The following is a 70840-nucleotide window of genomic DNA, read 5'->3' as shown; positions in this document are numbered from 1 at the left end:
TGCTAATCAAAAATAAATGAAACCATACCGTTGGTCACAGCCACACAAAGAAGTATTCTATATGACTTCACGTTAATCTGAAAGTACCTTCCTAATGAAATGTACTCCAGGAGTGAAAACTCAAAAGAATATATCAATGTTTTCAGGAAGCATATTGCTGGTAGTGTTGCTGTAGATATTTTGAGATGGTTGTCTGAGTATTGGCAGTATGTAAGATTAAATAGAAACCTTATTGGTCTGAATTTGTATTGTATCAGATATTTGATCCATTTGTAAAGGCTCAGGAAGTACAAGTGATTCATAATGGTGGGTGTTCCGGGTGTTTGTGTCTTGAAAGGGAACTCCAAGCTCTTTGGAGATTTGATTACAAAAGGGGCATAGGGATTGTTCACATAATGTGGGAATGTGGTCCTACCAGAACAATCACTGGGGTCAGGTCAGGACTCTGACATGTGGTGGGGCTTCTTTGACAAGGGATAGACAGCCTGAGCCCCACACGCTGACTACAGTGATTGGAACACATCTGATGTGATCCCAGTGATGGGTTCAGAATGATCCTTTTTTAAAAATTCAGTTATCAACTTTGTAGAATACTAAACAACAAGCTCTTGATTTTGAAAATTAGAAAACAAAGGGAAAGAGCCTGCTCTTGGGGCACATAACTGTCAGTCACTGAGGAAGTGATGCCTGGGGTTTCATTCAGAGAAACTGAGTTAAGGGATATACTGTTGAAGAGGCGTGAGACTTGAAATGATGGTGGTTCATTATGGTATTTCTACCTTTGTTTTAGAGAAAAATTTGAAAGGCAAAGTGACAGGGAAAAACAGAGTTACTCTGTCTGCTTGGTCACTCCCTACAGCTGAGGCTGGACCAAGCAGAAGCCAGTAGCCACAGCTCCATCTGGGTCTCCCATGTGGATGGCAGGGAGTACTTGGGCCAAGTATTTGAGCCATCTTCTGCCTCCCAGGTGTGTATGCAGGAAACCAGATCAGAAACTGAGTAACCAGCACTATGATATGAGATGTGGGCATCCCAAACAGGAGCTAACCTGCTGTGTCACAATGCCTATCCCACTATTTCTACTTTGGTATTTAAAATCTCCAAAAAGGAAGTGAAAACTGCTTTCTGGAGGTAGCTATGTCCTGGCTGAGAGTTGAATTTGAGTTCCCAGTGACAGGCAGGAGGAGGCAAGTGCCCTCAAGGGGGTGACAGTGAAACTTGGCTTATAGATGAGCTGGAGCGTGAATCTATAGGTCTCCATCAGACCTGACTGTGCCAGTGAGCACCATCAATATCTTCCATTTCTCTGACTCAGAGAGTATCAAGAGTACACTTTGATATACCTTACAAAGAATAAAGGATACACTGACAAATACCAGCCTGTTGGGACAGCAGTGATGTGATTCAGGGTGGCGGGAATTCCAGGAATGAGTGTGGAAAAGGAAATGGGCATTCAATGACTAAGTATACAAGATGGGAAAAGAAATGTGAAAGACATTTGAATACTTGCAGCTGGAGAGCAAATGGCTTACAGATGGCAGTGATAAGAAGGGTTCACATTTGCTGGGTACCCAATAATGTGAGCCCTTGACTTGGGTATATGATTGGGATGAAACCTGCATAGGCAATAATGTTTCGTTGTGTACCTAGAAGTGAGCACCAGAGAAAGCTGACTGTAGTCAGGATCCCTCAGCAGGTGTGTTCCTGTTCTTAACTGTTGGCATTGATTTTTCAGGAGAAGCACTTGAGGAAGAACTAGATTCCATGGCAAAGCATGAATCCCAGGAGGATAAAATTTTCCAGAAATTTAAAACTCAGATATCTGTTGAACCAGAACAGGTAAAACAAGCTGTCCCTCCTAGTAGGCTCTTTACAGGCATTGACTTAAGAGTGCAACCTCTAAGAAGTGACAGGTCTTTTCCTCAGGGGCCTTTATCAAAGCAAGCTTTTTTTTTTTTTTTTTTTTTTTTTAAATCTTATTATAGGAATCCTTTACACAGATGGGCCACACCAAAAGGTGTTTTGCAGTTAGGATCCACTTACTGTATATTGGAGATGCTATTTATCATTTTCTAAAAGAAAGGATTCGTTTTCTAAAGAAAGCACTGGGGAGGGGAGATGAATGAGATGTTGCACAAGAATTAGGCATCACAGGGGAGGAGGAGATTATTTTTGACAATTTTCACTGGCTTACAGAACAATATAACATTAAAACATTATTCCCATTAACTTCCCTCATTGTCAACATAAATCACTAAAGATAATTAAATTCCTTTAAACCAGTCACTGAGTCAAATAAGTATCCAAGTTTTATATTTTGTATTTATTTTTCCTTTTTTAATATTTATTTATTTGAAAGGTAGAGTGACAGGAGAGAGAGGGAAAGATAGAGAAAGTTCTTTGACTCACTGAGTCACTTCCCAGTTGGCCACAGTGGCCAAGTCTGGGCCAGACTGAAGAGCCTGGAACTCCATCTGGGTCTCCCACCTGGGTGGCAGGGGCCCAAGCCTCTGGACCATCTGCTGCTGCTTTCCTAGGCACATTAGCAGAGAACTGGATTGGAAAGAGGGGCAACCGGGACCAAACTGCTGGTGCTCCAGTGTGGGATGCCAGTGTTGCAAGCAGTGACTTAACCTGTGCTGGTTAAGTGACTGGCACATTTGTCACTTTTTTTTTTTTTGGACAGGCAGAGTTAGAAACAGAGAAAGGTCTTCCTTTTTCCGTTGGTTCACCCCCCAAATGGCCGCTATGGCCGGTGCACTGCGCGGATCCAAAGCCAGGAGCCAGGCGCCTCCTCCTGGTCTCCCATGCGGGTGCAGGGCCCAAGCACTTGGGCCATCCTCCACTGCCTTCCTGAGGCACAGCAGAGAGCTGGAGTGGAAGAGGAGCAACTGGGACAGAATCCGGCACCCCAACCAGGACTGGAACCTGGGGTGCCGGCACCACAGGCAGAGGATTAGCCAAGTGAGCCACGGCACCTGCCACATTTGTCCCTTTTTAAAAGCTGAAGGCTCCCTCTGTGTGTGAGGGTGACATGCCCTGGGCAGCATCTTGCACGTGGAGAATCAGGCAGTAGGCCCTTCACAGCAGATCCACTGTGTCAGGGAGTAGAACCCTCAACTGGGTCAGGTAACATTGTTGTATCCTCTTAAGTCACCTCAACTAATTGTTTTGAGGAAATGGAGAAGGCTTCAGTGGTGCTCGCTGACACAGCCAGGTCTGATGGAGGAATTAAAATGCCTTTGGATCAGAGCTCCATCAAGTGTAAGACCAGGCAGTTTGTCTAAATGATCTGCAGATGGTATTGCCAGTGGACACGGCGTGTGAGGTGCTGATAACGTCCTCATTGGTTTTTAGATTCTCAGGTATGGCAGAGGTATTACCCCCATCTGGATTTCTGGTGAAAAGATCCCTCAAGAAAAGGATATTCCAGATTGTCCCTGTGGTGCCAAGAGAATACTTGAATTCCAGGTACGATGGTAAATAACAGTGTCCCATGAGCCTTAGGTGAGTGTGGGATGCAGAAGATGCCCTTTAAGGAAAATCGCTCTGCCCCACCCTGGCCTGCTCCCTAAAGAGAACTGCCTCTTGTTTGAGTATTTGTGTTTGTCAATTTATTATTACCTGTTAGCTGACTTCTATAATAACCCTCTAGACAACCCTCCATCTCCTGGTGTGGATCTGTCATTATTTTAATGCCTCTGCTGTTACTTTTGCAGTTTTAAATAACACCATCTTTCCTTGTTCTATTAATTAAGGTCTTTGACCCCATACTTTGTAAGAGGAGTATTTTAGAGCCCGTACTGTTTAATTTTGGGTAGAAGCATTAAATGTTTTTTTCCAGAGGTATTGTTAGTATCAGAATCTACCGCATAGAATGAAAGTGCTCTTGAAATCCCAGGCCTTAAAAAGTTACATATAACATTTGATTTTTTTAGATGAAAAAGTGATTATGAAGACCATATCCAAGACTCTGCTTAGTTTTTCATGGAAAAAAAATTTTTTTTTTGAGATTCATTTATTTGGGCTGGTGCTGTAGCATCACAGCTGAAGTCGCCGCCTACAGTGCCGGCATCCAGTATGGGTGCCAGTTCAAGTCCTGGCTGCTCCACTTCTGATCCAGCTCTCTGCTGTGGCCTGAGAAAGCAGTGGAAGATGGCCAAGCCCTTGGGCCCCTGCATCCACCTGGGAAGACTCAGAGGAAGCTCCTGGCTCCTGGCTTCGGATCGGTGTAGTTCTGGCCATCATGGCCAATTGGGGAGTGAACCAGCAGATGGAAGACCTCTCTCTCTCTCTCTGCCTCTCCTTCTCTCGGTGTAACTCTTTCAAAGTAAATAAATCTTTTTTAAAAAATATTTATTTGTTTATTTATTTATTTGAAAGGCAGAGTTAGAGAGGCAGAGAGAGAGAGAGAACTTCCATCTTCTGGTTCACTCCCCAAATGGCCACAATGGCCAGAGCTACGCTAATCCAAAGCCAGCAGCCAGGAGCTTCTTCCAGGTCTCCCACATGGGCACAGGGGCCCAAGCACTTGGGCCATCTTATACTGCCTTCCCAGGCCATAGTAGAGAGCTGGATGGGAAGTGGAGCAGCTGGGACTCAAATCAGCACCCATATGGGATGCCAGCACTGCAGGTGGCGGTTTTATCTGCCATGCCACAGTGCCAACCCCATGGGAAAATCTTTTCTTTCTTTCTTTCTTTTTTTTTTTTGACAGGCAGAGTTAGACACAGAGAGAAAGGTCTTCCTTTTCTGTTGGTTCACCCCTCAAATGGCCGTTGCAGCTGGCGCACTGTGCTGATCTGAAGCCAGGGGCCAGGTGCTTCCTCCCGGTCTCCCATGCGGTTGCAGGGCCCAAGGACTTGGGCCATCCTCCACTGCCTTCCCGGGCCACAGCAGAGAGCTGGACTGGAAGAGGAGCAACTGGGACAGAATCCAGCACCCCAACCGGGACTAGAACCCGGGGTGCTGGTGCCGCAGGCAGAGGATTAGCCTAGTGAGCTGCGTGCCGGCCATGGGAAAATCTTAAAGCCAAGTTGAGGTGGTAAATTTGCTTCTACTGTGCTGTTTCAGATTAGCTGGGATGCTAAATCCTCTTAGATACAAATACATCAACAGATGTCCTCTTGTTTCATTACTCATAATCGGTGCTTCTTGAGTCATAGTAAGAACATCTATTCCAGTTTTGCTTAAGTAACAGTCACTCATGAACTGTCTCAAATGGAAGGAGACACCAGACAGAAGGCCAAATGAAGTAGACAGGGGGTTTTAAAAAAAATAGTATTAGGCCGACGCCATGGCTTAACAGGCTAATCCTCCGCCTTGTGGCGCCGGCACACCGGGTTCTAGTCCCAGTTGGGGCACCGGATTCTATCCCAGTTGCCCCTCTTCCTGGCCAGCTCTCTGCTATGGCCCAGGAAGGCAGTGGAGGATGGCCCAAGTGCTTGGGCCCTGCACGCACATGGGAGACTGGGAGAAGCGCCTGGCTCCTGGCTTCGGATCAGCACGATGCGCCGGCCGCAGCGGCCATTGGAGGGTGAACCAACGGAAAAAAGCAAGACCTTTCTCTCTGTCTCACTATCCACTCTGTCAAAAAAAAAAAAAAAGAAACAGTATTTTTCCATTGCTAGATGTGGTAACTGTATAATGTCTATAATCCTTCCTGTTACCATCCTGGCTGGGATGCTCCCTGCCATAAAACACCCTTCTGACTGTGTCACACCCCCTTCCCAGGTCATGCCACAGCTGCTGAACTACCTGAAGGCCGACAGCCTGGGCTGCAGTGTTGACTGGGGCGTCCTGGCCATCTTCACTTGTGCCGAAAGCTGTAGCTTGGGCAGTGGCTATGCAGAGGAGTTTGTTTGGAAGCAGGATGTCACAGACACCCCTTAAGGACATCCCAAGCCTCATAGGTGTCACGTGTCTTCTGTAGCTTCCAGTTCTAAGGCTCAGCTTTGTCCTAAGGAAAGGATTAAACTAGAAATAGAGGACCCAAGGAGTTGCCTGAATATCAGTGTAACAAAAATGTCCTGTTTTAGGGAATTAAATAAATTTTAGTACATCTACAAGGGAAGATATTACAATCTTCATGATACACACCTATGTGGATACCAAATAAGATACAGATCTAAATTGACACCAAGACACCATTAGAGGGGACATTGTGAAAAATTATTTACATATGTATATGTGCGCAGACATGTCTAGTCACCAATGAATGGCAGGATGAAGTGAACTGTCTTTACTTGTATGTACATTTATTTCTACGATTAAAACAGGTTATGTCTCTAACAACCAAATTTTCTCAGTCTGAGCATTTTTTTCCCCTAAATTTACAAAGTTAAAGAGAAAAATATTGGAGGTGGCTTCCAAGATGGTGGAGTAGGGAGGGAGCTTACTGCTATAGTCTAGAAGATTTTAAAAAGTGGAGAGAGTGTAGTTTCAAGGAAGAGTTAGGGAGAAAATGGCAGAGGAAACTCTACACAAATTAGACACGGGGGACCTATGTGGAGGGTGTGGATGCCCACAACACAGGACCCCAGCAGCCAAGAGCTTCCACTACTGCATTGGAGAGTGAGGTGAGACCAGCAGCCCTAGCCACTGGCGATAAAGCTGCAGGAAGAACATAGAGGGAACCTGGCTTGGAGCCCCATGGGGGATAGTGTACCTGACTGAAGTAGCACCTTGACAGTAGGGACTCCATTTTGGAGAACCTAAGACTCCATTCTGGGAGGTGCCCCCCCACACCATGAGACTCTGGTCTGAAACTATGATCTAAAACAGTTAAACAATAGCAGTCTACTACATCACACTTGGCAGAGCATAGAAACCCCCAGCATGATCACTCAAGCTTGGAAGTGGATAGGCTACACCTGGGTTAATAATGAAAATGTAATTTGTCTATGTCCTACATATGATTAAAACCAATACCTGGATTAATGTCAAGATTATAATTGGAATTGTTAAGATTGTAACTGGTATTGTCAAGATTATAATTGATACTAGTTTCACATAGGTTTTAGGTCAGCTTGACCCCAGTAACCATGTATTCCCCGCGATCCTAGCAACCATGTATTCCCCTCCTGATTTTGTGGTTTTTGCCTTTATAAACCCTGTTGCTTTGGGCTTCAGGGTCAAGAGTTCTTTAGGGCATGAGCCCACTCTCCACCGCTGGCAATAAAGGACCATCAAATTTGATCAATGTGTGGAGCTCCTTTGTTTGCACTTGCTCAGGTACAACATGACAAACTAGAGGAGGAAAGAAAAAAAAAAGAGGGGCACATTTCTCCCCCTATCACCTTGCAACAGCATCCTGTAAAAAGCCGATAGAGCAGGTACCACTTTGGACATATGTGACCGCTGAGCCAGCTCATGTCCGTGCCCAGTAACCAGCAAAGTCGAGACTCCTGACTGGTGGGGAGAACTAACGGTTTGAGTGCTCATGACTGGGAGGCTTGTGTGCCAGGAATGTAAAAAACAGGCTGTGTGTGAGGGCTCACGGTGTGGCTGGGACTTTGGGCCGTCACTGTTGGAGACTCCATAAGCTCAGGGGTTCCTGGTTACTTGGTGAGAGACATTGCTGGGAAATCTGAGCTCACACTTAGGACTGCACAGATCTATTGTGTGGTTTTTGGGGCAGAGTGGACAAATACTATACCCACTGGGACTAGTGTTCAGGCACTGGTCACCTTTGAGGAGGAGTTCAGCTGAGTAAAATAAACCTCACCTCATATTTAAAAAAAAAAAAATTACCACTCCAAACCTGGGTGTATCACCTCAGACACGCCCTTCCCACTGGAGAACTAAACGGCTCCCTGGCCACACCCAGCACATGCTTCTAGATATTCATTGAAAGCTGACACTCCACTAATCTACAGATGCATTGTACAAAGATGAAAGCCACCACGGTGGAAAAAAAAAAAAAAAAAAACAAGAAACCAGAGTGTCTCCACAAATGCCAAATAAATGCACCAATTCAAAAAACACAAATAAAGAAAACAATGTGATGCCCCCAAAAGAACACAACACTTCAATACTAGCTTGTGAAGATGATAAGATTGAGGAAATACAAGAAATGGAATTTAAAAAATTGATTATAAGATTACATAGAGGTAATTGCTTCTTGGCCTTTTGACTAAGATCAAGTGTAGTAAGATTACATAAAGGTAATCAGAAGCAAATGCATGAACTCTGAAATCTGTACATGACATGAAAGAAAATTTCATGAAATTGAGATCTTACAGAGAAATCAAAATGAAATGAAGAATTCAATAGAACAAATGAAAAATGCAGTGGAAAGCCTTAACAACAGAGTTGGTGAGATAGAAGAAAGAATATCCTACTTAGAAGACAAAGCACAGGAAACTATGCAGTCAGCAAAAACAAGATGAGGAAATTAGAAAACTAAAAAACAGGCCGGCACCGTGGCTTAACAGGCTAATCCTCCGCCTTGCGGCACCGGCACACCGGGTTCTAGTCCCAGTTGGGGCACCGGATTCTATCCCAGTTGCCCCTCTTCCAGGCCAGCTCTCTGCTATGGCCTGGGAAGGCAGTGGAGGATGGCCCAAGTGCTTGGGCCCTGCACGCACATGGGAGACTGGGAGAAGCGCCTGGCTCCTGGCTTTGGATCAGCACGATGCGCCGGCTGCAGCGGCCATTGGAGGGTGAACCAATGGCAAAAAGGAAGACCTTTGTCTCTCACTATCCACTCTGCCTGTCAAAAAAAAAAAAAAAAAGTAAACTAAAAAACACTGTTGGGAATCTGCAGGATACTATCAAATGCATCAAACATACAGGTTCTAGGGGTTCCTAAAGGTGTGAAAAGAGAGAAAGGATTAGGAGGTAATTTTAGTGAAATAATTACAGGGAACATCCCTAGTTTGGAGAAAGAAAGAGACATCCAAGTACAGGAAGCACATAGCACCCCTAATAGACATTTACCAGAAAAGATCTTCACTACGACATTAAAACACTTCACCACAGGGGCTGGCGCTGTGGTGTAGCAGGTAAAGCTACCACCTGCAGTGCCGGCATCCCATGTGGGTGCCAGTTTGAGACCTGGCTGCTCCACTTCCAATCCAGCTCTCTGTTATGGTCTGGGAAAGCAGTAGAAGATGGCCCAAGTGCTTGGGCCCCTGCACCCTAGCATCTGGCTTCGGGTTGGCACAGCTCCGGCTGGTGCAGCCAATTGGGGAGCAGATGGAAGACTCTCTCTCTCTCTCTCTCTCTCTCTCTCTCTCTCTCTCTCTCTCTCTCTCTGCCTCTCCTTCTCTCTGTGTGTAACTCTGACTTTCAAATAAACTTCACCACAGTAAAACATAAAGATTCTAAAATGTGCATGAGAGAAACACCAGATCACTTTCAGAGGATCTCCAGTTACAGCAAACTTCTTGTCAGAAACCCTATAGGCTAGGAGATTGGTGAGATATATCCCAAATCTTAAGAGAAAAAAACTGTCAACCTAGAATACTATTCCTGTAAAGCTCTCATTTATGAATGAAGGTAAAATAAAGACTCTCCATAACAGAAATTGAATGTTACCACCTGTCTAGCCCTGCAAAAGATGCTTAAGGATGTGCTGCACACAAAAACACAGAAACTTGGTCATCACCATGAAAGAAAATAAAGAAGGAAAATCTCCCAGTAAAAGTGCAAAAGAAATCCAAAGTAAAAATCGGAATATTTATGGAGAAATGGCAGGACAAATTTGTTACTTATCAATAGTCACCTTGAATGTAAATGGCCTCAACTCTCCAGTTAAAAGACAGGCTGGCCGGCACCACGGCTCACTAGGATAATTATCTGCCTGCAGTGCCAGCACCCCGGGTTCTAGTCCCGGTTGGGGTGTCGGATTCTGTCTCGGTTGCTCCTCTTCCAGTCCAACTCTCTGCTGTGGCCCGGGAAGGCAGTGGAGGATGGCCCAAGTGCTTGGGCCCTGCACCCCATGGGAGACCAGGAGGAAGCGCCTGGCTCCTGGCTTTGGATCCGCGCAGCACACCGGCCATAGCGGCCATTTGGGGGATGAACCAATGGAAGGAAGACCTTTCTGTCCCTCTCTCTCACTGTCTAACTCTGCCTGTCAAACAACAACAACAACAAAAAAGACAGACTGGCTGACTGGATTAGAAAACAAAACCCAGAGATTTGCTGCCTGCAAGAAACACATCTTACCAACAAAGATAAATGCAGACTGAAAGTGAAAGGATGGAAAAGATATTCCATGCTAACAGGAACCAAAAAAGAGCTGGTATAGCTATCCTAATGTCAGACAAAATAGACTTTAACACAAAAACTGTTAAAAAAGACAAGGGCACTATGTAATGATTAAGGGATCTATTCAACAGGAAGATGTAACTATTATAAATGTATATATACCTAATTACTGGGCACATGGCTATTAAAAAAAAATATGTTAAGGGATCTAAAGGGAGACATAGACTCCAATACAATAGTAATGGGGATTTCAGTACCCCATTTTAGCAATGGACAGATCAAGCAGACAGAAAATCAGCAAGGAAGCAGCAGAGTTAATCGACACTATAGACCAAATGGACTTAACACACCTACAGAACTTTTCATCCTGCAGTTGCAGAATACACATTCTGCTCACCAGTGCATGGAACTTTCTCTAGGATTGACAACATGCTAGGCCATAAAGCAAGTCTCAGCAAATTCAAAAAAATCAAAATCATACCATGCATCTTCAGGAACAGCAATGCAATGAAGCTGGAAATCAGCAACTCAGGAATCCCTAGAACATATGGAAACACATGGAGACTGAACAACATTCTCCTGGATGAACAGTGAGTCATAGAAGAAATCAAAAGAGAAATCAAAAAATTTCTGGAGACAAATGAAGATGACAATATAACATACCAAAACTTATAGGATACAGCAAAAACACTGCTAAGAGGAAAATTTATAGCAGTTGCCTACCTCAAGAAATTGGAAAGGCAACGAATAAATGAGCTATCAATGTACCTCAAGGACCTAGAATATCTACAGCAAACCAAACCCAAAACTAGTAGGAGAAAGGAAATAAAATCAGAGAACAAGTCAACAAAATTAAATTAAAAAAAAACACAATAAAAAGATGAGCAAAACAAAGAGCTGGTTTTATGAAAAAATAAATGAAATTGAAACACCATTGGCTAAACTAACCAAAAAAAGGAGCAAGAAGACCCAAATAAGTAAAATTAGAGCTTAAAAAGGAAATATAACAACAGACACTGCAGAAATAAAGAGAATCATCAGAAACTACTACAGAGAGCTGTATGCCAACAAACTGGGAAACCTAGAAGAATGGATAGATTCCTGGACACATACCTAAATTGAGCCATGATGACATAGAAAACCTAAACAGACCCATTACCAAGATGGAAATTGAATCAGTAATAAAGATCCTGCCTACAAAGAAAAGCCCAGGGCCCAGTGGCTTCACTGCTGAATTCTACCAAACATTTAAAGAACTAACTCCAATTCTTCTCAAACTATTCAAAGCAATTGAAAGGGAGGGAATCCTGCCAAATTCTTTCTATGAAGCCAGCATCACCTTAATTCCTAAACCAAAAGAGATGCAACAGGAAAAGAGAACTACAGACCAATTTCCCTGATGAACACAGACACAAAATTCCTCAACAAAATTATGATCAATCGAATCCAACAACACATCAGAAAGATCATCCACCTGGACCAAGTGGGATTTATCCCTGGTATGCAGGGATGGTTCAACTTTCACAAATCAATGAATGTGACACATCACATTAACAAACTGAAGAACAAAAATCATATGATTGGCCGGCACCACGGCTCAATAGGCTAATCCTCCACCTGCAGCACAGGCACACCAGGTTCTAGTCCCAGTTGGGGCACCGGATTCTATCCCGGTTTCCCCTCTTCCAGGCCAGCTCTCTGCTATGGCCCAGGAAGGCAGTGGAGGATGGCCCAAGTCCTTGGGCCCTGCAACCACATGGGAGACCAGGAGAAGCACCTGGCTCCTGGCTTTGGATCAGCGAGATGCGCCGGCCACAGCAGCCATTGGGGGGTGAACCAACGGCAAAAAGGAAGACCTTTCTCTCTGTCTCTCTCACTATCCACTCTGCCTGTCAAAAAAAAAAAAATCTTCCTTCAATGTAATACCAATCAAAATACCAAGGACATTCTTCTCAGATATAGAAAAAATGATGCGGAAATTCATATGGAAACACAGGAGACCCTGAATAGCTAAAACAATCTTATGCAGCCTGGAGGCATGACAATACCAGATTTCAAGACATACTATAGGTGCAGTGGGTTAACACCCTGGCCTGAAGTGCCAGCATCCCATATGGGCACTGGTTTGAGATCTGGCTGCTCCACTTCCTGTCCAGCTCTCTGCTATGGCCTGGAAAAGCAGTAGAAGATGGCCCACGTCCTTGGGCCCTTGCACCCATGTGGGAGACCGGGAAAAAGTTCCTGGCTCTTGGCTTTGGATTGCCACAGATCTGGCCGTTGCAGCCATCTGGGGAGTGACCATCAGATGGAAGACCTCTCTCTCTCTCTATCCCTCCCTGCCTGCCTTTCCTCTCTCTGTGTAACTCTTTCAAATAAATAAATCTTTAAAAAAAAAGACATACTATAAGGTAGTTATAATCAAACATCCTGGTACTGGTACAAAAACAGATGGCTAGACCAATGGAACAGAATAGAAACGCCAGAAATCAATACAGGCATCTACAACCAACTTCTATTTGACCAAGGAACTAAAACCAATTCCTGGAGCAAGGACAATCTGTTCAACAAATGGTGCTGGGAAAACTGGATTTCCACATGTGGAAGTATGAAGCAGGATCCCTACCTTACACCTTACTTGAAAATCCATTAAAAATGGATTAAGGACCTAAATCTATGACCTGATACCATCAAATTATTAGAGAACACTGGTGAAACCCTGAAAGACATTGGCATGGGCAAACAGTTCTTGGAAAAGACCTCAGAGGCACAGGCAATCAAAGCCAAAATTGATAAATAGGATTACATCACATTGAGAAACTTCTGCACTGCAAAAGAAACATCCAGGAAAGTGAAGAGGCAACTGACAGAATGGGAGAAATTATATGCAAACTGTGCAATTGATAAAGGATTAATAACCAGAATATATGAAGAGATCAAGAAACTCAACAACAACAAAACAAACAATGAGTTAAGAAATTGGCAAAGCACCTAAATAGGTATTTTCAAGAGGAAATCCAAATGGCTAACAGACACATGAGAAAATGCTCAGCATCACTAGCCATCAGGGAGATGCAAATCAAAACCACACCCTGTCAGAATGGCTTTCATACAGAAATCAGCAAACAACAAATGCTGACAAGGATGTGCGGGGGGAAAGGTACCCTAATCCACTGTTGGTGGGAATGTAAATTGATAAAGCGACTATGGAAGACAGTATGAAGATACCTCAGAAATTTGACTATAGTCCTACCATATGACCCAGCCATCCCACTCCTGAGAATTTACCCAAGGGAAATGAAATCAGTAAATAAAAAGAGTTATCTGCACCCCCATGTTTATTGCAGCTCAATTCACAATAGCTAAAACATGGAATCAACCTAAATTCCCATCAACTGAAGACTGGATAAAAAAATTATATGGGATATGTACACTAGGGAATACAACATAGCGGTAAAAAATGAAATCCAATTATTGCAACAAAATGGATGAATCTGGAAAATATAATACTTAGTGAAATAAGCCAGTCCCAAAGAGACAGATGCCATATGATCTACCTGATCTGTGAGAGCTAATAGAGCACCTAAAATAAAACCTGTAGAAATGAAATTGATGCTTCAAGAAGGAATGACTTGAACAGCCCTTGTCTTGACTGTTGAGGAAGTTTTTTTTTCCTTCATAATATTTGTATAATATCTTTACTTAACATAAAGTTAACATTATGTGTATAAAGAAGTTGAGGATGGATCTCATTAAAAAAATACAAATAAAAGAGGGAGGAAGAAGTTTGTAACTGTAAAGCTATATAGTTCTGCATACATTCCTGCAGACTTACTTCTAAGGGTATAGTTTAAATCCCATTAAGCTGGGTGGTAAAAATACCATCTTAAAGTGATCATATTAAGTGTTAAAGTGAACATATAGATAGGACTAAGTTTTTTTTTTTTTCGAAATATTTACTTATTTATTCGAAAGAGTTACACAAAGAGGAGAGGCACAGAAAGAGGTCTTCCTTCTGCTGGTTCACTCCTCAATTAGCTGCAACAGCTGGAGCTGCACTGATCCAAAGCCAGGAGCCAGGAGCTTCTTCCAAATCTCCATACGGGTGCAGGGGCCCAAGCACTTAGTACATATTCTACTGCTTTCCCACACTATAGCAGAGAGCTGGATCAGAAGTGGAGCAGCCAGGACTTGAACTGCTGCTCATATGGGATGCTGCCACCACAGGTGGCAGCTTTACCTGTCACACCACAGCACTGGCCCCAGGATTAAGTGTTAAAGTAATCATATAAACAGGATCAAACGTCTGGTAATAATAATAGGTAGAATTAAAAAGGATATAATGTTCCAATATGGGAGGCAGTCCACACAGCAGGATCATAGAATTACAATTGCTTTAAGTAGCACTCTGACCTCAGAATCAGCCCTTAAGTCATTCTGGCCTGGCTGAAAAGCCCATGAGAGCATTTCAGGCATGGAAAGCCAAGACACTGTTGCAAAAAAACATTTTACATGAAGGATCTCTGTGAGTGAGTCCCCAGTGGAAAGATGTGGCCATAAAAGAAGGATGTACTTTTCTCTGAAGGGGGGAAAGAACTTCCACTTTGCTTATGGCCTTGTCTAAATACTGACGGAGTTTGTGGATTCAAAAGACTTCCATAGCCTAGGAAGCTCTTGTCAAGAGCCTCAGGTAATCACTGATATCATACATAAGAGTGTTAACTGTTAAATTAACCACAGGAGTCACTCTGCACTAACTTCCCATGCAGGACTTCTGTCCTCAATGAGTTGTATTATGAGAGTTAACTGTAAAACTCAGTTTTGTGTGTTTGTGTGTGCCTCTGTGCAGATTATTGAAATCTTTACTTAGAATAGAATTGGTCTTCTGTGTACAAAGTCCCAACAGTACCACTTCCAATCTTGTTCCCTGCTAATGCACCTTGGAAAGCAGAGGAAGATGGCCTAAGTCCCTGGGCTCCTGTGTCCACATGGGAAACCCAAAAGAAACTGGTTACAGCCTGGCCCAGCCCCAGCTGTGCACATTTGAGGAGCCAGAGGATGGAAGATTTCTCTTTCTCTCTCCCTAACTCTTTCAAATAAGTCTTTAAAACAAAAAATGATCAAGTCACACCTGCACAGACCATGCCAATCCACACACTCCACCATACCCAAATACCCTGCAAGGCTTAAAACCTGCAGCTCCCCCACTGTAGACGGCCACACAATGAGCTGTGTCTTTATTTCGGAAATTGAGCATGGGCCTCATCAGCCTTTAATTTCAGAGATCACAGCAAAACACAAATGTTTTAAGTGTCTTTACACTGTTGCGCTCTCATGAAGATATAATCAACGACTAATTCTGGGAACTATATTTCACCCCTATGTCCTTAAAAACTAAGGATCCCAGTATAAAATTGAATACAGGGTGAATGAAAACCTGTAGCCCTGAATTTGAATTGGACATATCAATATGAAAAGCAGCAAGGATGTGACCTGCTATATGAATTATGTCACTTTAAAAGATCTAGGAACTGCATACCAGCTGCCTGGCCTGCAGGCAAATAAATGCAGGAGAACAAACAAGCTCAACTGTGCCCTGGGTGTGCAACTAGCAGGGCCCAGACCGAGAAGCTCTGCAAGCCAGACGGCCTGTGAACTGCAAGGAAAAGAGATGGAGGGGACTTACGGACGAAAACACATCAAAAAACATCAGTTTTTGTTTTTGTTGTTTTTTTTTTTTTTAATGGAGCAAAGGGGGCTGGCACTGTGGCGTAGTAAGTTGAGCTTCTGCCAATGATGCTGGCATCCCATATTGGTGCCAGTTCAAGACTTGGCTGCTTTTTTAAAATTTATTTTTTATTTTATTTATTTGACAGTTAGACAGTGAGAGAAAGGTCTTCCTTCCGTTGGTTCACCACCCAAATGGCCGCCATGGCTGTAGCTATGCCAATCCGAAGCCAGGAGCCAGGTGCTTCTTCTTGGACTCCCATGCGGGTGCAGGTGTCCAAGCACTTGGGCCATCCTCCACTGCCTTCCCGGGCCACAGCAGAGAGCTGGACTGGAAGAGGAGCAACCGGGACTAGAACCCGGTGCCCATATGGGATGCTGGTGCCACAGGCGGAAGATTAACCAAATGAGTCACAGCGCTGGCCCCAACATCGGTTATTTTTAAATGGGAAACTAGCCTATATCAGTGTTTGGTAGTTAGTGTAATTTACCGTAAAAGTCTAGATGATGAGATTTTCTGGGAGTTGAGAGGGGTGGTGGGGTGAGTGAGGGTATGGGCTGATGAGAGCATAAGAGCTTCTGAAATAGCCAGCAAAATTGTGTACCTTGACCTGGGTGGTGGGTACAAGAGTGTCTGCCTTGGAGTAATACATACATATATACACACATATATGTGTGAATAAAGACTGCAACCCATTATCAGTCTATCCAAACCTAGAATGTACAGTCTTTAATACAGCACTTCCTCTTTTAGGAAAGTTAACTACAGAAAATACCTGTACTTATCCACAAACAGACACACACACAAGGATACTCCCTGCAGCACTGTTTGCAACAGTGAAATTCTGCAGATAACACACAGGACCACCATCAAGGGAAGTGTTCAGAGATGACACAGAGTACCTTGGTTCTGTGACATTGGAAACACATTTATGACACTGAAATGAAGCTACCAAGTGGAATGTATGTTTTGCTGTTTTTCCAAATGGGATGAAAAGCACTCTCCAGGGCAGAATTTGCACAAGTCTTAGAATGGGGAAACAAGCAGAAGAGAAAGGCTAAGGGGGGCCTCCTCTTCCATTGTATCTCTCTGAGCTGCTTGAAAAAGTACTTTTACAAATGAAAAAACAAACACACCCAAATAAACAGAACCCATGAATTTACATAAAACCACTTGATACTCCATGAGCAGGGGGAAAAAAAAAACACAACAGTTAAACCCAAGAACTGGCCATCTGTGGACGGAATGCCAGTCCACCTGCTTTTCCTCACTTGTCAAAAAAGAACCTAACTTGCTTTGGCTGGGAAATAGGAGGTGCTCAATATATGGAGGTGATGAACATGTGTTTCCTCGGCGACCTTATGCGTTCAGGTAGTTTTACATTCCTTGCAACATAAACAAAATACTGACAGACACACACCAGAATAGTTTCAAGCATTGTATCTAAAATACAACTTTTTTTAAACAGTATGATCACATGACTTACAAGGTGTCGTTCATAACAACAATCTAACACTTTTATAAACTGCATTTATTGTACAGAGTACTCTGAAGAAAGAACAATATGTACAGCCATTTGTTTTCATTAATATATCTATTCATTCTGTCCTGCAATACTGGAAAGGCGGAATGTGTCTGGCACAAAAATAACCCCTAGGAGTTACAAATTAGAAAAACAACACTTTTAAAAAAGATTTTTACTTTCCTGGTAGAAATATAAAAACTGGTTTATGGGGAAAAATTAAACAAAATAAAAAGTCCAATCAATTATACAGGTGGCTTTAACACTTAAAAGTTTTGTCCCTTAAACCAACTTGTCAACAGCAGTGTTTAAAACCTAAATATAAATAAACGGGCAGCACTGCCCGGATAGCAGCACAGTAGGAGCAACTCACAGTAATGCTGCGTGGTGTTCTCAGTGCAGAAACAATGCCCTCCCTAGGGTCCCCAGGCGGGACACACTCGAAAGAGCATCGCCTGGTGCCGTGACCTGCAACTGAACCTCCATCTTCTCAACACCACCATTGAAAGGTACCAAACTGATTTGTATAAAAAACATGTGGGTGGGGGAGGCAGAAGTACATGACAGCCATTACGTCGTCTTCCGGAATCCCTTTAGAATAGGGTAGATGTTTTCAAATGCTTCGTAGATTTCTGCTCTGACTTTAGCACCTACAAAGGCAAAAGAGTGTGAAAAGGCATTTCTCAACATCTTAAGGTGGTAAAATTATTATCTTAAAACAAAACTGCAAGCACAATTTTCTCTACACTCAGTTAGTTTTACAATTATAGGCATTGAAACTTTAATGGTGGCATCCCTCATCATACCCCAATCACTCCTCAGATGGCTGCAATGGCCAGAGCTGGGCCAATCTGAAGTTAGGAGTCAGGAGCTCCTTCCAGGTCTCCCATGTGGGTGCAGGGGCCCAAGGGCTTGGGCCGTTTTCTACTGCTTTCCCAGGCCATAGCAGAGAGCTGGATCTGAAGTGGAGCAACTGGGACTCAAACCAGCACCCAAAAGGGATGCTGGCACTGTAGGCAGTGGCTTTACCAGCTACATCACAATTCCGGCCCCTCTAAAATATTTTCTTAAAATGATTTTGTACATTACAACAGCAATGCTTATGGGGACTCCAGCTCCCACTCTACAGCTCATTGCTACACAACCAGAGTACCCTGGCAGGGCAGCAGCGAGAGTGACTGGATCTCAACGTCCCAACTGCTGCCTTCAAGTCAGCACTTCTGAATCTTCCTTTCTTCTCATAATGACACTGCCTACAAACCCATGGAAGATACCTGCTCTTACCCAGTGCCAGGCTCATTTCCCCTCCCCAATGGAGGTCATGCTTTGACCGAAGGCCCAGTAGGGCTGTGTCACATCCCCCTGCTCTCACTTCTTCCCAGCAGTGGATACTTTTCTCTTAGAGTAAGCACAGGAGAAAGAGGATAAAGGTTGGCAGCCAACTATTCAACGCTGTGAAATTCCTTTCAGCTCTGAGAAAATGCCCACCTTTAAATTCATTCAAACTTTCAGGTGCTAATTCCCATTAGAACTTACCTGTTAATACAACTTTCCCAGAAACAAAAATAAGGAGAACGATTCTGGGTTTGATCATTCTGTAGATTAAACCAGGAAATAACTCTGGCTCATAACTAGAAGGAAAATGGCAAAAACAGTTTAGAAATGAAGTTTCCCATGCTTTAGGGTTAAATAAATCAACAAGCTAACTCATTCCACAACACATCCAGGAAGAGAGCACTTACAGCAAGTGAGCCTGAGCTGCATCCACGCCTGGGACCAGCCAGTGGCTGGCTGCCCTCTATCACTTCACCATCTCCTCTTTCTGAGAGAAAGAGCTGTGTATTTGTTCTGTAGAATGCAATTCTTACCAAGATTGATTCTGGCTGAGTTTAGATAAATCTACATAAAATCATTTATTTCTTTTTTTAAAAAGATTGATTTATTTATTTGAAAGGCAGAGTTCAGAATGAGAGAGATCTTTGGCCAGGCCAAAGCTAGGAGCTTCATCCTGATCTCCCACATGGGTGTGTCAGGAGCCCAAGCACTTGGGCCATCTTCCACTGCTTTCACAGGTGCATTATCAGGGAGCTAGATCAGAAATGGAGCACCTGAGTCTCGAACTGGCGCCGATATGGAGCAGTTTTACCCACTACATACACAACACCAGCCCCAAATCATTTATTTCTAAAATCCAACAGTGACAATTTGCCTTCTTCTAAATTTATTTTAATTGAATATTTATCCATATTTATGAGTACAGTAAGAAAATCTGATACAGCTGCACAAGGTGTAATGATAAAATAGGGTAATTAGCATTTCCATCTCCTCACTTATCATGTCTGTGTGTTGGGAACCTTTACACACTTGTCTAGTTGTTTTGATATAGACAGTTTTGCTTTTAATCTTATCTCACTTCCTTAAATGGAATATCCTCTAGCTGTCAATTTTGGCCAAGTAATTTATGTGATGCACCAGATACCATACTCCAGTTACATGGTCTGATCGAATAGACTGTTGCTACCTCCTATTCTAACTTCATAATCTCATTTTTCTAGTTCAGAGGTTCTGAAAACCAGGTGTCCTGTGTCTGTGCAGCCTGAGGAAGAGCAGCAAGGGCGGGCATCTCAACTCAGGTGGGCATTTCCCAGAACACTGAGGCTGGTCAATGAGCCTGCAGCACAGAGAGCCACGTGACGCTGCAAGGTGGGAAGGACTGCCTGCCTTGAGTCTTCCAAATAAATGGAAAGAATGTTCCCATCACCCCCCTTCACATTTTGTCAGCAGAGCTGATATAATGTTGACTAAAAGGGAAGATTCAAACTGGGAAAAACTAATGCAAGAAGCTGTCGATTCAACTCAAGCATTTGCTGAGCCATAAAATGGTAAAAAGTGGAAACAAGTCATTCCAGTGCAGAGGAGTTTTGGGTATTGCTACTGATACAGCAGGAGGAGGCTGATAGGGGGACAGCATCACAACTCCGCCTGCCTCACCGGTTCTTACTCCCTACATAGCTTGCTTGTGTTTTATCCTGAAACAGACTAAGGAGATTACAAATGTGTCCCAGCCCAAAGCAGAGTACATCCCCGCTCACCTGCTGAACTGCTGGTGGGTGAGCACCAGGCCTTCCAGCCGTATGGGGAACTTCACGTCACAGCTCCCCACCATGTTCTGAATCTTGAAGTCCAAGAACTTAGCTGGAAAACCCAGCTTCTGCACAACTCTGGCATATTTTCTTGCTGCTAGTCTAGACTGTTCTTCACTAGAAAAAAGAAAAAAAAATTTAAGTTCTTTATACTCTAATCCAGCTGACATAAATATTTAGATGAGTAATACTAAAAATTCCAAATTAGGAAATGAATAACATATAAACTGGTCACCTTCCTTCCAGCAGGATAAAAGAACAGACATTAACAATTTATTATAAAGTATTCCTGTGTCCTCCAGAGAAAACAGAATGCCCTCTCTTTTAATTCACTGAATTAAGAACAGCCCTAGATTTTACGGAAGTGAAATGTGCAATCATTAGTACATTGTGGGGGCTAGTGCTGTGGCACAGTGAGTTAAGCTGCCGCCTGTGATGCTAGCACCCCATATGAGAGTGCTAGTTTGAGTCCCAGAAGCTCTACTTCCTACCCAGCTCCCCGCAAATGTACTTGGGAAAGAAGGGGACAATGGCTCTTTTTAATGGGAGACCTGGATGGAGTTCCAGGCTCCTGGCTTCAGCCTGGCCCAACCCCAGCTGTTGCAGCCATTTGGGGAGTGAACCAGCAGATGGAAGATCTCTGTCTCTTCCTCTCTCTGTCACTCTGCCTTTCAAATAAATAAAATCTAAATACACACATACACACATACATAGTGGTACACAAATTTCTATGTGAACTTATTTGAAAACTGACAGCTTCATCTCGATAAGAAAACATTGATGAACTTTATTACTGGAAAAAGCACACGAGGGTATTTCAAACAGTTTACAGAAAATGTAATTAAGCTTATTTTGGTGCAAAAATTTTTAATTTCATGCATATGACAATATAATAATTCCTTTTATATCAAGTCTTTTACTTGTGACATCATGTGTTGGATAAATCTATACTTTAGAAACTTACAGTGTATGTAAGAAAAGCAAAATGCATACAATAATGCTATAAATAGGGGCCGGCGCTGTGGTACAGTGGGTTAAAGCCCTGGCCTGAAGTGCCGGCAGCCCATATGGGCACCAGTTCTAGTCCCGGCTGCTCCTCTTCCAATCCAGCTCTCTGCTGTGGCCTGGGAAAGCAGTAGAAGATGGCCCAAGTCCTTGGGCCCCTGCACCCATGTGGGAGACCCGGAAGAAGCTCCTAGCTCCTGGCTTCGGATCAGCGCAGCTCCCACCATTGCAGCCATCTGTGGAGTGAACCATCAGATGGAAGACCTCTCTCTCTCTCTCTGCCTCTCCTCTCTCTGTGTAACTCTGACTTTCAAGTAAAATAAATAAATCCTTAAAAAAAAAAAAAAAGAAATGACAAAGATCAAGTGTACAGGGGCCACAGGTGAGGCACAGAAGATAAGTCCTCAGCATGTGATGCCGGTATCCCCTGCTGGAGTTCAGCTACTTTGCTTCTGATCCATCTTCCTGCTAATGTGCCTGGACAATGATGGAGTTTCTAGCTCTTCACTTCAGCCTGACCCAGACTTGGCTGTTGTTCTCATGCTCATTTAAGGAGTAAACCTGCAGATGGAAGGACTCTGTCACTCTGCCTTTCAAATCAATCAATCAATCTTGTAAACAAACATACAGCCAGTGCTGCCCCCTTCCCCTGGATATTTAATTTGTTGTTTCTTATCTTGTTAGAACAGTCACCCAACTGGATGTAATACTCAGTGTGTAGGTGCCCTGGTACAAATGGGCTAGGCACTGCACGAAGGCTGTCTTGGGAATAAACAGTAGTGCTAGATATGTGCTATAAACCAAGCTTTTATTTCATCCAGGGGGATGCAAGCATCCTGGGGTCAAAGAGGAGACAAGGACAGATCCATGACCTGCCTTCTCGAAAACCAGAGACCAGGAGCCAGAACGTGCACACCAATGGCCTTGCCTTCATTCAACAACTTTCTCTATGGGTTGATACCTCCAAGTGCATTTTAATCAACTTTTATTTTAAAAGTCTTAGTTCATTATGAGCTAATGTTACTAAGTGTCCCTTAATTTTTGACTTCTACCAAGTACATGGGCTCTGCTAAAAAAGTTTAGGACAGTTGGGGCCCCACAGCGCTAACCTTTGGACAGGATGGAATCTCATATGACAGGGGAACACTCCTCACGGCCTGTATCACCCAACATTCACAACTGAACTAGTCCCCATGAGGGCAGGCCAAGCACTGTGGCCAGTGGGCACGTTGCTGCCGCGCTGCCACAGCCAGTGAGATCTGCAATCCTTCACATCATCAGCTGGAAAATCCTGTGATCCTGGATCCACTGTTTTCACTTGAGGACAAATTTGTGTTAAGATATAAAATGTTTTACATAAAAGAATTATTATTAATAGTTTTGCTGTTACGTACGTCAAATACACAAAATCCAAATGAACGTAAGAGTGAACAGCTGTAATGCAGGTCTAGTCCTCATGCTCGACCTTAAATAAAATCAGTGCCGTCTGAAGTGATCAGAATCAGGCATTCTTGAAATAACAAGTAAAGTGCCAGCCTGATAACCAAAAAGCCCTGAGACGTCACCTCTCCCTTCATAACCCAGACCTCAGAATGAACGCCGAAAGGCTACCTCTTGGCTCCTGTGCACACCATTTTCCCAGAACTGAAAATCAGCGCTGTGGTTCGTGGCTCTCTTATTCTCATGATTACAGCAGCAAACCGCTAAAATAAAGAGAATCATTAGTGAGGGCATGCCAACTGCTGATCAGTGTCAGGAGAACTAAGAACATCACAACTACAGGACAGATCTGGCATACCTGATTGCCAAGACTTGTCCTGAACGCTTACTGGTTCTATTGCAGGTAGCCAGGAGTGGAGATTCCACCAAGTCAGGACGTCTGTAAACCTACCTCCTGACTGACAACCTCACCAGAGTGTCTTGTTGCTGCTTCCTATTTGCTGCTGATCATGACTGGCATTTCTAACTAAATTCTGCTGTATTAACACCTACTTTTAGGTAACTAAACCATCAGTCTTTTCTGACTCTGGAAGGAGTTTAAATATCAGATTACACTCATTTCAATATGTAATAAAGTAAAATTTTGTCTCCAGTTGGGCTTTAAAAACATTAATATATTAAACACTTATATAAATGCCAAATAAGAGTAAGTTTTTAGCTCCATTTTATGCTTTGTATGTCTTAAACATGTTAGCTCTTTGAGAAACTTCTTGCAAAAATTGTAACTCAATAGGAAAATATCTCAACTATGGGTTAAATTAATGACCTCAGTAACTAGGTTACATAATAAAAAGCAAAAACTGTCAGATCCTCCCCAAAATTTTTAACTTATGATATTTAATTAAAAACAAGACAGTCATGTAATATTTCTAATCCAGATGACTCTTTGACAAATTAGATTGCTTTTATAATTTTAGCTTAAAAACTGCTGTGCTCCTTCTGATACTACCTATAAAAATGCTATTCCAGGCCAGCGCTGCGGCTCACTTGGCTAATCCTCCACCTGCGGTGCCGGCACCCCAGGGTTCTAGTCCCGGTTGGGGCGCTGGATTCTGTCCTGGTTGCTCCTCTTCCAGGCCAGCTCTCTGCTGTGGTCCGGGAAGGCAGTGGAGATGGCCCAAGTCCTTGGGCCCTGCACCCGCATGGGAGACCAGGAGGAAGCACCTGGCTCCTGGCTTCGGATCGGTGTAGCACGCTGGCCGCGGCAGCCATTTTGGGGGTGAAACAACGGAAAAAGGAAGACCTTTCTCTCTGTTTCTCTCACTAACTCTGCCTATCAAAAAAAAAAAAAAGCTATTCCAGTTTACACAATCCCAGGAAAAGTCCAATTAGTTTGAATTCATAGATTTCTCCCACAATTTTTACCGGTCCATTAACTAGTATTATTAGGTTGGGAGGGCAGAACTTGGTCATCATCCTTCCTCTTTGTGCTACAAGCATCAGCCCTGCAACCCAGTCCCCTTCCAGACACAGATGGTGGGTCCTCTAGAATGGGCACTATTTCCTAAAAAGTATCTTTTCTACTGATGAAAGCACAAAAGCCTCTGACGTATATTCGGGCTGTTATCTTAAATAAGAAACCTTAATTACCCCTCCCCAATTTTTTTTATTATAAAATATGTAAAGGTTATACAAAGGTAGAAAAAAATATTATGAAAAACTTCCTTGTACCAATATCCAACTTTTTTTTTCCCCCATTTTAAAAATTTTCATACAGTTCAAACTGGTTTCTCTGGTTCCTTCCAGCTGTTTCGCTGCCAGGCCTGGGGGCATGGACTGCTGCTCAGCCAGTCATGTCTTACTCATAAGCCCCTTTCTCAGTTCTCTCACAGGAAGAATTTGGAAGGAAATGACATAAACCACATTATTCCATCCTACCTAGTTTCTAAAACGTAAATAGGATCACACTACATATTCTGCTCTCTGATGTCACATGATCCCCATTATAATGTATATATAAAGTTATCTTGCAGACTGGAGTATTTCTACAGTCTTACATGGCAGAGATTCAACAAGATACCAGATGAATGAATGAACTTGTTACATTCACAAATTTCTAAGATAAAAACGATGTAGATTTTATTTTAGATCTTCATTGTGCTGATGTTAAGAAACCAAAGTGTAACATAAACTTTTTGATCGGGACTTTTACAAGTAAATTTCTGTGTTATTATGTAGTTTGAAATACATAAAAATAGCTCTAACCTTGGGATTATATTCAGCATTTCGGGCACGAAGTGCAATGGTCTTTAGGTCAAGTTTACAACCAAGATTCACTGTGGATACAATATTTCTGCAAGAAATTAGAGAAAACACAATTATTTAACATATTTCACACAGTTATTTAACATATTTAACTTTCAGAGGGTAAGTTGTTGGATGATTATCTAGGAATCTCATTCATTGGCCTTCTCTGTTTTAAATTTACTGTGAAGTGTCACTTCATGCTGAGCATTTTATGTCATCTCCCTCCTCACTTACTACACGTGACAGAGGTGACTGCTAGTATCTCCACATTCAAGAGAGAGAAGCGGAGGTTTCAGGGTAGCGTCGTTGACTCGCAATGCCCATGACTACCAAGCAGCAAAGCCAGGATCTGAGTCTGCAGAGCCATGTCCTTAGCTTCCACTGAGACCCTCTTAACTCCCATCCACAAACTCAAAAACACCACCACTCCACTCTGAAAAGCCATTATTAATCAAGACTTTCTCATTGGTCTAAAAAAAAAATGACTTCAGAAGAATACAAATTCAGTATCTTGGGTAAAAGAAAACACTTTGCTTTTTCTTTTGATAAATGGATATCCCCATTAGCGATTTGGGACCAGTGGAACCTTTTCATTTATGAGTACTCTTTTTTAAAAATTTTTTTTTAAAATTTTTTTGACAGGCAGAGTTAGACAGTGAGAGAGAGAGAGAGATAGAGAGAAAGGTCTTCCTTTTTCCGTAGGTTCACCCCCCAAGTGGCCGCTACGGCTGGCATGTTGCGGCCGGTGCGCTGCACCGATCCAAAGCCAGGAGCCAGGTGCTTCCTCCTGGTCTCTCATGCGGGTGCAGGGCCCAAGGACTTGGGCCATCCTCCACTGCACTCCCGGGCCACAGCAGAGAGCTGGACTGGAAGAGGAGCAACCGGGACAGAACCCAGCGCCCCGACCGGGACTAGAACCCTGGGGTGCCGGCGCTGCAGGCGGAGGATTAGCCTAATGAGCCGCGGCGCTGGCCTGTGAGTACTCTTAAATCATTTCATGAATAACTTAAAAAGGGAATATAGTGAAAAACAATTTTTTTTGAAATTGTAATGAAAATTTAAACAAGCCAACCCAACTGTTTATTCTCTATTTCTCTGGTTTTGAAAATACATATACTTGAAATGGGCAATGCCCTTTGTGTGCAAGCAACCATCTTTTTTTTTTTTTTTTTTGGCTTTTATTTTATTTTTATATACCTACTTAGCAAGCAACTAACTATTAACAGTCACACACTGACCTGAACATGCCATCTTGGGACTACTGACTCTTGGGTAAAACATACAACCAGCAGTTTCTAGCTCTGTTGTTTCTGGTTCTTTTCCTTATAATGCCAAAAACCAATACTCTTGAATACTTCACAGCTCATAATATTTTTAAAAAGAAGACAGCAGTCTGATAGAAAATCTTAAGGCCAATTAGGTTGTTCCATGCAATGAACATTCTCATTTCTACATCATCCATTTCCTTCCAATCACTTCTGTAGACTTGGCTTAGGTGTCTGTCCACTTACGAATGGTCTCAAGTAAACTGGGGTGCATCTATTGCAGACTTACTCATAGAATCTTCATCCATTTCCATTAATTAAATACCTGCCTTAATTCCTAAGATTTCAAGGCCAGTGAATCCCACTCAATAGGCCCTTACTAGATAGTGACTGACCTGGTGCTTTGCGGAGAATCAGAAAGCCTATGACACTGGTGAGAAACACACACCAGACCCAAACTGGATGTAATTTATGACTGAAACCAGAATGGCAAACTTAAAGGCCCATGGGTGTCAGATCTGCATGAATGACAGAGATGAGCTAGCAAGGATTTTCCTCTCTCAGTTTCTAAAATTCAAATTGTGTGGAGTCAAAAAAAAGTGGTGGCAAGATCATGGTCTTTGGGTCATGGGTATGATCCATGATTACGTACCACGTCATTTAAAAAATGATCAGAAATAGCTCACAAAGAGCACACATGTAATAAGGATGAAGTGCAGACAGAAAATATCAGATCTACAGAGACTAGAAAAGAGAACAGAGGTGGTGATGTGATGAATGGGAACCCTTTAATTTGGCCATGGACTTCCTAAAGTACAGCTGTGCACTTCTCAGACTGGTATGTGGAAGCACCTGCCTGTGTTTCCTGCCACCAACCGTACCTCCCTTATCCACAGGATCAGCTTCACTTGGGTGGGAAGCCCACCTGGGACAAAGAGCCACCCTCACCTTGTAGAAAGGACACACATCTTTTAAGATTTACATGCAGCCTTCATTTTATGATGAAAAATGAATTGAATAAAAACAAGCACTACCATGACCTACATTGACACTGTGCATGAGGAACTAAAACACCATGAAGGGGGGCCGGCGCCGTGGCTCACTTGGTTAATCCTCTGCCTGTGGCACCGGCACCCCGGGGTCCAGTCCTGGTTGCTCCTCTTCCAGTCCAGCTTTCTGCTGTGGCCCAGGAGGGCAGTGGAGGATGGCCTAAGTGCTTGGGCCCCTGCACACGCTTGGGAGACCAAGAAGAAGCACCTGGCTCCTGGCTTCGGACTGGCGCGGCGCTGGCCATAGCAGCCATTTGGGGAGTAAACCAACGGAAGGAAGACCTTTCTGTCTCTTTCACTGTCTATAACTCTACCCATCAAATAAATTTTAAAAAATAATAATAAAAAATAAAAAAATAAAAATAAAAAAACACCATGAGGGAAAGAGGCCCCACAAGGCTGCGATAAAGCAAATCAGCTACAGGGAAATGTCTGTAATAACAATGAGATCCAGACTGAGTTTCAATGGCCCAGGTACACAAACACAAGTAAACACATTGCTTAAAAGGGGAGACAACTTAAAAAGGGAAACAACTGTAGCGCAGTAGGCTAAGCTTCCGCCCATGGCACCGGCATCCCATTTGGGTGCCATTTCTTGTCCTGGCTGTTCCTCTTCTGATCCAGCTCTGTTTATGGCCTAGGAAAGGCAGTGGAAGATGGCCCAAGTGCTGGGCCACTGTACCCATGTAGGAGACCCAGAGTAAGTTCCTGGCTCCTGGCTTCAGATCAGCCCAGCTCCGGCCTTTGGGGTGTAAACCAGTGGATGGAAGACCTTTCTGTTTGTCTCTCCCTCTCTATCTGTAATTCTACCTCTCAAACAAATAAGTAAAATCTTAAAAAGAAAAAAACAAAAAACTTTAAAAAAAAAAAAAAAAAGGAAGGCAGCTTTCTTAAGCAGAGATGAAGCAAATTTTGAGACACAATTACCATTAGTGCCACTCTGTTAAATAAATGGATCCATCTGAAAACAGCAAACAGTAATTCAACTCTAAGAGAACCTTTTAGGGCATGGGTGGGGAACCTTTTTTCTGCCAAGGGCCATTTGGGCATTTATAACACCATATACAGGTCATACAAAGTTATCAACTTAAACATCAGCCTGCTAAAGATGTAATGAATTCTGAGTTGTGCCTGAGGTTGCCTTGGCAGGCCCTGAGCAGATCCCGTCACAGGCCTTCCACAGCCCTGGTGCTGGACACGCCCCACCCCTGCTCCAGGGCGAGGGACAGCAGACATACAACACTGGGTACGGTACTCACTGCAGCTGTGGTACAATCCCAGAGCTCTCCGAGGCTGGCGTGGCAGGAGTAATAGGGGTCATGGGGGTCATGGGGGAAGGGTAGAGGGGAGTGGTGCCCGGCAAGGGTGCGGTTGTAAGAGTCTGTGAATGGAAGAGCTGTGGTGTCTGGCCCGAGACCCCCTGCGTCGCTTGCTGGGATGTCGACTGCTGAACCGCAGCTGCAGCGGCTGCCACAGCCTGTTGCTGCTGTTGCTGCTGCTGCTGTTGCTGCTGCTGCTGTTGCTGCTGCTGCCTTTGTTGCTCTTCCAAGATAGACAGACTATTGGTGTTCTGAATAGGCTGCGGTGTCAGTCCTGTGCCGTAAGGCATCATGGGACTAAAGATGGGGATCCCAGGAGTCATGGCGCCCTGTGGAAAGCAAGGCAAATGCCAGGTTAGACTGGCTGGTACTGCATGTCTGTGAAACATGCCTGGTGGAACAGGTAGGAGGTATAAAGACAGATACCCCTCCAGGGATAACAGGATCACTAAACTTTACCGGAAATTTCTTAGAAACATCACTTTCTTCTTTTTTTTAAAGATTTATTTGAAAGTCAGAGTTACACAGAGAGAGGAGAGGCAGAGAGAGGCAGAGAGAGGCAGAGAGAGGCAGAGAGAGAGAGAGAGAGAGAGAGAGAGAGAGAGAGAGAGAGAGAGAGAGAGAGAGAGAGGTCTTCCATCTGATGGTTCACTCCCCATTTTGCTGCAATGGCCAGAGCTGCGCCGATCCAAAGCCAGGAACCTGGAGCTTCTTCTGGGTCTCCCACGCTGGTACAGGGGCCCAAGGACTTGGGCCATCTACTGCTTCCCCAGGCCACAGCAGAGAGCTGGATGGGAAGTGGAGCAGCCAGGTCTCAAAGTGGCACCCACATGGGATGCCGGCGCTTCAGGCTACGGCGTCAATCCGCTGTGCCACAGCGCCGGCCCCCACTTTCTTCTTTAACAGTAAAAAAGAGCTTACAATTTGGAATCGCACTGCCACTTATTACATGTGAGAACTTGAGAAAGTTGCTTAACCTTTCAAACATATCTAGCAGATAATAATGATCTGAGAACATCAGAAAGAATAAGGGAGATAAACAGAGTGAACATACTTTTCTGCTTAAACTTGTGTGGAAGACCTGAAAGAAGCTCCTGGATCCTGGCTTTGGATAGGCACAGCTCCGGCTGTCGTGGCCAATTGGAGAGGGAACCATCAGATGGAAGACCTCTCTTTCTCTCTGCCTCTCCTCTTCTCTCTCTGTGTAACTCTGACTTTCAAATAAATAAATAAATCTTTTAAAAAAAACAAAACTATTATCCTAGCGTATAGATAGCATCCGATCTCAATTTAAGTGGATATGTTCCAGGTTAGATGACAACACAATGACAGGCACACAGGAAACACTGAAGTGCTGGCCACAATGATGATGATTAGTGGAATACTATTCAAAAAGGCTGATCACTTGCTCTTGCAAAAGGGTAAACCAACAAAATTTACCAAATAATATGTTTACTTTTTTTTTAAAGATTTATTTATTTATTTGAAAGTCAGAGTTACACAGAGAGAGAAGGAGAGGCAGAGAGAGAGAGAGAGAGAGAGAGAGAGAGAGAAAGTGTTCTACCTGCTGGTGTACTCCGCAACTGGTCGTAATGGCCAGAGCTGAGCTGATCTGAAGCCAGGAGCCAGGAGCTTCTTCCTGGAATCCACACAGGTGCAGGGGCCAAGCACTTGGGCCATCCTGTACTGCTTTCCCAGGCCATAGGAGAGAGCTGGATCGGAAGTGGAGCAGCCAGAACTCAAACTGCTGCCCATATGGGATGCCAGCACTGCAGGTGGCGGCTTTACCTGCTGTGCCACAGCGCTGGCCCCATCAGTTTACTTTTTACTTCTAAGTATTTACAGACAAAGGTTACACTTAGTAATTTATAAAAAAGCCTTTGGGAAACACAAAACAGCTATTTTTCCTATATTAAAGATAAGAAACCGACATACCCAAACAAGTTAAATGACTTGCCCAAGATCACAGACCTCATGAGTAGATGAGCCAAGGTCACAGCTAGGGTTTCCTGAAACCCAGGCCAATGCTTTCCCGCAACACCAAAATCCTGGGAGCCCACGGAGACTGAAGAGCTCATGATGTCCTTGTGACCCTCAGTGTTACATGCGACATTCTGTGTATTTTCTGGAGAAGGTCTACAGTTTTCATTACATTCTCAAATACATCTAAGACCCCAAAAAGTGCCCAATCCTTTATCCAATGTTTATGTCAAACTGTCTCACCAACATAGTAGCAGGAAAATAAAAGGGGAGGGTGCCGCCGGTGCTATGGCGTAACGGGTAAAGCCACCGCCTGTGGTGCCAGCATCCCATATGGGTGCCAGTTTGAGTCCTGGCTGCTCCACTTCCAAACCAGCTCCCTGCTAATGCACCTGGGAAAGCAGCAGAGGATGGCCCGGGTCCTCGGGCCCCTGCACCCACCTAGGAGACCCAGAAGATACTAATGGCTTCTGGCTTCAGATTGGCTCAGCTCCGGCCGTTGTGGCCACTTGGGGGTGAACCAGTGGATGGAAGATATCTCTGTCTCTATCTCTCCTTGTAACTGTGCCTGTCAAATAAATAAAATAAATCTTTAAAACAAAAACAAATAAAAATAATAGGGGGAATACAAATGTCATATGTCAATTAAAAATATATTTTTTTTACAAAAAAAGAGTACAAGAGGATAAAATCTATCATGTTGCCCTAATAGTACAGACATTATTCCACTGCAGCTGTCACATTATTTTTTAAAAGATGTATTTATTTATTTATTTTTCATGCACCATGATAGAGAGCTTCCATCCACGGATTCACTGCCAAATGGTTGCAATAGCCAGGTTGGGTCCAGGACAAGGCCAGGAGCCAAGAACTCCATCCTGGCCTCACACGTGGGTGACAAGGACGCAAGCATTTGAGCCATCTTCTGCTGCTTTCCCAGGCACATTAGCAAGGAGCTAAATTGGAAACAGAGCAGTCAGGAAAACCAAGCCACAATGCTGGTCCCTCTACTACTTATTTCTATAAAACAGTTGGCTAGGGGAAAAGCTTAGGCCAGTTTAAAAGACTCGGGTTTTAAAATATCTGCCTTTTTTTAGATAAGATGTAAAAATTAACTCTAAATACATCACAGATACACATGTAAGGACTACAACTGTAAGAGAAGAAATTCTTATGATATTTCAGGGAGAAAAAGTCTTCTTAGGACACAAAAACACTAACCATGAAGACAAATGATAAATTGGACTTCAGAAAAAAATAAACTTCTGCTCTTTGAAAGACACCTTTGTAGTGCAGTGGGTTGAGGTGCCACTTGGGATGCTCCCATCCCATATCACAGTGCTCAGTCCAGTCTTGGCTCCTCTGTTTCTGATCCACCTTCCTGCTAATGCACCTAGGAGGCATCAGATGACAGCTCAAGTGCTTGGGTCCCTGCCATCCATGTGGGAGATTGGGATGGAGTTCCTGGCTCCAAGCTCAATCCCATCTGTTTTGGCCATCTGGAAACTGAACCAGCGGGAGGAAGATCTCTATCACTCTGCCTTTCAAATGAAATAAAACAGATCTTTAAAAAAATAAATTAAAAAGCAAGGCACATACTACATTACAGGAATCTCAAACTAGTAAACAGAACACATGAAGCACTCTTACCACTCAATAAAAGAACAGGAAAAAATAAGCCAATAAAAATGGCAGAGGTAAATGACATTTTACAAAGGAAGACAAATAGATGGCCAATGCATATGTAACAAGATGCTCAGGATTGTTAGCCATCAGGAAAATACAAATTAAAATCACAATGAGGGGGCTGGCTCTGTGGCGCAGCAGGTTAAAGCCCTGGCCTGAAGTGCCAGCATCCCATATAGGCGTCGGTTCTAGTCCCGGCTGCTCCTCTTCTGATCCAGCTTTCTGCTATGGCCTGGGAAAGCAGTAGAAGATGGCCCAAGTCCTTGGGTCCCTGTACCCACATGGGAGACCCGGAAGAAGCTCTTGGATTGGCGCAGCTCCAGCTGTTGAGGCCATCTGGGGAGTGAACCAGTGGATGGAAGACCTCTTTCTCTGTCTCTACCTCTCTCTGTAACTCTTTCAAATAAATAAAGTAAATCTTTAAAAAAAAAAAAAATCACAATGAGGGGGCCAATGTTGTGGTGCACAGTGGGTTTTGCCATGGCCTGCAACGCCAGCATCCCATACAAGTACTGGTTCAAGTCTCGGCTGCTCCACTTCCAATCCAGCTTCCTGCTAATGCACCTGGGAAAGCAGTAGAAGATGGCCTAAGTGCCTGTATCCCTGCTACTCTCAAGAGAGACCCAGAGCTCTAGGCTCTTGGTTTTAGTGTGGCCCACCCCAGCCACTGCAACCTTTTGGGGAGCGAACCAGTGGATGTAAGATTCTCTCTCTCCCTCCCTCCATGTCGCTCTGCCTTTCAAATAAATAAATCTTTTAAATAAATAAATAAAGTCACAATGAAATACTACTAGGATGCTAAAAGTAAAGACTAACAGCCCAAAGTGTAAGTAAGGCTATAGAGCAACTGAAACTCTTCTGCACTGCTGACAGAAGTGGAAAACAGCACAGCCACTTTAGAAAACAAGCAATTTTTAACAGCTAACACACAGGCTTATGTACGACCTTGTAACACCACTGCTAAGTGTTTACTCAAAAGAAATAAAAACACGGTAAATACAAATGTTTATACTTCCTCTCTCTTTAATAGCTCCCAAACTGGAAACATCCTCAGTGTCAACAGATGAAGAATGGCTCAACCAGGGCATATCCATACAGTGTGGGACTACTTGGCAATGAAAAGCAATTAACCATTGATGCACAACAGCTATACTGGAGAAAGAAAGCAGACACACAAGAAAGCACACTGGGGCCAGTGCTGTGGTGTAGCGGGTAAAGCCACCACCTAAAGTGCCGGCATCCCATATGGGTGCCGGTTCAAGTCCTGGCTGCTCCACTTCCTATCCAGCTCTCTGCTATGGCCTGGGAAAGCAGTAGAAGATGGCCCCAGTCCTTGGGCCCCTGTACCCATGTGGGGACACCTGGAGGAAGCTCCTGGCTCTGGATTGGCACAGCTCCGGCCGTTGCGGCCATCTGGGGAGTGGACCAGTGGATGGAAGACCTCTCTCTCTGCCTCTCCTTCTTTATCTATGTAACTCTTTCAAATAAATAAATCTTTAAAAAAAAAAAACAAAAAACACTGCTTTCCATTCACGTGAAATTCCAAAATGACAGAACTAATCATTGGCATTAAACAGCAAATTTATAAGTCATGTGAGGCAGGAGAGTGACTGTGAAAGGGCCACAGGGACTTTTTAGGGTAACTGAAATGCTCTGTCATTTACACAGGTGTAAAAAATTAAAGCATGCACTTAAAATGGATGTTTTCTCTCTATATAAGTTATACCTCAGAGATTAAATTTAGAACTTTCAACATAAATGGGAAAAAATAAAAAGCAATTTGGCAAGAGTGACTTTCAAAATTTAAAAACCTATAATCATTTGTACAATCTCAAAAGTATTTCTTCAAAGAATGTTTTATAGACAAATACATAATTTAGCTTCCAGACTCCACAAATAAAGCACTACTAAACAAAAGCCAAACAGAACCTCTCACGGGATCAGGGGGCTTAGAAAACACATGCAAAACCACTTTCAATATCAGACCTCCCTTCCCTGTGATGACATTTCTGGAAACCAAGAGGTGCAGGCTCCCTGGCACCCGGCCCAGCACTATTACCTGAGGGGAGGCCAAGCCCTGAGCATACGGGGGCAGGCTGTTGTTTTGATCCATCGTGTCCACTTTCTTCTTAGCAAACCAGAATCTCTTGACCTGGAACTCGTGTCAGCATTCAGTCTTCTCTGATCATCCCAGCACACTCTTAGTAACTTCCTCAATTATCGGGGTTATCCTCAGCCACCAGGAAGCAGTGATGTTGCGCTGAAAGAAGTTTGAGGTCTAATGTGAGGATATAGCTAACATGCACAGTCTCACACGCCAGTTTTGTGTTACACAGAACATAAACAAGGAAACCAGTGAAGCTATTTGGGAATGCATTTCTTTTTACTTTACATCCTAAAGCATTACACCTTTCATGTTTCCTATGATTAGGTCCAAAACTGCCCAAAAAATTTTTCTTACACGTTTAACTTACACTGTCTGGTAAAGCTCAAAATCAAGGAGTCATAACCAGAGTTAAAAGCTTTTGGAGGGGGCCGATGCTGTGATGCAGTGAATTAAAGCCCTGGCCTGCAGTGCCAGCACCCCGTATAGGCGCTGGTTCGAGTCTCGGCTGCTCTACTTCTGATCTAGCTCTCTGCTATGGCCTGGGAAAGCAGTAGAGTATGGCCCAAGGCTTTGGGCCCCTGCACCTGCGTGGGAGACTCGGAGGAAGCTCCTGGCTTCTGGCTTCGGACCAGCTGTTGCGGCCATTTGGAGAGTGAACCAGCAGATGGAAGATCTCTTTCTCTCTCTGTAACTCTTTCAAATAAATATAATAAATCTTAAATGAAAAAAAAAAAAACTTTTGGAGGAACACACCTAGATAATTCCCAAGGAAAATGTGCTATCAAGGCATAATATTTATGAAGCGTGGTACACACAGCACAGTGCTAAGGCCAAGTTCAGGTGTATAAATATGCTGCTCAATTTTATAGCCTCTGTAATGTCTTGGACATAAAGTTCAATAAATACGGAGTTGCACCCGATATAGTTTAGCATGAAAAAAGCTGTGCAGACACAATGATAAATAAGATATTTTTATAAATACAGCAATCTTACCTCTTTAGAATACATTAGCCACAAACTGTGCCTATATCCGGCTTTTCTCAAATCATTTCTACTACAGACCTGAACCTACTTCCTGATGAAAGAACCCAGCGACTAGTGAAAAACCTTTTCAGCACAGTTCACTTCAACCTGCTGGCTGTGAAAACTGCGCACCATGGGGGTTGGCTGGCTGAGTTAAAATAAAACATCAAGTACAAACACAGAACAATATTAGCTACTATTATTGGTTTTCATTCCAACATAGCGCTCATAGGTCTCAAAGGTGCAAGTTGTTCAAAGACCCATGTGCACTTCAAGTTGTGCTGGTGCAGAGTAAGCACTCAGATGTATGCTGAGTGAACAGAAGAATCATCACTTTGAGAGGGCCAAGGGCCCTGAAAGCTATCTATTCTATACACTCATCACTTTAAAACAGACACACACAAAAAAGCTCAACTTCTGAAAAGAAATGTACAGATACAGACGTTGCTGTAGTAACAGAAGTGCTGGTGACGTACAGATGAAGAGGACACTGTCGGCATCAAGTAGTTCACTATGCAAATTGCTTAACGACTGCTGTACTAGTGATAAAAGTTGTAACAGCAGATACCCGCTAAGTTCATCTCTTCGAGAAACCAGCATGCACGTCTGTAACCTCTGCACCCAGCACCATGTCTTGCACATACAACAGCAAAGAACACACAGAAAATGGAATACAGATGTGTTTAGTCTGGTCCAAACAATTTTGAAATCGGTGTATAATTTTTCACGATGCACGCTTTCCATGAACTTCTTGGAGAGCCCTTTAGTTCACTCATGGCTCATGAACGAACGCATGTACGCCAGAGGAGACAGGACAGACTAACAGACGAGTGCTCTGAAGAGAGGGCCTGTTTTCACAAAGGACTGTGCAACCTGGGTCTGGCAAGGTGAGTAGGAACTCATGAATCAGCGGCTCTGGCAACAGAGAAATTAAACGAGACGAGGATGGAGAGAGCGAGCAGCGCGCAGCAGCAAGCAACATGGGGTCACACGGGCAGCAGGCGCAGCACCAGCACCCCAGCCTTGGCACGCGTGGGGATACATCGGGGCAGTGAAGCCGAGGGCCGCAAGCCCAGTTTCGGGGTCACTGCCACGGCTGCGGCAAGAGAAGATGAAGGCAGGATCACAGCACCCCGACTGCGCCGAGACTGTCCCAGACCCCTGTTCTGAGAGCTCCGGCCACGCGCTCACCGTCTTCCCCTCCCTGCACAGGGAAACTACGCTAGGCGCCTCACTGCACTGACTCCCTTCAACAGAGGCTCGTGTGCGAGGTCTTCATCTTCCGGAAACCCAAGACCAGGCTGCTGTGTCTTCTGAGGTCATCCAATGAACTTCGTCTACTCCCGCGCGGCCGCACACGCAGCCGGGCGGGATCCTCTCCCGGAGGGGCCTCCCTGGCCGTCTAAGGACGGAGGTGCGCGTCTGCCTCGGAAGTCCACCGCGCCTAAAGGCTCGGACTTCCACAAATCGTTAGCAAGTGTCACGCACGACTGTAAAATAAAACCGACCCCTGCGGGTAGCGAAGCCAGCGGGCACGGCCAGCGAGGATGGGCGGAGGGTGTCAGCCAGGCGGCGCAGGCTCCGGGTCTGCCCCAGCCCGTGCGGGGAGAAGCCGCTTTCCACCCACAGCACAGCCGCGCACCGGGATGGAGCGGCGGCCGAGCGGCCGGTACAGGCCCGAGCGGCGGCGGCGCGAGCGAGAGGAACCTCGGTCCCCGCGGGGCCTGCGCGCCCATTCCGCCCACCGCCCCGGGGCCTCGCTGCAGCGGCCGCCTCCGCCAGCGCCCTCGGAAAAGAGAGAGTTAAAGGGCCAGGTACCTGGGGTGCCGGCAGAGATCATCAAGGGCCTGCGGAAGCGAAGTTAAGCCGCAGGCTGCTCAGGCCCCGCCACAGCAACCCTAACCGACCCCACCGAACTCCAGGCGCGCGCTGATAATGTCACTTCCGCCAGTTCTGTCCGCGGCGTCAGCAGGCTGCACGCGCTGAAGGCGCGGCCATGGTAAGTGTGGGCGCCGGATCCTTCCGGTTTCTCCCGGGCGCTTGGCTCAAGGGAAATGAGGGGCGGAGCTCGTCGGAGTTCCGGGGCGGGGCCTCCCCTCCATAACCTTTTCTAATTGGTGCTTTCTGGAAGTAAGGAAAGTTAATAATTTAAAAATTTTTTTAAACCAACTAGAGGTGTAACCTTTGGCAAGTTAACATTTGCGCCTCTGACCTCTCCGCCTCGGGTTCTTTTTATTTTAGGACGAGTTCTCTCTCGTCTAAATCTGTTTTCTCTTTGACATTTTATTTTGAAAGGTAGACGCGGAGCAGTCTCCTCCTAGTGCCCGGAAAGCCCTGGCCAGGCCAGTGTCCCGCGTGGGTGGCGCCCGGCGTCCCGGGCGGTGGCGTCGTGGAGCGGCCGCGAGGCCCAGGGAGTGCTTCTCGCCGCGGGTGTGGGCCCCTCCACCACACACGTCGTGGCTGCCGCTCCCCTCTGCGGCCACTCAGACACGACCGCGGGGCAGGCTGTGCCGCAGGGAGGTCGCACACATTTCCGGAGTCCGGACAGCGCCTGGCAGCACGGTGACCTACGGAGACCAGAGCGAGTGCAGCACTGGACTTCGTCGAAGACAGGCCGGCTCTGGCCTCGTTCTCCTTGGCAGTAAAGCGCGGGAGAGTGGTAGCTGTGGGACCCGCAAGGAGGGGAGGCCTACACTCCCGGGAACGGAGAGGCCTACACTTCCGGGGAACGGAGAGGCCTACACTCCCGGGTAATGGAGAGGCCCACACTCCCGGGGAATGGAGAGGCCCACACTCCCGGGAATGGAGAGGCCCACACTCCCGGGAATGGAGAGGCCCACACTCCCGGGGACGGAGAGGCCTACACTCCCGGGAACGGAGAGGCCTACACTCCCGGGGACGGAGAGGCCTACACTCCCGGGAACGGAGAGGCCTACACTTCCGGGGAACGGAGAGGCCTACACTTCCGGGGAATGGAGGGGCCTACACTCCCGGGAATGGAGAGGCCTACACTCCCGGGAATGGAGAGGCCTACACTCCCGGGAACGGAGAGGCCCACACTCCCGGGAACGGAGAGGCCTACACTTCCGGGGAACGGAGAGGCCTACACTCCCGGGAATGGAGAGGCCTACACTCCCGGGAATGGAGAGGCCTACTTCCAGGGAAGAAAGCCCCTGTCAGGGTCCCTGCCGGTGCCTCAAGGTCAACCAGTGAGGACCAGACCCGCCTCTACCTTTAACCCCCACCCTGACTCTAAAAGGAGCCCTCCCAACCTCTGACGCGCGACTTCCCGGCCCCGCTGTGTTGCTCCGTTGGGGCCGTGGAACCCCAATAAAAGCCTGTGAATGAATTGGTTCGTCTGCCTGGGAAGATCTGTTACGTGCCGGACACCTTACAGAGATTTTTAAACAAGCACTTTGAAAAGTCTTCTGGTTCCAGAATTGGATGTGACTGGAGGTACTCCATCTTGTTAGCCAATCGCTTGCTTGCTCGCAAATTGATGGAACAAATAACTTTTATGAAAGTGCATGAAGACTTGCCCAAATTAACACATGGTGCCGGCAGGACACCCTTCCACCCCTCGGCGGGAGGTCTGCCTCCTGCTCCGTGCCCTCGTGGAGGGTCCGCCCCGCGCCTGCTACTGCGGCCAGTTGGCTCCCTGTGCCCCCGCTCGGTCCTCCGCTCCTCAGGCCGTGGTGACATTCATTGCTTCCAGTGTGGGGCCGCTGAGAGCCAGGCTATGGGGACGTCCCTGTGCGTGTCCCTGGCGCGGGAGATGCCGCCGTGAAACCTGCCCGCAGATCCCAAGTGAGCTGCTCCTTCCCCCCGGGACGCGGCTCCTCCATTTTCAAGTCGCTCCCAAAGGGCATTCCAGTGGTCGTGGCTCCACAGCCTGCCCAGTGTTTTGGTATTGTCAGACTTGGGAGAGAATTCGAACGTTTCCTTAGGAAGACATACACCCGTCTTCACACTCCGTCAGCACACGCGTCAGGCGAACCGACCTCCAGGACCAACGACGAGTGTAAGCTAGAGTGGCCCGGGCGCTGTGGGGAGGCCGGAAATGGCGTCATTTCCGGTCTGGACCGCCATCTTGTCGTGAGACAGCAGGAGCCCGGAGGAGCTGCGGCCTCGCGGAGATGTTGAGCTCTCCAGCCATGTACTCGGGTCCCGGCCGAGACCTGGGGATGGACGTACACAGTGTCGCGGGCCCGGTGCAGCGGCGCTTTTCGCCTTACGCCTTTAACGGAGGGTAAGAGCCCCGGCGAGCCGCCGCGGTCACGCCTCGGCCTTATCTGTGCTCGGGCTTCTTGTCTGGGGTCGCGGCGGGGAAGGCGAGGCCGGGCGCCTTCGGTCGTCTGTCGGGATCGCGCGGTGTGGAGACAACCGTGGGTACTCGCGTCTCGGCGCAGCTTGGCGAGTGGACGGCAGTCTCCCTCCGCTCTGAGGAGAGCCATTGAGAAGGGACTTTGCGTTTTCGGGGGCACTGACCAGTGTGTCGGGCCGGCAGGCGCGGGAGGAGGGTTAGCGTCCGTGCTCTTGGTTGCCCAGTCGTGTGTATCTGCAACGGAAGCAAGCGGCCCGGTCTTCTCCGTTGCTGCAAATAGCAGGGCGGTTGGCCGGTTTCATTGTGCGTTCCTTTGCTTTCTAGTGCTCAATATGCAGAAAAGGGCCTTTAAATACCTTTTCTGCGTATCATGTTCATTTTGTTAGGAATTGCTAGCTGTAGCTTAATTTTTTTTCTTGCTGGTGCATTAAAGAATTGTGAAAAGAGGTCGACTTAGTACACCTGCCAGTGTTGTAAACTGAAGCAGTGGCTGTACTTGACCCGTGAGCTTTGTACTTTAAAACGTGCACACCCAGTTCCCTCAAACAGGTGGTTCTTGAAGAAAACCAGAAAGCGTTAATCGAGGCCTTAGGAATTGAAATGTTATTGAAGTTATTGGAGTGTGCTGGAGTGAGGACTGCCTTAGGCTTGCTTGTGCCAGTACAGGGCAGGGTGGGCTTTGGGGAGGAGAATTCTCAGCGTCGTAAATTTCCTTGTGTATTTCATAGTTTCGGAGGGAGAATCGAGAGAGACACTTGGTAAATTGCAGGCAATTACCCTCCGTAAGTGAATGCCGGATGGAACTCTTAAAGTTAGCCGTCTTGGTCGCGGAGCTAGTGTGAAGTTGAGCGAGGACAGGGAGTTTATCCACTGCACCCGTCAGCACTTCCTGTGATGCAGAAGTTACAGTGTCAGGTGGGTCGTTAGACCCTCTTTTTTGTTTGTTTTTATTTTATTTTTTATTATTATTATTTTTTTTATTTTTGACAGGCAGAGTGGACAGTGAGAGAGAGACAGAGAGAAAGGTCTTCCTTTTTGCCGTTGGTTCACCCTCCAATGGCTGCCACGGTAGGCGCGCTGCGACCGGCGCACCGCGCTGATCCGATGGCAGGAGCCAGGTGCTTATCCTGGTCTCCCATGGGGTGCAGGGCCCAAGCACTTGGGCCATCCTCCACTGCACTCCCTGGCCACAGCAGAGAGCTGGACTGGAAGAGGGGCAACCGGGACAGGATTGGTGCCCCGACTGGGACTAGAACCCGGTGTGCTGGCGCTGCAATGCGGAGGATTAGCCTAGTGAGCCGCGGCGCCGGCCTTTTGTTTGTTTTTAATATTTATTTGGGGCCGGCGCTAAGGCATAGCGGATAAAGCGGATAAATGCCTGCAGTGCTGGCATCCCATATGGGTGTGGTTCGAGTCCTGGCTAGTCCACTACCTTTTTTTTTTATATATATTATTATGATTTTATTTATTTGAGAGGTATAATTAACAGACAGTAAGAGGGAGAGACAGAGAAAGGTCTTCCTTCCATTGGTTCACTCCCCAGATGGCCGCAACAGCTGGAGCTGTGCCAATCTGAAGCTAGGAGCTAGGTGCTTCTTCCCAATCTCCCATGTGGGTGCAGAGGCCCAAGGACTTGGGCCATCTTCTGCTGCTTTCCCAGGCCACAGCAGAGAGCTGGATTGGAAGAGGAGCAGCTGGGACTAGAACTGGCGCCAATATGGGATGCGAGTGCTGCAGGCGGAGGATTAACCCACTGCGCCAGGGCGCCGGACCCCGGACCCCGGTCCACTTCTGATCCAGCTCTCTGCTGTGGCCTGGGAAAACAGCGGAAAGCCCCTGCACCCGCATTGGAAACCCAAAGAAGCTCCTGACTTTGAATCGGTGCAGCTCTGGTCATTGCAACCATTTGGGGAGGGAACCAGCAGATAGAAGACCTCTCTCTCTGTCTCTCTGCTTCTGCCTCTCTAACTCCTCCTTTCAAATAATTAAATAAGCTTTTTTTAAAAAAATATTATTTTAGGGCCGGCGCCGTGGCTTAACAGGCTAATCCTCCGCCTTGCGGCGCCGGCACACCGGGTTCTAGTCCCTGTCAGGGCACTGATCCTGTCCCGGTTGCCACTCTTCCAGGCCAGCTCTCTGCTGTGGCCAGGGAGTGCAGTGGAGGATGGCCCAAGTGCTTGGGCCCTGCACCCCATGGGAGACCAGGATAAGCACCTGGCTCCTGCCATCGGATCAGCGCGGTGCGCGCCTACGGTGACAGCCATTGGAGGGTGAACCAACGGCAAAAAGGAAGACCTTTCTCTCTGTCTCCCTCTACTGTCCACTCTGCCTGTCAAAAAAAAAAATATTATTTTATTTGAAAGGCAGATTTGCTGGCTCACTGCACAAATGACCATTGCAGCCGGAACTGGGACAGACGGAAACTTGGAACTTCCTCAGAGTCTCCCGTGTAGGTCCAGGGGCCCAAGCACTTGGGCCGTTTTCCATTGCTTTCCTAGGCATATTAGCAGGGAACAGTGGGGAATCAATAGGCGCTGCAGGACCATGACGAAGCCACAGCACCTCTAGACCCATTTCATAAGACTTAAAGAACTGTCAGAGTGTTCAGTTTTCAGAACTCATTTCTCAACCACTCGTAATCCCGCTAAAGCCATATCTACCCTAAAAGTTACTTACAGCTTTCTGATTATTAAATCAACTTAACCTTTTCCCTTTTATTTATTTATTTTATTTTATTTTTTATTTTTTTATTTTTGACAGGCAGAGTGGATAGTAGAGAGAGAGAGAGAGAGGTCTTCCTTTTTGCCGTTGGTTCACCCTCCAATGGCCGCCGCGGTAGGCGCGCTGCGGCCGGCGCACCGCGCTGATCCGATGGCAGGAGCCAGGTGCTTATCCTGGTCTCCCAAGGGGTGCAGGGCCCAAGCACTTGGGCCATCCTCCACTGCACTCCCTGGCCACAGCAGAGAGCTGGCCTGGAAGAGGGGCAACCGGGACAGGATCGGTGCCCCGACTGGGACTAGAACCTGGTGTGCCGGCGCCGCAGGCGGAGGATTAGCCTAGTGAGCCGCGGCGCCGGCTTCCCTTTTATTTTTTAAGTGTTTGTTACAGCTGGGTCTTGGGCACCTCTTAGTTCTGCAAGATGATCTTAGTTTTCTACCTTTTCCCACTCTAATTTTTAAAAAAAAATTTTTTAAAGATTTTATTTGACAGAGTTACAGACAGTGAGAGACAGACAGATAAAGGTCATCCTTCCGTTGGTTCACTCCCCAAATGGCTGCTATGGCCGGCGCCTGGCGCTGAGCCGATCCAAAGCCAGGAGCCAGGTGCTTCCTCCTGGTCTCCCAAGCGGGTGCAGGGGCCCAAGCACTTGGGCCATCGTCCACTGCCCTTCCGGGCCAGAGCAAGAGCTGGACTGGAAGAGGAGCAGCCAGGACTAGAACCGGCACCCATATGGGATGCTGCGACGCAGGCTGAGGATTAACCAAGTGAGCCACGGCACTGGCCCCCCCCCCCCACTCTAATTTTTAAAATTGGTTTAACTCCATGCTGTTAGCCTCAATGTTTGTCGCATGTCTCAGCCCTGCAAAGGTCATTCCCAAATCTGTTTCTCCAATCATGCTTGTCCTAAGTCCCTCAACTCTTGCATCTTCTGAAAATATTGCTACCTGGATTTCGTGTTCTTACCATAACTTAAGACAGTAAAAAAAGAAAAAGCAAGGTAATATTCCTGCCGGCAGTATCTCCTTTTAACTACGCCATGATTCTGTCATGATTGATTTGTATTTAGTTGTTGACAAAAATTTGCCTGTTCTATGTCTGTGTGGTTTGTTTTGGATTTGCCCATTTCTTCCTCCTCACCTTGCTACCTTCTTTTTGTAGTCCTCTCATTGGAATAGTCTTTCTACCCCATTACACTTATTATATTACTGTGTGAGTAGTCTTCCATCTGCAGGTGGAACTTTCTTACTCGTTCAGATGATTCTCTTGGTTCCATGCTAAAATCCCATATCTTTGCCTTGGCATTTGGGATTTACTGTAGGGTGCCTTCTCGTCACATGAGCCTTATATTCTTCCTCTTGCTTACATAATAAAGGGACTACCACTTGAATAGGCTGTTTGAATTTACTAATTGATTTATTGCCTGTTTCCTCGTTGCTTTCTAGAGTATCATCGTTTTGTGCTTCAGAGCTTTAGTGCAAATACTGTGGTGAATATGTGGATGAGTTTTTTTCTGAGTGCTTATGTTTTGTGAGGTTCTGTGCTGGGGGCCTTATGTGAATTATAACATTTAATTCTCGCAGTCACTCAGTAACACCGTTCTCAGTACCACACCTAGAAAGTGTAGCTCTCTGCCTCAGGTAGTTCCAGAGTCCTGGTGTGTAGCCCTCACATTCTGTTGCCCCCTGCATGCGCCACAGTGATCACAGCTAACTTAATTACTTTTTTTTTTCCTTTATTTATTTATTTGAGAGGAAGAGAAAGAGGTCTTCCATCTGCTGCATCACATTCAAAGTGACCACAGTGGCTGGGGTAGGTGAAGCCTAAGCCAGGAGTGTAGAAGTCCATCTGAGACTCCTATGTGGGTGGCAGGGGCCAAAGTACTTGGGCCATTCTTGGCTGCTTTCTCATGTTGCATTAGCAGTTACCTGGATCAGAATTACAGGGGCTGGGACTCCAACCGGCACCCACTATGCTGGCATCACAGGCAGCATCACAGCATCACAGGTTACCACACCTGTGCCCAGAGCTACACCAGAGAGCCAGATATATACCAGGCACCATCGTTAAGAGCTTTGCAATTACTAACTCATTTAGTCCTTGTAACACACTAATGAGGTGGCTACTGTTAGGGTCACTAACATAATAACTCACATAATGTTTTATGTGAGGAAACTGAGGCCCTGAGAAGTGTCCGACAGCCTCCTGTCTGTCGAGTGGGAGAGCCGTAATAGAACCGGGCAGTCTGCTTTTGGGGTTTGTATAAGCCTCTTCAGGAAGCTCTCATAAATTACATGGCCCAGAAGGAAAAAGTTTGCATTTGTCAAGAGAATTGTCTACTGTTACCAGATATTATAGGAGGAGACTTCAAAAAGTTCAAGGAAAGTGAAATTAAAAGAAGTTATTTGGTACGAGAACTTTAAATCCACACATAATAGTTTCATAAACATTTTCTGTGGACTGTTTGATGACCTGCATGCGGGGATGAATTTCAAACTATTTTTGCACCAAAATGAACATCTTTGAATTCTACCCCGCATGTATTTTTTGAAGTCTGTGTGACAAGGACTATATATAAGGAAATGAAAACACGTGGATCCCTTCTTCTGTGCTGCCACCATCCAGGCCTGGGCCTCAGGTGCAGGTGGGGCATTGGTGGTCTTGTAAGATTTGTGCCTTACACAAAGCAGGTGTTCAGTTTTCTTTTAATGATTAGCTTATTTGAAAGGCAGAGTGACAGAGCTCTTCTATCTACTGCTTCATTCCCCAAATGGCTGCAATGGCTACTGCTGGGCCAGGCTGAAGCCAGGGGGCCGGAAACTCCATGCTGGTCTCCTGCATGGGTGGCAAGGACCCAAGTGCTTGTGCCATTGGCTGCGTTCCCAGATGCTGGATTGGAAGCAGAGCAGCTAGGACTTGAACCAGCACTCCTAACAGCGGGTGCTGGTTTTGTAATCAGTGGGTTAACCTGCACCATAATAATTCTGGCACCTATATTAAGTTTTCAATGGCTTTTACATTACTTTCTGCCAGAGAGTCTTGGCTCCCATTTAGGGTGAGTTGTTTTCCCAGGTGATTTGTACCCGGGTTTCCTTTCTGTGCTACTAATCTGCTTTCCTTCATTTGAATCCTATTCTTGTTCCTATCTAGTGGGATTTTACCCCAAAATATGCTATATCACACTGTGTATTGTCCTAAAGAAATAACTACTTTTTTCCTCCTCCCTCAGTACTGTATTGGCAATTGCTGGAGAAGATTTTTCCATTGTTGCTTCTGACACTCGATTGAGTGAAGGATTTTCAATTCACACGCGGGACAGCCCTAAATGTTATAAATTGTAAGTATATATGTGTTAGAACATATTTCCCAATGCCTTTGTACTATGAGAAATTGTACTAATTTATAAGTTGTCTGTTGAGAGCTTATCTTGTGTAATTCATTGTGCAGTCCTGAAGGTATTTGTTATATATGAGTATTAACAGTGCTTTGGGTGACCTCAGTGTTTCCTCAGCATTGTATCCTGAACAGTTTCAAATACAAGTGTACAACAAAGGTACAAGAATTCCAGATGAACACCCACATGTTGGCTCACTTAGATTTTACCGGTGATCCCTGTTTGTCGTAGTCTGCTTTGTGCTGATGTAACAGAATACCATAGATAGTAATCAATATTGGACAGACATTTATTGGTTCATAGTTCTGGGAGTGAGAAGTCCAAAATCAAATCATCTGGTGAAGGCTTTCATGTCACTTCATAACAAGCCCAGGGGCCTCACGAGGCAGAAGAAGGGTGCCCATTCCTGCAGTTTCCATGAGGGTGGAGCCCTGGTGGTCTCAACGCTTGTTCTAGGTCCCATTTCCCTGTAGTATCCCAATGGCAGTTAAATCCCAACGTGATTCAAACCATATCACATCCATTAAGAATTTTTCAGATTTTTCCACTTTTTTTTTTTATCAGAACCATGCAATTTAAACATATCCTAAGCAACTATATTCATGGCTCATGATTTTAATAAACTAGCTTTTTTTCCCCCCAAGACATGAAAATGGAGCATTATATATACTGAGAGGGCAAATGTGTGTAAGTCACCTAGATGAACCTTGCAGATTAGTCGTGGATTGTATTATACAGTTTAGGAAATGCTGTAAATGGTTGCTCTAGGTTAGTCACAGAAGCCTAAGAAACCTGAGTGCTAATAGGAACAACTCAGGAGTTTTGGGTTTTTGGACAGGGCCTTGTGGTTTTGTAGTGTAGATAAAGAAGAAAAGACTCTGGATAACTTTTCCTTCTACCCAGCTGGATTGTGTGCACCCTTGCTACCTTTTTTCCTCTACTCAAGTATAACTTTGATACTTGAAAGTAATTTTAGGCCAGCGCCGTGGCTCAATAGGCTAATCCTCCGCCTGCAGCGCCAGCACACTGGATTCTAGTCCTGGTCACTCCTCTTCCTGTCTAGCTCTCTGCTGTGGCCCGGGAAGGCAGTGGAGGATGGCCCAAGTGCTTGGGCCCTGCACCCGCATGGGAGACCAGGAGAAGCACCTGACTCCTGGCTTCAGATCAGTGCAGTGCGCCAGCCGCAGTGGCCATTGAGGGGTGAACCAATGGAAAAAAGGAAGACCTTTCTCTCTGTCTCTCTCTCTCCCTGTCCACTCTGCCTGTTAAAAAAAAAAAAAAAGTAATTTTAAAATGTAACGGTACTCCATCCTTCTGCAGATCTTTACTCTGCTTCGTAATGCTCTCTTAATATGTGTGCTGTGAAGGGAAACTCATTTTTAGGGTTAGAAATAGAGAACAGTACAATATTAGCAAAAACCCGTGTATTCCTCATCAGGCTCTCTGGCTGACCTAGAGCCAAGCTTGATCTTCACTGTGTGGGCTGCATTCACTTTTTTTTTTTTTTTTAAGATTTATTTTATTCATTTTGAAAGTTAGAAAGTGGCAGAGAGAGATTGTCCATTTGTTGGTTCACTTCCCAGATGGCCGCAGTGCTCAGGTCTGGGCCCTGTCAAAGTCTGGAGCCTAGAGCTTCCTCCAGGTCTTCCACTTGGGTGGCAGGGCCCAAATACTTGGACCATCTTCTTCTGCTTTTTCCAGGCCATTAGCAGGGAGCTGGATCAGAAGTGGAGCATCCAAGACTCTAATAGGCACCAATATGGGGTGCAGACATCAGAGGCAGTGGCTTTACCTGCTACACTAGCCCCTGCATTCACCCTTTATTTATATATATATATATATATATATATATATATATATATATATATTAAGATTTATTTATTTATTTGAAAGAGTTACACAGAGAGGAGAGGCAGAGAGAGAGAGAGAGAGGTCTTCCATCTGCTGGTTCACTCCTCAGTTGGCCGCAACAGCTGGAGCTGCGCCTATCCAAAGCCAGGAGCTTCCTCTGGGTCTCCCACGTGGCTACAGGGGCCCAAGGACTTGGGCCATCTTCTGCTTTTCCAGGCCACAGCAGAGAGCTGGATTGGAAGAGGAGCGACCAGGACTAGAACCAGTGCCCATAGGGGATGCCGACGCTTCAGGCCAGGACATTAACCCACTGAGCCACAGCACCGGCCCCACCCTTTATTCTTTACTTAAGAACTCTGATTCCTTTGATATGGCATGATATTTGGGGAGAACATCTTGAAGTCCTAAGATTTTTTTTCCTTCTCTGTGGCATTGTTAACCTATCTCAGTAGTGGCACTTCATGGGAGAAGGGAAACCTTAGTGCAATGAGGTTGGTTGTAGATACTGATCAGGAAAGGCTGGTGATGAACCCAGAGAGATCAGTGGTTCCCCTGGTGGATAAGCATAGCTGGTATGTCTGTATGGGTCATTTATATAAATTTCCAAAAGGAAATGTTTATCACATGGTCTGTAAAGTCTTCCTTGACATGACTGGTTTACATTTTCTCATAGTGTTTTTTTAAGATTGATTTATTTGAAAGGCAAAGTTAGAGAGGTGGGGGGGGGGGGTGTCTTCCATACGCTGGTTCACTCCCCATTTGGCCACAGCAGGATCCAAAGGCAGGAGCCAGGAGCTTCTTTCGGGTCTTCCACACGTGTACAGGGTTCCAAGGACTTGGGCCATCTTCTCTTGCTTTCCCAGGCCATAGCAGAGAGCTGGATTGGAAGTAGAGCAGCCAGGACTCTAACTGGTGCCCATATGGGATGCCGGCACTGCAGGCAGCGGCTTTACCTGCTACGCCACAGCACCAGCACCTCCTCATAGATTTTTATCAAGACTTAAGAACTGGGACCGGTGCCGTGACTTACTTGGTTAATCCTCCACCTGTGGCGCCAGCATCCCATATGAACGCCGGGTTCTAGTCCTAGTTGCTCCTCTTCCAGTCCAGCTCTCTGCTGTGCCCCCAGGAGGGCAGTGGAGGATGGCCCAAGTGCTTGGGTCCCTGCACCCGCTTGGGAGACCAGGAAGAAGCTCCTGGCTTTGAATCGGCACAGCGCCGGCCGTAGCGGCCATTTGGGGAGTGAACCAATGGAGAGAAGACTTTTCTCTCTCTCTCACTGTCTATAACTCTACCTGTCCAAAAAAAAAAAGACTTAGGAACTAATTTTTTTTTGAGATGCAGGATCGAATTTATATGGATAAACCAACATTTAATCTGTTTGCTGCTGGTGAGCATTTAGTTTTTTTATTTGTGTGTTTGGGAGGGATGCTGTTACAGTTTTTGCTCAGTGATAAGCATATCTTTGCACACTTGTGTGAGAATTTTTATGGGGTGGGTTTCTGGCACAGTTACTGAGTGAAAGTGATAGGCATTTAAGTTTTACCAGATACAGCCAAATTCCCCATTTGAAAAATTATATCAGCTTACTCTGTTTCTGTGTATCAGAGTCCCAGTTTTCAGTAACATTACTAGCCAGTACTATCAGTGAATTTCTGTCATTTGAATTTTGTGTCTTGTGTGTGGTAACGAGTCTTTTTACCATGATTTGTCCATAAAATTTTAAACTGTTTATCTTATTTTTCTCTGTAGAAGTTTTAACTTTTTTATGTAGTCAAATTTATGAAACTTTCATGTGTGGCCTTTGGATTGTGTCCCAATGCAAGACTGAAAACTATGATTCTTTTTAGTTCATTCATTTATAGTCTTTGATCTACATGTAATTTATTGGATGTAAGGAGTGAAATAGTGATACAGACTTCCCCATCCCAAAGTTATTTTTTTTACTATTTAGGGAATAATGAAAGTAGAAATTGGAAATTTAACCCGAGACAGATGTGTTTTACTTCCTCCTGTAACCAGCTGACTTTCCTGAACTCTGTTTTGTACAGAACAGATAGAACAGTCATCGGATGCAGTGGTTTCCATGGAGACTGTCTGACCTTGACAAAGATTATTGAAGCAAGACTAAAGGTAGATGCTTTTGTACATGGCTGTGCTGTTGAAAATTAGTAGCAATTTACAATTTAAAGTAATTACCTTTAAGCCTATGGCATGACTGTTGCTCAGAATAGCTAAAGAGGTACTAAGTAGTGAAACTATGATGTGCTCCAGAAATGAAATGATACTCTTACTGCAGGATTATTAAAGTAGTATAATGTGAAACTACACATATTTGTTAAAATGTCTGTACCATGTAAAGGACTGTCTAGCCTTTTGTTTTTTATTTATTTTAAAATTGTTTATTGATTTGAAAGAGGCAGAGTGGGATCCCCTATCCACTGGTTCACCCAAGTGCCTGAAATAGCCAGGGATAGACCAGGAGTGAGGAACTCCACTGTGACTCCCACATGGATGGCAGGGACCTGACTGACTGAGCCATCACTGCTGCCTCCCAGGGTATGCTTTAATAAGAAGCTAGAATCGGAACAGAGCTCGGGCTCAAATCCAGGCACTCGGCACTCCTGTCTGGGATACCAGCATCGTAAGTGGCTACCCCAAATGCCTACTTCAGTTCTCTACCGTTTAGAGGTAGCCTGGAAGGGTTATTCTGAAGATACTCTTCTTCCCTTAAAAACAAAACGGGTTAACCTAGCACTTAAGAAGCTAGTTGAGGCACTCATATCCTATATCAGAGCACGTGGGTTTGATCCCCTTCTCAAGCTACTGATTCCAGCTTCTTAGTAATGTAGACAGACCTTGGGAGACAGTGCAGTAGTTCAAGTAGATGGGTTCCTGCCACCCACGTGGGAGACCCAGATTGAGTTCCCAGCTCCCCATTTAAGCCTTCCAGCAAAGTATAAGCATTTGGGGAGTGAGTCAACTAATGGGAGCTCTTTATATAAATCTGTGTTTCTGCATCAAATAAATAAAATTCTAAAAATCAGTCTTTGTGGCAAGAGGTAGCCCAGACAAGTTCTTAACACTGTTATCTGCCACAGTTCCCTCTTTACTGTGTTGTGCTCCTAATTGGAAGGACATATGAGCTGCAGTAGGAAGGAATAAGCCAGGAGCTTGGATGAGAGACACAAGCGTTAACCTCAGCTTCAGTTGCTGACAGGAAGACCTTAGCAGAGATGGTCACATTCTGTCTGCTTATTTGTGAATCACACTCGAGGGTATCAGTACTCAGTGAGTAGAGTCTATGGTGCATTTACTGCATTGATGCTTTTAGGGTGGGTGGAAATTGTTTCACTCAGCATTTCTCAATCATTAACGTTTTTTGGGAGCTTTTCCTTACATTAGAAGCTTCAGTGACTTAATATTTATTGACATGTATATAATGAAAATAAAAATAAACACGAGATTGTTAGTAAACTTTATGCATAGCCCTTTCTGAAATTTTTCTTTGATACATCATTATGTAACTGGTGAACAGTAAATAAATAATTGATGCTTAGTTTTGAGATGAAGTGAAATGGAATATTTTTATAGAACTTTTTATCTTGGAAGGAAATTCCTTTGTAAATCAATTTATCCATTGCATGTATATTATTTTTCAGTATTTTGACTATCATTGATTTTATAGTACTACTTATCTTTAGAGATGCTTGCTATGTACTTGACAAAAAATGGTGAATTTAAATCCATTTTACATTTTTTTTAAACTTATCCATCATTTGGATAATTTGAGATTCCCAGGGATTTGGGAAATCTAGAATTATGAAATGGCTATATTGTCATCCTCAGATCCTGCTAGATCCATTGTGTTCTCCAGTGTAGGTGCTTTTGGGAGCTAGAATCATGCTGAGTAAGGATTCTGCCTTCAGATGTTGAGTGCTCTCCCTACCTGCTTTGTAGAAAGGGACTTAAATCTGGGTCTTGTCAGGGGTCAGCAGACATTTGTAAAGGACAAGTGGTGAATATTTTCAACTTTATGGGCTATTTGGTTTCAGTCCTAGGTAATACATAATGACGAGATATGGCTGCGTTCCAGTAAAATTTTGTCTGTAGAATCAGGCAGCAAGTGGGATTTGGACCCTGGGCTGTACTTGTAGTTCCTGACCCCTAGTCTGGATGCACAGTAAAGGAGAGAAAAATTTGAAACATCCTCCCCAGATCACCTTGTGTGTTCTATATGTGTGCTTTTGTTCTTGAATTAGCAGTGCCTAAAATAAGGGTGGCATGGGAAAAAGGATCTTTAAGCCAGGGAATCAGGTGAGGGCAAACTTATTCCTCCCTTAAAATTTTATTTCAGCCCAAAAAGAGTATATAATAAATTACTAAAATTGTGTTGTTGGATCATGAAAGAAACAGGTGTACATTGAGTTAAATGAGTTTATCCTTTATACTCTTCAATCGCAGATGTATAAGCATTCCAATAATAAGGCCATGACTACAGGAGCAATTGCTGCAATGCTGTCTACAATCCTGTACTCCAGGCGCTTCTTTCCATACTATGTTTACAACATCATCGGTGGACTTGATGAAGAAGGTACAAGTCCTTCTTTTTGGAAACTGGAGGGAGATGTCATTTCATAGATGTGTATATTTTCCTTCCACAGTCAAAAAGAATCATAGACACTACCATCTAGCCCAGTAGCTTTGTTTTCTGTTTTGTTTTGTTCTGTTTGAAGATTTAATTCTTTGAAAGGCAGATCAAGAGAGAGAGCAAGGAAAAGACAGAAAATTTCCATCAGCTGATAGATTATCCTCTCCAAATGGCCACAACTGGCAGGGCTGAGCCAGGCCAAAGGCAAGAGCCATGAACTTCATCCGGGGCTCCCATATGGGTGGCAGGGGCCCAGATATTTGGTCATCTTCCCTAGCTTTCCCTGGGTGCATTAGCAGGATGCTGGATTGGAAGCAGAAGAGCCAGGACTTGAACTGGGCTTCTCTGATAGGGGGTAATGGAAGTGATGAAGAAACTGAAATTAAGAAGGAAACCAATGACATGCAGAGGCACACGACAGTTGGTACATAATGTTGTGGTAACAAATGTTGAATACTCAGTTATTTTACTGTTTTCTTGGGCTACTCATGAGTTAATAATACTTATTTTTATCTTAGAAAAAGAAGTATGTTTTAGAAGTCTTTTAAAGGTAATTAATAATGCAGTTCCTCCAGCATTTTGAAAACATTTTTGAATCCTATCTTTGATTTTCATTCTTTTTAAGACTTATTTACTTATTTTGAAATTCGGAGTTGCAGAGAGAGAAAGAGAGAGAGAGAGAGATCTTCTATCTGCTGGTTCACCCCCCCAGATGGCCACAATGGTGGAGAGGTGTTGTAGTTAGGTGTGTGCAGGGAGGGAATCAGGTGATGGAGTTTATTTGAGGCTGTGAAGAATTTCATTCAGAGCCGGAGCTAATTTCCACACGCTTAGCAGTGGGTTGCTCTCCCCTTGTTCTCAAGCAACAGTCTCAACAGCTTTATCAATGCCTGGGAACCATCAAACCTCCAGGGGAAAACATGCAGCTGGCCGGGTCACAGAGCGGTCAGAGCACTCCCTCTCAAGACACAGAAAGCAGGGTCCTGGCGGGACCATCACCCTGAGGGAAAGTTCTGAGGTAGGAAAGGGTCGGCCCTCTGGCAGATCCCCTCCCCTCGAATTTTTTACCCTTTCTGTTCCATGGAGCCTTTTTTTTTGCGGGGGGGGGGGGGGGGATGTCGCTGACTCTTAACTGCTACATTTCTTTCCGATATGGCCATGGTTTAGGCTTTCAATCCTGTTTGAAACTGAAGAGAATATGTATAGGCATGCTGAATAGAAATTAATTGCCCTTAATCTGGGTGATTCTTGGCTGGGCACTCATTTGCCTCTTGACCCTGTGGTTTGGGGTCAAGTCTGTTGGACTTCAGAGCTCTGCTGTTTAATTTCCATGCGATGCTGCTCCTGGTTTTGGTGGTATTCTTGGGTATCTTTAGAACCATCTTTACAATCTTCTTTCTCTGGTTTGCTCTAATTTGTTCTTCAAGTTAATTTTTATTTGCATGTATGATTAAATAGTCCTCTGCCTTTTTTCATGGCTCAAAGATAGTTTTTAGCCTTTTACCTGTATTTTTTGGTATTTACTTCTGTTTACCAAAGTATTACGTGTATTTTCTGTATGCTTTTTTTTTTTTTTTTTTTTTTTTTTTTTAAGATTTATTTATTTGAAGGCAGAGTTATAGAACGGCAGAGAGAGAGAGAGATCTTCCATCCACTGGTTCAATCCCCAGATGGCTGGAGCGGCCAGAGCTGGGCTGATCTGAAGCTAGGAGCCAGCTTCTTCTGGGTCTCCCATGTGGGTGCAGGGGTCCCAGGACTTGGGCCATCTTCTACTGTTTCTCAGGCCATAGCAGAGAGCTGCATCAGAAGTGGAGCAGCCAGGACTTGAACTGGCGCCCATATGGAATGCGAGCACTTCAGGTTGCGACCCTCTACGCCACAGCTCTGGCCCCCTGTATGCTTTTGAGATAGCTTCTGGTGTTTTGTTCTGATAGATAATGGTCTTATTTTGTACCTGTTGGTGTCTGTGTTGGTAAATGATGATGTTTAGTTCTTCTGTGTTTTCTTCATTGCATCCTCTCATAACCCTAACATCACACTTTTGATAAAACATATTTACTATTGGATGTTATGAAGTGACATGTGGCGTTTGTAATAAACCCAAACAGTACAGAAGCCTATGAAGTCATCCTCTTCTTATCTCCAGTTCCACACTCAAAAGATAACCAGCTACAGTTTGTGACTTATCCTTCCAGACTTTCTATATGTGCTTACACAGACATCTGTCTGTGGTTTCCTTACACTGTGCACATTCCAGAACTCTTCATTTGATGTTGTCCTGTGGCTGTGTCCACCAGTACTGGCGTGTGTACATAAGTGTTCCTCTTCCTGGGCTACCAGTAGAAGTGACATACACATCTAACCTATAAAACTCTGCTTGGCCTTCTAGAAGATACCCTGAGTTTTATCCCTTGAGGTGGGTATGTGCTGGACCTGTTTGACACTCAAATGTGCTGGTTGGCCAAGCCACACAGTCACAGCATGGTGTGGGACAGTCTGGCCCCAGGACTAGTTTTCTCATTGTTCAGCTTTTGTTTGGATGGGTGTACCCTTTTTCTAATGAATTTTAGCTTGCTTTTTATTTTTTTTTTTTTAATTGATTTATTTGGGAGGCAGTTGCAGACAGAGACAGGGAGAGAGATTCCATCTACTAGTTCATTCCTCAAATGGCTACAACAGCTGGAGCTGGGCCGATCTGAAGCCAGGAGCTTCTTCCATGTCTCCCATGTGGTACAGGTGCCCAAGCTCTTGGGCCACTTTCTGCTATTTTCCCAGGTCATCAACAGAGAGCTGGATCAAAGAGGAGCTAAGTCACGTACCAGCTCCCATATGGGGTGCTGGCACCACAGGTGGAAGCTTAACCTGCTACACCACAGTGCTGGTCCCAAGTTGCTTCTAATTTTTTGCTCTTTTAAGTAATATAGAAGTGTCTTTGTCCATATTGTTTTATTTACATAAAGATTTTTATAGGATCAGTCCTGTTGTACAGGTGCTATCATTACTGGGTACATACTTCTGCATCTCATAGAGCCTGTTGCCATATTGCTCTTCAATAAAAGCATAGTTTATTCTCACATCAACAGAGTCTGAAAGGCCTATTTCCCCACCCATTAACAGGTCTCTGTACTATTAGGAATGAGTGAATTCAGGGGCCAGCGTTGTGAGGCAGTGGGTTAAGCCGCCTCTTGAAACATAGACATCCCATATTGGAGTCCGAGTTAAGTCCTGACTTCCTGCTGGGAGCATGGTGGGTGATGACGCAGTGCCTTGGCCCTTACCACCCACAAAAGCCAGGAACTCCATTTGGGTCTCCTATATGGACGATAGGGACTCAAGTACTTGATCCATTGTCTGCTACCTCACTGGCAAACCAGCAGGAGCTGGATCAGAAGCAGATCAGGCAGGCCTTGGACTAACACTCTGATAACGGGATGCAAGCATTCCAAGCTGTAGCTTAACCTGCGCCACAATCCGCAGCCCTCCTCCTCTATTAAGTACTGGTTTGATAGTGCTGATGCTGAAGTGTGTGCTGACTTAAAACATGCACAATACTATTTGCATGTAGTTGCTCACATGTTTAAGAATTTCATGAGGATGTTGGTCAGAAATTAAAGTGGGACCTGCTGGCTGGTGCCTTTGTGAAACCAGCTGCATGCCAGGGGCTGCAGGATAGTTAGACATGACATTAGGGAGAGGAGAGCGTGGGGTTTGTGGTAGACAGATTGGTTACAGTATGAGTGTGAGGGTGTGGGCTTCTTAGCTATGACCACATTCTGAATGTTTGTAGAAGTGAAGGGTGACCACAAGGAGGCAAACTGTCCACTGAATGCCACCAGTACAACAGTGTGTGTGTGTGTGTGTGTACTGACTGTTGGCTCAAATTTAGCTAAGTTGGGAGTTTTGAATGGTATTTTGGCCAGATTTATTTTTTCTGTGCTTTAGGTTGGGGTCAGAATGTTGTCCTTAAGGAGATTTCTGTCCCCTAAGGGAAGGGAGCCGTGTACAGCTTTGACCCAGTGGGATCCTACCAGCGAGACTCCTTCAAGGCTGGAGGCTCTGCCAGTGCCATGCTGCAGCCCCTGCTGGACAACCAGGTAAGGAGCACCTGCCGACTCCTCCCAATGCTCCTGTAGGCTTTTTTGTGGAGTACTGCTGGGTGTGTTTGTTGATTGGCTCACCCAAACCTCATCTCTATTCTGCCAGCTCGGAGGTTTCACCTATCCCCACGGCTGACTTTTTCCTGTATTCAGTTCTGCTCTTGCCATCTTTACCTGAAGGTTGCAAAAAGGCCTTTATCCCCTCTTGTCACCTAATTTTGTATTTTATCTCCACAGTATCTCTTTAACTTGTCCCTCTTCCCTTTACTGCTGATTCAGTTCAGAACTGTATTATTGGGTTTGTTTCCCAGCATCCTTTCTGCCTCACAGCTTACCTTGTTGATCTGGTCTCCTGAAATAGGTTGCATCAGCTGCCCTCTACCTCCTCAGACGTCATACCACACGTCACACCAAGTTGCACCACACGTCACATACCACACCACACTGTGTCACACCATACCACACCACATTACACCACACATCACACCAAGTCACACCACACCTACCGTACCACACATGACATACCACAACACACCCAGACACTGCTCTTCCCTGAAGTGCTGTGCACCTCCTATCTCTGTCCCACACTTGCCCTTCAGTACTTACTAAAATGTCCTCTGCTATAGCTGCCTTTTGGCAGACTTGGTGGCTCTGTCGGGCTGCCCTGCTGTTGTTTCTTCTTGGTAGCAGCAGATTTTACTGCGCTCCGTTCTCATGCATCCATTTGTCTGGATTGTGCTCCTCCAGATGGGGAGCTTTGCCAGTGTTTGTGGGTTGGGGCACTTGGTGCAGCAGGGCCTGGAGGGTTTCTAGGGGTGTTGTAATGTGCAGGATGCATGCACAGGGAGGCACTCATGTCACAGACACCTCATCCTTATCCTGTCCTCCAGGTTGGCTTTAAGAACATGCAGAACGTTGAGCACATCCCACTGACCTTGGACAGAGCCATGCGACTGGTGAAAGATGTCTTCATTTCTGCAGCCGAGAGGGACGTGTACACAGGGGACGCACTCCGGATCTGCATTGTAACCAAGGAAGGCATCAGGGAGGAGACTGTCCCCCTGCGGAAGGACTGATAGAGGTGGTGTTAGTGGAACCCTGGTTAGTTCTGTATCTGGGACTTTGGATGAGTTTTATTAAAAGGAGTGAAGTATACTCATTGTGTTGTAACATGTTTTCTCTAAACAGATCTAAGAAGTAGAATTTCTTCTCTTTCTTTTCTTCATTCTCACATTTTTCTTTCAGATGCATTTTTGTATAAATGAGTCATGTCAGTTTTTTCTTAGACTTACTAGCAAGAAATTTAATTATAGTTGACCTTTTTGGCCAGTTTATCTTGTGAAGAAGGCACTTTGTAAAAAGAACTTGCCTGAAAAGAACATAAAATCACCAAGAAGGGATGGTGTTTATCAGAGTTTTATTAAGACTTGAATGAATGTAAATGGACTATCTTAAAAATCTTCATTTCTGGGACTATTAAGCAAACAATGTGGAGTGGCTGTTTCACAGAAAAATCTTTAGCCAGATTAAAAGGAAATTGTAAAAGTAACTCCTTCCTTATATGGTTATAAGAACTGTAGTAATGTTAACATTGAGACCTGAATATTGAAAAGAGCTAAGAAAAAATTTCTGGGTTAAAACCGTTTAATAATACATTATAATAATAACTTGAGTAAATTTCTTAGTGTTGAGTGAAACAAATAATGTAACGTAACCTAGGGGTTATAATTATGCTTTGTAGTAGAAAGACCTGTGGTGTAATGGCATATTTACTGTGTTATCATACACTCCTAGTAGATACATATTGTAAAAACACTCAGCAAAACATACTCTGCGGCTCCCTATCATAGGCACTGGGAACACATGGTGAAATCTTGTTCATGATTCTCTAACAATTCTGTTGGGATTGTGCAAAGAGAGAATCCATCCTGTGTTTAGACTTCTTTAGGGAAATTTTGTCATGTGAAGAGAGACTGAGAAATCCCACGATAGACCATCTGCAAGCTGGAAAAGCAGCAAAGTTAGTCCCATGGCTCAGTCCAAGTCTGAAGGCAGCAGAACCAGGGAAATCAATGGTGTAAACCTCAGTTTAAGACTGAAGGCAGCTCACTGGGCTAATCCTCCGCCTGCGGCGCCGGCACCCCGGGTTCTAGTCCCGGATGCTCCTCTTCCAGTCCAGCTCTCTGCTGTGGCCCAGGAAGGCAGTGGAGGATGGCCCAAGTGCTTGGGCCCTGCACCCACTTGGGAGACAAGGAGGAAGCACCTGGCTCCTGGCTTCGGATGGGCGCAATGCGCCGGCCGTAGTGGCCACTTGGGGGGTGAACCAACGGAAAAAGGAAGACCTTTCTCTCTGTCTCTGTCTCTCTCTCACTGTCTAACTCTGCCTGTCAGGAAAAAAAAAAAAGACTGAAGGCCAGGGCTGGCGCTTTGGCGCTGCGGGTTAACGCCCTAGCCTGAAGTGCCGGCATCCCATATGGGTGCCGGTTTGAGACCCGACTGCTCCGCTTCCAATCCAGCTGTCTGCTATGGCTTGGGAAAGCAATAGAAAATGGCCCAAGTCCTTGGGCGCCTGCATCTGCGTGGGAGATCCGGAAGAAGCTCCTGGCTCCTGGCTTTGGATCGGTGTAGCTCCGGCCCTTGGCGGCCAGTTGGGGAGTGAATCATTGGATGGAAGACCTCTGTGTGTCCCTCCCCCTCCCTCTCCCCCTCCCCTTCTCTGTGTGTGTGTGTAACTCTGATTTTTCAAATAAATAAATCTTAAAAAAAGACTCATGGCCTAGGACTGGCGTTGGTAGAGTAGCAGGTTAAAGCCTGTGCTTGCGATGCTGGTATCCCCAGTGGACACTAGTTTTAGACCCGACTGCCCCACTGCCGATCCAGCTCCCTGCTAATGTGCCTGAGAAAGCAGCAGAAGATGGCCCAGGTGCTTGAGCCCCTGCACTCAACGTGGGAGACCCAGAAGGAGCTCCTGACTCCTGGCTTCAGCCTGGCTCAGCCCCAACCATTGCAGCCAATTGGGGTGAACCAGCAAGATCTCTCATTCTCTTTTTGGCTTTCCTTCTCTCTAACTCTGCCTTTCAAAAACAAAAGCCAAACTGCTGAAGGCCTGTGAACCAGCAGGGACCGAGGGAAGGGTGGGTGGCGCAGACACCAGAGGGCCTGAGATCTGATGGCCAGTGCAGATGCACTCCAGCTCCTGGAGACAGTGAGCTCATTCCCCCTGCCTCTGCCTTTTGGTTCCGTTCCAGCCCTAGGCAAGCAGATAGTGCTGGCCAATCTGTCTCCTGGAACAGACACCTAGGAAGGGTACTTTACTTTGCTATAGTCCTGCAACCGCTCAAATTAATTCACAACTAAACACAAGAGACTCGCTGAAATGCACATTTGCCATCTTGATGCTTAGTTTATCCTTTTTCCAAATAGTTTCTCATTGGCTTAGAAATTCACTTTTTATTGTATATTTTATTAAGGAATATAAAGTTAATGCATTTCATATATCCAAATTTAGAAACATTGATTGTTTTGTTCCCACCCTACTTCCCACCCATACTCCTACTGTTCTTCCTCCTCCCTCTCCCATTCTTTTTTTTTTTTTTTTTTTTTTGGAGATTTTTATTTATTTGACAGGTAGAGTTACACACAGGGAGAGACAGAAAGGTCTTCCATTGGTTCACTCCCCAAATGGCCACTACGCCTGACGCTGCCCCGATCCGAAGCCAGGACCAGGTGCCTCCCCCCGGTCTCCCATGCGGGTGCAGGGCCCAAGTACTTGGGCCATCCTCCACTGCCCTCCCGGGCCACAGCAGAGAGCTGGACTGGAAGAGGAGCAGCGGGGACTAGAACCCAGCGCCCATATGGGATACCGGCACCGCAGGTGGAGGATTAACCAAGTGAGCCACGGCACCAGCCCCCCCGTTCTTATTTTTCAAAAAGATATTTTAAGTTAACTTTATACTCCAAAGATTAACTACACTAAGTAGAGAGATCAACAAATAATATGAAGAAAAATGTAAAAACAAAGTATTGTTCCTCAACATTGAAGACAAGGGCTGTTCAAAATCATTGCATCATAAAGTATCAATTTTACTCCTATAGATTACCTTTTGAATACTTAGTTACCACAGATCAGAGAGAACATGGTATTTGTCTTTTGGGAACTGGCTTATTTCACTAAGTATAATGGTTTCCAGTTACATCCAGTTTGTAGCAAATGACAGGATTTTTTTTTTTTTTTACTTCTGTATATCATGGTGTATATATGTCATAATTTCTTTATCCAGTCTTCAGTTAGTTGGTGGACATCTGGGTTGATTCCATATCTTAGCTATTGTAAATTGAGCTGCAGTGAACATGGGGGTACAGATAACCTGTCATGTTGATTTCATTTCTGGGATGGCTGGGCTTTCTGAGGTCTCTTCATACTGTCTTCCACAGTGGCTTTACCAGTTTACATTTCGGATACCCTTTTCCCTACATCTTCTCCAGCATTTGTTGTTTGTTGATTACTGTGTGAGAGCCATGGAAATTCATTTTTTAAAGATTTATTTGAAAGGCAGAGTTAGAGGGATACAGATCTTCCATCCACTGGTTCACTCTCCAAATGACTGCAACAGCCAGGACTGGGCCAGGCTGAAGCCAGGAATGTCATCTGAGTCTCCCATGTGGATATAAGGTCCTAGGGACTTGGGCCATCCTCTGCTGCTTTCCCAGGCACATAAGCAGGGAGCTGGGATGGAAGGGGAGCCGGCCAAGATACTCACTGGCCCTCACGGATCTGGTGTCACAGGCACTAGCTTAACCTGCTATGCCACAATGCTGGCTCTACCAGGAATTCATCTTTTAATGTCGTAAATGATATAAATTGGTGTGTCAAGATCCTAACCTCCCAAGCTTTCTAGCAAAGTCCTTCAACTTGAGTAAAGATCAAAAGCACATTATTGGTGTTTCACAATGTCTTTTTCCAAGCTATGATTTATTTGAGCCTAGATTTTCTATAGACAGGACACGATCCCACTTTTGGTATCAGTACTGCCTAGTCCAAAATTTGCTGGCATGTGGCTCTGAGTGGCTTTTGCAGATCTTTTAGCCACAGTTCTCTTGCTCTAAAAAAGAAACTTTTTTTTTTTTAAGATTTATTTATTTATTTGCTTGAATTACACACAGAGAGAGGGAGAGGCAGAGAAGTCTTCCATCTGCTGGTTCACTCATCAGGTGGCCGCAATGGCTAGAGCTGCACCGGTCTGAAGCCAGGAGCCAGGAGCCTCTTCTGGGTTTCCAACGTGGGTGCAGGGGCCCAAGGACTTGCACCATCTGCTTTCCAGGCCACAGCGGAGAGCTGGATTGGAAGTGGAACAGCCAGGTCTTGAACCGGCGCCCACAGGGGATGCCGCCCATATGGGGTGCCACAACGCGGGCCCCTAGAAAAAGAACCTTTCATAAAGACTAGAAGTACAGTTTGCTTGTACGACTGAGTTCTGACTGCTTCACACTGTCAGTTTGCCATTCCTGCCTTCTGCACAGAATGAAAGGCATTGAGGAGATCTGTTCAGAACTATTGAGGGAAGACTGCTTACTCCTAGCACTTTACAACCTGGAATTTGGATACAGGTAGAAGTCTTGGGAAGTGAGCTGCAAGTGGAGCCAGTGACCAGCAGGTGCCGCTCTTGCACCTCTATTTCCACAGGCAACACAGTTCCTGCTTTGGAGACCAATCTGGGAGTTTAGACAAATTGGTAGGAAAATGGTCTTTATCACCCAGATGTGTCTTCTATTACCCTGATAGATTTCCTTCATCTGCTTTTCTGCACCTGTTATACAGCTGAACTCCTCATGGCCCAAGAACACATGGTCATGAATGAGTTTTCTGAGTGTAGAGATGTGATTTTCAAAGTGGCTGGCGAGTGTCTTACATCAGAATTATATAACTTTCACTCAAGATGAACTCCCAGGCCCACCCCAGACCAGCATCTGGGCTAGGACATGGAAGTAGGTGTTTCCAATTCTAGAACTCCTTCAGCTCCTCACTGGACAGGTTTGATCAAAATCAACCCCTGGGACATGAAAAGGGATTTTTATTAGAGCTTGACCTCACATACTGGTTAAGAGCTGGTTAAATGGTCTCTCTGAAGCTGTTTCTGTGTTTGATGCTAGAGGTTGAAATCCACAGCACAGGCTATTATGGGGGAGGCCGGTGGGGTGGGGTGGGGCTGAGATGTGGTATGGAGTGCTGAACTCAAGGACAGAGTGGACTGACCTGGGACACCTGTGCCAACCTCACTGCCTCAGACTTCCCACTTCATTAGTCATGTGCCGGCCTTCTGTGTTGTAGGCCAAACGTGCACCTGGTGCAGGAGCTGGGGAGAAGCTGAAGAAGAGCCTGGTGAGGGCTGAAGGAGCTGGGAGTGCTGGTATAGTCCACACCAGCCGGTGAGCCAGCACAGACAATCCACCGTGCCCACCTGTGCCTGAGCAGAAAGAAGAGGCAGCTGCTGCTGCCCCTTCCGCTTGGCGTCAGCCACTCGTCCAGTGCCTGTCGGTGGTTTTCATTACTGCATAAAGTTCTCTAGCTTCTTGCTCTTCAGCCCCTCTCGTGGGCCACCCTCCCGGAGCCTCCTAAACGCTTCCCTCGGGAGCTGTGAGCTGGTTCCCCCATCCTCACCTCAGAGATTGTGCTAAACCTGTTTGACTTCATGTAATGCCCCCTTCACTTTAACTCCTGAAAGCCCAGAAAATTTTTTACTATCTTTGAGGTTTTCCCAACTCAAACATTCCATTTATTTCTTCTGAGCATCTATGAACTTGGTGTTTATGTTCAATATTAGTGCAATTTTTTGCTACTTTTTTGTGTGTGTTTGAAAGAATGCTAGAACAGGGCAGGGTATGGAATCTTCCATCTGCTGGTTCACTCCCAAAATGCCCACAACAGCCAGGAACTCCAGCCAGGTCTCCCACATGAGTGGCAGGGGCCAAAGTACGTGAGCCATCATCCGTTGCCTTCCCAGGTGCATTAGCAGGGAGGTGGAAGGGAAGCAAAGTAGCGGGGACTCAATTAGGCGCTCTGATATGGGACGCAGGTGTCCTAAGTGGCAGTTTAAGCTGCTGCGCCATACTGCTGACCCCTTGCTATATCTTAATATTGCCTCTATTTCTTACATCTCTGTTGGGTAAATTTGGGTGGCTGGAGGTACTTCAGGCCTTCATAGAGGCACAGATATGTTTAAAGGATGCATGGCGTCCACAAGCAGCTCAGACCCCTGGCTTTGGTCTGCTGGTGCAAAGGGACTTCAAACTCCTTGTTTTTAAGTTGTCAGTTCTGTGGGGAAGGCAACTGTGTCCACAGGCAGTTTGGACAAAAGGGTGTGTGCAGGCACTCACTGTGAGTTCTGCTCCACAGGACAAAGGGTGTTTGAGCTCTGTGTTGTCCTCAGGGTCACTGTTGGTTTGTCTGTTGGCATCCTGTGCCTGGCTTTTCTCTTGAACAGGGAGGGTTCACAGGATCTATGTGTGCCTTTCAACATGGTGACCGTTTACCGCTCCCAGTGAGAGGAGAGGGGCTGTGACCATGCAGCCACGAGACCCTGTCAAGCTCAGTGCCCGCTCTGCTCTGGAGGAGCTTCCATGCCTTGGCTGTACTTTGGGATGAGTGGCTGCCTTGCTGCTTGTGTATCCTTTGAAAAACAGTTCTTCTAAGATAGGAGAATATTGTCAGTTGATATTCATGGGCTGACTTTTAGAATACTTACTCATTTTTATTTGAAAGGCAGAGGCAGAGAGATCTTTTGTTTTCTGTTTTACTCCCCAAATCCCCAGAACTTCCAGGGCTACCAGGCTGGGCCATGCTGAAGCCAGGAGCTTAGAACTCTTATCTGGGTACCCCTTTTGGGTAACAGGGCCCAAATACTTGAGTCACTGCTGCCCCCAAGGGTGTGCTTAGCTGGGAGCTGGATCAGAACTGCTGTAGACAGGAGGCAGACCAGGCTTTTTTCCATGTGGGATGTGACTTGATCACTGTGCCAGAACCCACCCCCATAGGCTGACTTTCTCTTCTTTCTTTATTTTTTTTTTTAAGATTTTATTTATTTGAGAGGTAGAGTTACAGATGGTGAGAGGGAGAGACAGAGAGAAAGGTCTTCCATCTGTTGGTTCACTCCCCAAGTGGCCACAATGGCTGGAGCTGCGCCAGTCTGAAGCTGGGAGCCAGGTGCTTCTTCCCGGTCTCACACATGGGTGCAGGGGTCCAAGGACTTGGGCCATCTTCTACTGCTTTCCCAGGCCATAGCAGAGAGCTGGATTGGAAGAGGAGCAGCCAGGACTAGGACCAGCGCCCATATGGGGTGCTGGCACTGCAGGTGGAGGATTAACCTACTGTGCTGCAGGCTGACTTTTTCTAAAATGTGGTCCTCTAATTTGTCCACAAGCAGGCCAGTGGCCTGATCTCTGCACTGACTGCTGCTGGGGAGTTGGCAAACTCTCAGAAGGCAGGGAGACCTTGTCTTCCCTGAGCATTAGGGCCCCATGTCCCTCTCCTAGAGACCACCAGATGGCAGTGTTGACATATCCAGTCTGGCCTCGGCCTCAGGGAAGACCACAGTTAGCTGCCCAATTTTTCTCAGTGCTCAGATTTGGCTGTGCTCCTGCAAGGGAGCCTTGAGCCTGATCATAAATCCTGTTCTGTAACCTGGAAGTAAGGACAGCCTGTTGATGCTCTAAATCTCAGTGCATCCTGTAGTGAAGTGGGAAGGGCAGAACTGGCAGTGGTCTGTCCTGGGGTATACTGGGAGTGAGGAAGGAGAAGGGACTGGCTACAATTCGGGGAGTCCAGAATCGAATAACAGATTTCTTCTGGAGCCAGAGACTTGTAAACAGGGAGACTAATGAGAAAGGGAGAGAGTGTTCAAGTGGTTTGTCCAGGCTGGTGATGGGTGGCAGAGCTAAGATCAAGACTCAGTATTTCAGTAGTGGAACTCCCAGCTAATATGCCGGGGAAAGCAGAAGATGGCCGTAGTGCTTGGGTTCTTGCCCCCACGTGGGAGACCTGGATGCAGTTCCAGGCTCCTGGCTTCAGCCTGGCCCAGCCTTAGCTGTTGTGGCCATTTGGGGAGAAATCCAGCAGATGGAAGACCTCTCTCTGTCTCCCACTCTCTGCCACTCTGCCTTTCAGATGAATTTTAAAAACAATTTTAAAAAGAAAGCGTGTGTGTGTGTGTGTGTGTGTTTTACTCTCCTCCTCTCTCTCTGGGTTTCTTGGTTTTGTGCTATCTGGTCCTTTTTGCGTCTGTTCATCAGTAGATTTCAGTTGGACCTTGTTGTGACGCACCAAGCAGCGGATCCGTGTGCGCCACTGAGGTTCTCAGCTGAAGATTTTGCAGAGGTGACAGCAGTAGAAAATGCCCAAAAGCCGTGAAGCAAGACCTCTGCCTGTGGGAGTTCTGGGTTCCCACCACCCCACAAGAAAGAGCCTTTCGGGCTGGCGCTGCGGCTCAACAGGCTAATCCTCTGCCTGTGGCGCCGGCACACCAGGTTCTAGTCCTGGTCGGGGCACCAGATTCTGTCCCAGTTGCTCCTCTTCCAGGCCAGCTCTGCTGTGGCCCGGGAGTGCAGTGGAGGATGGCCCAAGTGCCTGGGCCCTGCACCCCACGGGAGACCAGGAGAAGCACCTGGCTCCTGGCTTCGGATCAGCGTGGTGCGCCGGCCGCAGCGGCCATTGGAGGGTGAACCAACGGCAAAGGAAGACCTTTCTCTCTCTCTCTCACTGTCCACTCTGCCTGTCAAAAATTAAAAAAAAAAAAGAGCCTTTCGCCTCCTGGGGCTGGCGTTGGTGTGGCACTTGCCTGCTTGCTGCAGGTTATTTTGCTTTGTTTCTTATTTGCTCAGAGAGAAATCAAGTCCGTGATAGCCTTGTCACAGTGGGAGAGAAAGGGAAGTGTAACTATAATGATACTATTTCCTAAAACAGGGGTTAAAACATGCTGTAATGTAGGGTCTGGGCAACTACTTGAACTCAGGGCTAGCCTTGAAACGTGAATATGTGTAGCAGACTTGTTTATGAGTCCCTGTTCAATTTTGTTTTTCTTTTTAAACACTGTTTATTTCAAAAGCTATATCTTTTCTCCCCCTTTTCTATTCTGCATTCTTGACTCCTCGTGTGCACAGGTCTGTCTGCTTTTAACAGCTGATTTTTGGGAGCCCTGCCTGGGCAGTAAAATTGGGGAGGCTGCTGCTTCCTCTGGGATGGTTTCATGTTTTCTTCTTTAAAATCCTGAGAGGGGCCGGCACTGTGGCATAGCAGATACAGCTACTGCCTGCAGTGCCGCCATCCCATATGGGCACCAGTTCGAGTCCCAGCTGCTCCAGTTCCAATCCAGCTCTCTGCTATGGCCTGGGAAGGCAGTAGAAAATGGGCCAAGTCCTTGGGCCCCTGCACCCACAGGGGAGACCTAGAGGAAGCTCCTGGCTTCGGATTGGCATAGCTCCAGCTGTTGTGGCCAAATGGGGAGTGAACCAGCAGATGGAAGACATGTGTCTCTGCCTCTCCTCTCTGTGTAACTCTGACTTTCAAATAAATAAATCTTAAAAACAAAAAAATTCCTGAGAACCTCAGCTGTGGTCCTGTAGACTACACCAGCCCTTCTCTTAGGGCTTCCTGGGAGGTGCCACCTGCAAATTCTCTCGAAAATTCTCAGCATTAGGCAAGACCCCCAGGGAACCTGCCAGCCTTCTTGTGCCTGGGTTTTGGGCTCATGAAAAAATTCCCAGGAAATTTGTGGTTTCCTTATAAATTTCTCACAGAAAACTTTGCTTGAAAGCTGTGTGCAGCCGGCCATCAGAGGTCAGTGCTTTTGGAGGGAAGGTGTGGCCACAAGGAGGAGCAGAGAGCCAGGAGAGCCAGGGAGATCCGATTCATGGGGCAACACCAACAACCCAGTACTAGAGAAATCACAGCCACATTGCCAGATTAGGAGAGCCTGGGTTACCGAAGTATGATATTTTAGACATCAGGATTTGCTTCTTTTTGTGTATTTAGGGGAGGAACTGGGATGTTTTATACAGACACCCACTGGGCTCCTTTAGCCTTTCTGCTCAGGCACCTCCTGAGTCCTGAGGACACAGCGGGGAGTGGGGAGTGCAGTGCACGTCTCTGTAGACAGCAGGCACACAGCCCGAGGAGCACTGAGAATGGGGTGTGGGTGCAGAGAGGGGTGCGCGTCAGCCGCAGGTGAGCGACCACAGCGGGGCTGTGCAAAGAGTTGAGTGACAGCAAGACACTGGGGATGTGAGCCAGGGTCTCGCCACCCTCTCTGCACCAGCCCTGAGGATGAAGCAGTGGACAGAACAAAGCCGAGTTTTTCCCCTCAAGTTACCAGTGACTGGGAGAAAGAGGCCAGGCATGGGTGGGAGCCCTGGGAGGTGAGAAAGCCTTGAGGGCAAAGGGGGAGGAAGGAACTTCCTGCTGACAGGCAAAGCGAGGTGAGGCTTCCATCCTTTGTAAGCCAACAACCTCTGGTTCTTACCTGAGCCACAGAGCGAGGCTGAAGCCCTAACCCTGCCATAGGCAGCGTCTTACAGCTCTTTTCTTGGTTCCCTCTGAGAAAAGGGCTGAAGTGTGGCTCAGCAGAGCTCATCTGGAAGGGGAACCTTGTAGGAGGGCAGCATTTCTGTTCTGGACGCCTTCAGTGACCAACCGTGGGGAAGTTTAAAGAACTGAAGTGCTCTGGGGTTGCTGTGGAGCCCTGAGAGTGGTAGCTTTAAAGGCGGGAGGGCAGCAGGGCAGACTCGGCGCCGACTTGCACAGAGCACAGCGCTGCACCAGTGCTGCAGGCACAGGAGAGCAAGTACAGTGGCTCAGAAGAAAAACGTCCAGGTTGACCGAGAGCAGTGGCCCAGTGCGGGTGGTTTTCTTGGTTTCAGAGACAGCCTCGAGTGAACTTTTAGCACTTTCTCAAATTTTAGGACATAAGTTCATAAATTTAGAATTGTATATTTAATAACTCCCCTTACATATTTGCATGATTTCAGAAGAACCAACTAAACTTTCTAAAGTATTTTATTGTGATTGTGGCTGTGATTTAGTGATCAACTTAATGAAACACATCTCCCTGGTAGCTTAGAAAAGAATCCATTTGTTCCTTGAGAGAGCCTCACTCGCCCCGCTGAGGTGCAGTCAGCAGGTGTGCCTGGTCTTCTGACTGGCAGGCCCTCCCCAGCCATGCGTACTCTGGGGGTGGGTGCCGGCAGCTCAGACCCTGATTCGCCTGTTCAGTATGGAGCTGCACAATTAACCAGGAAAACCCAGAGTCTTAGAAGATGTGTACAAAGGCTCCACCTGTGCTTTATGCAGGTGAAAGGAGCCTCGTCTGCAGCGCGCATTTCAAACCCTGGTGAAACAAGTGGTGTTGGAGCGCGGGCCGACATGCCGAGAGCCAGTGTGTCCCCACAGACATGAAGGCAATGCCAAATGAACAACGACTGGGCTTCCTGATCCACTGCAAGGGTCCCCTCTGTGAATGGGAGACACCGACACACTGTCTCGCACAGCACCCACAGAACCAAAGGACAAGGACCGGAAAGGCTCGTCAGAGGTTTGGGGTGTGTCCGAGGGCAAGCATACTCTTTAGTGAATCTGCACAGAGCTGCAGGGGAAAATTAGAATTTCAACACAGAGAAGACTGGAATCTTCATTTGCTGGAAATTTCTGGCTGGCGTGGAGTGAGGCCCTCTGGGTGCCCCAGCACACCTGACTCTGACCCCTCCCTCTGACGTGGGCTAGCACGGGTCTGTCCCAAACCAGAGTAGTTCCCTGGAGGTGAATATCTTCCCTTTGCCTTTTAAAGTGCCCGGCATGCTTTGGTTAATAATAATCACACACGATTGTTTCCTTGACTTTCTCTGATGCTTCATTTATTCATTCACATATGCATCTCAAATGCATATGACAGAAGCCAAGAGACTGGCAAACTGAGCCCTGTACCTTGACCCACTTCAGTAAGTGCTCAAGGCCAGCCCATTTCATTCCCCCTCCCCATTGCCTTCCTCCAGGTTATGCTAAAGCAAATCAGCAAGTCTGTCATTTCATTCATAAATACTTTAGTGCTTCTAAAAGATAATGGCCATAATTTACAATATAATCAAAATACCATAGTCATACGTCTAAGATCAACTACATATCCAGTCCATGTTCACATTTCCTTGATTGTCTCATAAGTGTCCATGAACCGGGTCATTGCTGTGGTTTAGCAGGTTAAGCCTTGGCCTGCAGCGCCGGCATACCATATGGGCACTGGTTCATGTCCTGGCTGCTCTACTTCCAATCCAGCTCCCTGATAATGGCCTGGGAAAGCAGCAGAAGATGGCCCAAGTGCTTGGGCCCCTGCATCCACGTGGGAGACCAGAAGAAGCTCCTGGCTCTTGTCTTCTGACTGGTCCAGCTCTGACCATTGTGGCCATTTGGGGAGTGAACCAGAGGATGGAAGATATCGCTCTCTGTCTCTCTCTCTCTCTCTCCCTTTTTGTAACTCTGCCTCTCAAATAAAAAAACTTTTTAAAAATGTCCATGAACCATTCGCTCATATTTGGAGCCAGGTAAGTTGCCTCTCTCCCACTCTCCCTTGAACTTTCTCAGGCACCAGGTTGTTTGTCCAGCAGAGTCCCTGCATCCAGATATCACTAACTGCATTCCTACAGTAGCTGTCCCAGTCTTTCCCTATATATTGGTAGTTTGGGAAGCTTGATTAGATTCTGCTCAATTTTCCATCCACAGAACAGTTTGGTTCATATAAGTCTTACTGCTTACATGAGCAAATGAGACCACTTTCTACTGAGCAGTAATGTACTACGATAGTAGTCTTTCTGTGATGTGACATATCAGAGTATTGTGGACTTTTTTGAATATATGCCAACATGAGATAGGAAAAGCCAGAAAAAAACCAGAAGGCCTCTTTAGATTCTAGAATCACAGCCCGGGCAGCACCTGAGCCTTGGGTCATGCAAGCCACCTGGGGCCCGGAACCTGCCTGGCACACACGG

General features: G+C 45.8%; 3 protein-coding genes across 4 annotated transcripts in view; 2 read left to right on the top strand and 1 right to left on the bottom strand.

The window, feature by feature from the left end:
• PDCD2 (programmed cell death 2) overlaps positions 1 to 7208 on the top strand; it is an 11946-nt gene extending 4738 nt beyond the window's left edge. The window contains exons 4-6 of one of the 2 annotated variants that reach the window (XM_062187064.1): positions 1736 to 1839; positions 3358 to 3471; positions 5734 to 7208. In XM_062187064.1, coding sequence (XP_062043048.1) covers positions 1736 to 1839; positions 3358 to 3471; positions 5734 to 5892 — 377 coding nt within the window. In that variant the 3' untranslated portion in view covers positions 5893 to 7208. Of the gene's footprint in view, positions 1 to 1735; positions 1840 to 3357; positions 3472 to 3938; positions 4326 to 5733 lie in introns of those variants that run through there. The other variant, XM_062187065.1, reaches the window with a different exon arrangement.
• Positions 7209 to 17197: 9989 nt separating this feature from the next.
• TBP (TATA-box binding protein) lies at positions 17198 to 37728 on the bottom strand. The gene is made up of 8 exons (XM_062187063.1): positions 37602 to 37728; positions 34713 to 34913; positions 28928 to 29316; positions 25313 to 25400; positions 23219 to 23310; positions 20552 to 20719; positions 18996 to 19090; positions 17198 to 18109 (listed from the first exon to the last, which is right to left on the bottom strand). The coding sequence occupies exons 2-8, from the start codon at positions 34764 to 34766 to the stop codon at positions 18030 to 18032; spliced, it is 966 nt and encodes a 321-aa protein (XP_062043047.1). The 5' UTR covers positions 34767 to 34913; positions 37602 to 37728; the 3' UTR covers positions 17198 to 18029.
• Positions 37729 to 39853: 2125 nt separating this feature from the next.
• On the top strand, positions 39854 to 57973 carry PSMB1 (proteasome 20S subunit beta 1). The gene is made up of 6 exons (XM_062187062.1): positions 39854 to 40032; positions 46055 to 46162; positions 50122 to 50203; positions 52535 to 52664; positions 56709 to 56815; positions 57709 to 57973. Exons 1-6 carry the CDS (start codon positions 39920 to 39922, stop codon positions 57892 to 57894), a joined length of 726 nt encoding a protein of 241 aa, XP_062043046.1. The 5' UTR covers positions 39854 to 39919; the 3' UTR covers positions 57895 to 57973.
• The last annotated feature ends 12867 nt before the right edge of the window (positions 57974 to 70840 follow it).

Source organism: Lepus europaeus, chromosome 3 (assembly GCF_033115175.1).
Source record: "Lepus europaeus isolate LE1 chromosome 3, mLepTim1.pri, whole genome shotgun sequence".
Classification (NCBI taxonomy): domain Eukaryota; kingdom Metazoa; phylum Chordata; class Mammalia; order Lagomorpha; family Leporidae; genus Lepus; species Lepus europaeus.
This window is presented reverse-complemented; position numbering and strand designations above follow the sequence as displayed.

Excerpts from the sequence above, each read along its gene's own strand:
- TBP (XM_062187063.1), bottom strand. The coding sequence starts at position 34,766 with ATGGATCAAAACAACAGCCTGCCCCCGTATGCTCAGGGCTTGGCCTCC. Across the intron at positions 29,317-34,712 it reads AGGGCTTGGCCTCCCCTCAG|GGCGCCATGACTCCTGGGAT; the intron begins GTAATAGTGCTG and ends TGCTTTCCACAG. Across the intron at positions 20,720-23,218 it reads GTGTGCACAGGAGCCAAGAG|TGAAGAACAGTCTAGACTAG; the intron begins GTAGCCTTTCGG and ends TCTTTTTTCTAG.
- PSMB1 (XM_062187062.1), top strand. The coding sequence starts at position 39,920 with ATGTTGAGCTCTCCAGCCATGTACTCGGGTCCCGGCCGAGACCTGGGG. Across the intron at positions 40,033-46,054 it reads CCTTACGCCTTTAACGGAGG|TACTGTATTGGCAATTGCTG; the intron begins GTAAGAGCCCCG and ends CTCCTCCCTCAG. Across the intron at positions 52,665-56,708 it reads CGGTGGACTTGATGAAGAAG|GGAAGGGAGCCGTGTACAGC; the intron begins GTACAAGTCCTT and ends CTGTCCCCTAAG.